Genomic DNA, 72089 nt, shown 5'->3' with positions numbered 1-72089 from the left:
CTGACGTACACAGCATACAGTACAGAATCTAATGATGGACATCAATTTAAGACTGTATGTGCCTGTGGTCATATTACAACTAATTACAAAAGCTTCTCCTGACTGCCCTTCCAGGAAGATCCTCCACTGTCCCAAAAGGTTGAAAAGGCAAAAATATGACGCTTTATTTCCAATCAGCATAAATTACAGGCATCAGACAGGGCAGGCTCAAATTAAACACCTCATTTGACAATGCAATGCAAGCTTACTTATGAATCAAAATGATTTAACCCAATCACTGAGCCCCAAAGCCAACATTAGTGTCAAGATCATCTGCTTCTCCCCTCCTCTTTTAATATCCAACTTGCATAATTCTGGAAATGAGGACAACATTGGTTATCTAGTAACTCTTTAGAAGTGTATATCTGTGTGGCATTCATCTGTGATCGTGATAACCGCAGTAATATGTCTACAGTAAATGGTTTTGATGATTGTATGCTGGTAGTGACATTTAGCATGTGTCCTTAAATCAAACCTTTGGTATTCTTAAAGGAATATTTAACCCCAAAATTACTTTCTTTCTTTTTACGCAGAGCACAAATGATATTTTGAAGAACATTTGTAACATTGGCCTCCATTGACCTTCACAGTATGGACGCAAATCCTCAAGTATGGACATCTTTTTGTATTCCACAGAAGAAAGAGTTATAAACAGGTTTTGTACGACATGAGGGTGAATAGATTTTTCTTTTGGGGTGAACTATCCCTTTAAAAAGGAAAAGAAATGGTAGGCAATAAAAGTACAATCAAAAACTTGTAGGACTTAATGCTGGCTTGAACAGACTCACTTAAGATGTTGGTCTACGTGATTAAGACACATTTATTGTCACTTTTGCGTTGAACAAATTCCACATTTTGAAAAAGGCGCAGCGGTGCTCTATGGCTGCCATTTAGACACACACAATTAGCAACGAGCTCCAGCCTCCCCTCAGCTGACAGGAAGAGAGCGAAATGTCACAGTCTACACTCACACCGCTGTCTGTGTCATGTTGAATAAGCTGATGTGGAAATGCAACCTGACAGGCAAAACAAACAGGTGACCTCTGCAGTCACCATTCAGAATGATTATCCTGAAAAGACGTGTAACTTAACAAGCTTGATCGTTTTATTCAAATATTGAATATTGAAAACAGAATGATGAGGGGTGAGAAACAGACCAAAACTTCAAGACAATATCTCACAAAGGCTAAAGTGCCAGATTAAAGTAATAAAAAAGCTCGCTTGATTTTAATGGAGCTTAAGGTTTCAATTAACGTAATTGATCTAATTACCGGTTGAAGTGCACATATTTAACATTTGTCAAATTGTTTCAAAGTGGATGATTGAAAATGTAGAGGGATGCCCTCATAAAACACAGAGATGTGGAAAGTACAATGGAATATTTCCAATGAATCAAATAAGAGCACCAATTAACTAAGTGAGTACTCAGTGGAAGATGGGTGAAAGGACAAAGGGTCCTTTCATACTTTAAGTGGCCAGGGCCTTTATATGAGTTAAAGAGGCTTTATAATATCAAGATATGAAAATGTCATTTGGATACCGTGATCTTCTTTGATATTCAAGTATTCTTGATTCAAGATATTTAAAGATGTAAAAGATGTAGAATTTAACAAATGAAAGTTTGTACCTAGCACTGTATGAATTGCATTAAATAAACGATCATACCGCAGGACTTCAGCACTTTGTTGTGTTCAGTTGGGCTTCAGCTTTAGGACCTGTACAAGCCTAAAAAGCAAGGCAGAAAATATTCCTCAATTGATGTAAAGATCAAGGGACATGATTAATTGCATACAGTTTTAATTTATTTAATGAATTGCAGCAAAACACTTAATTAATATCTTAAACTGGCAGCCGTAATTATTACATTTGTCTAATTACGTTTTGGGAAAATATTTATTTACTGACGTATTTATGTAGCATTTTCGTGCCGTGAACGCGTCCAATTTTCCTAGAGTCCAACCTTGTGGCCTAAAGTTCACATATGACATATACAATCAAGAAAACATTGGATTGGCTTTTGCCTGGACTTAACAGATGGTGTCTCCATTTTGAACTTTTAGCAGCAGAGCAGGAAAAGAAAAAAAAGAGCTTGGAAAGTCAGGCTGGTTTTTTTTCACATTACTGACACGAGCTGTGGCTCAGATGAAGACGACGTGTGAAATAATTCTCCCTCGCAAATTTGCTCACCGAGCTCAGAAAGAGATGGCGAGCCAAAGCAGGGCTAGAGACCATAATTACTCACCAGAATCTTCCAGGCTGAGCAATAAAATCTGATGCATTTACTGTTGATTATTGCCCTACATTTTCAGAATTCAATTTTTGACTCTTTGTTTGTCCGAAAATGAATGTTAAGGCCCCTTATGGTCTGTTATGTATCGCATGTACTACAGCGCACACTGCATGGAACATTGTATTTTCACAGTGCAATATACTACTAATATTATTATAATAATAATAATAATAACTTGATTTTTATATAGCGCCTTTAAAGCAGCTTCTCAAGGCACTTTACATGAAAACAGAAAACTAAATACACATGAAATCAACAATATAAAAGTATAAATACAATAAAACCATCAGAAAAACGCTATCTCAAAAAAATATGTTTTAAGATTGTTTATTTAATCCACATTATTTCAAAATACAGCAAAAACATTTAACACTAACTTTTTTCAAAATAATTTCAAAATTTTAAACCGGATGCTACATAGTGTGGTCATGTGACAACTATTTTAAATGTTTCCTATAGACCACTTCGCAAGTTATAACACTGATCCAAAGGCACTCGGTGTTTATTTTTAAAGCTCACACACATAATTAAATCTTAAATATATTCTTTGAACATTTTGATTTGGTTATAAATATTCTGTTGGTTGTGTTTTGTACATACGTTTGTTTAGTGTTAAAAAACTGAAACGGGAAGTTCTTCTGGAACACCTTTCTTTACATCGTCCGAAGTGGTCTATACAGCAATCGTTACCAAATTTCTAAACGATGTAATTGCATAGCCTAAAACGTCATTGGGTGACCCATACACCACCAGCCACCCGCACCCCACGTCACCAACATCAATGTACCCAATTTCCTCCCTAAAAAGCAACGGACACGGCTCGCCCACATCGCAAAGAGGACAACAAGAGAAAGATCACAGTTCAAAACCAGTCAGACGGAAAATGTGGAAGGTGCCGGTCACTGCATCTCACCCCCCCGATGCAGCAAGCTGCCACAGTTTGACTGACAAACTGACTTTTGGAGAGGCCTGTGCCCATTCTAGTCAGAGTTTATTGAAGGTGATTTTGATCTCCTACATGAGGCCATAGCAGTAGCTATGCCATCTGTCACCTTGATTGCATGGCGGTCTCTCTGGGGGGAGTGCTATGGCTCCTGATCGTTTACAGATTGCTCTGCTTTCTCCTCCATAAGGACCACATGCACAGAGCCAGATGGTGGGTATACACGGTTATTATGAGTCTTTATCTCTGTGCAGGAAGGAGTGGAACCATTAGGCCTCCCTCAGGATCTCCGCTCCTTACTGCTGCCATGCTGTTCCTCCCCAAATACAGTCTTCTTCAGCTGTCAGCGTCCTGCACACGCCGCTAATAAAAAACAAACAACGATCCGCTCGTGCCGATTAATGCGAAGGTAAACACGGGGACGCGTGCACGCGAGCTTTGTTTTCGTCTGGAAATAATGAGAGTTGTTGAAAGCTTTGTGAGACGTTAAGGATCCGTGTTGATATCAGTTGCCATGGAAACTGTGACATGGAAGGTTGGCATAACAAGCCGGTTGGTTATTATGGGAATTAATGTTTTGTCCTTTCTAATGCAGCCTGCAAAATGTACAGAATATCATAGTTCTTGTTAACTTGTGAAATGAACACAACACGTGATAAATACAAAAAATAACTATATCCCTTGTATAAGGGTACACAGTAAAATCGCCGGTGTTAAAAAGGTCAAATGAACTTTCACAGTACACTGTGAGAGTTAATTTGATCCTTTTTAACACTGGCGATTTTGCTGTGTATATCTGCCATTTTTATCATTTAAAAAAATATGTTTTTATTGTCTCTTTAAACAAGCTGTTCAAGTTTGTTTAATGTTGTAAACACAGATGGTTTATTGACTGCCTCATTTAGTCAAATTCTTTGGGCAGAAGCGCACCGCATTCGGCACATTTAAAACAGATTCAGCCTGGTATGAAATTATGGCAAGAAGTATGTGAGACATACAGTATGTAGAAGATGACCAGGAGGGTAAAGGACAACGCAGAGAAGGAAAATAAAACACGTGTACCATGAATGCATCTTTCTCATGCTTGTTTAGAACTCACGTGCGATACCATCCCGTTAAGCAAATTAGACAATTTCACACTGAGCAGACCAATTCTCAGAGATGAACCGTATGCACACATGTAGCATACCAATGTCATGTCAAAACAACATCAAGCTTGGTAAGAGATCTTTAGAAGTGTCGAGATAGAATCAATTGGTGTAGTAAAGAAAACCATTGTAACATTTCATTCCTTGAAGTAAAAGATTGAAACGTGACTACACAAGTAATGCAAGTGTTTGTACCGCATACCAACAACAAACAGACATTACCTACACATTTTACATTTAATTGGTTCCCTTAATTTTCAAGTAAAGTCATATTTGGCCCGCGTCAGAGGGCGAGCAGCGTGCAGTCCTTGTGCGTGTCATTGTTCTTTGCTGTTCCTGATTCTCTGTCCCAGGGCAATGCGGCAATATGTTGTGTTGTTTAGTACAACAGCCGGCTATCTGTGAGCATGAGAGCTCTCGTCAGACTTCAGCACAGTACTCACAGTGACACGAGCCTGTGGTCACGAATGTGCTTATGGCACAGAAAAGCCTTTTTATCGCCCTATGCCCAGCCATGGCCCTAAAACATCACACAGTATCACCACTGTTTTAATATTTACTGTTAATGTAGATTGAAAAATCTTGGAAAAGAAAGCCTTTTATGTTCTGAAAAGTTTATGAAATTAAATAACTAATAACTCACTTGCCTTTTGTACCTTGTCCACAGCAAATTTGAAGGAGTATTTCGCCCAAAAATGAAAATTCTGTCATAATTTACTCTTGTCCTTTCAAACCTGTGTTACTTTCTTTCTTTTGCAAAACACATAAGAAGTTATTTTGAAAAGTGTTGGTACACGAAAAGATTTGTTTCCCATTGACCTGCACTGGTTTTGTGTCAATTGTTTGTGAAAGTTGGGGACCAACAGTTTTGGGTTACCAACATTCTTCAAAATATCTTCTTTTGTGTTTTGCAAAAGAAAGACATAATACAGGTTTGAAAAGACAAGAGGGGGACAAGTAAATGATGACAGAATTTTCATTTTTCGGAGAACTACTGGGTGAAGTCATACCTATATTTAGTAATTAACATCTATATTAAGTAGGGATGTGACAATATCAAAATCTCACTGCACGATAATACCTCTGTATAAAGTCCATGGTATGATATTTATCGCAATATTTAAAATGACAAATGATGACTTGGAAAAGTGCCATAAGCATCATCTTCTCTTTATCCTCTTCTCATAACTGTTGAGGTATGAGTTATAGTATGAGTTGGGTCAAATTACCTAAAAATCCCTGTTATAAAATAAAATAATTGCACCGGATGGACCTTGCCAAACATAAGCATCTATTATTTTTTCTAACATTCTCTATGTTAGGCCCGGAAGACCTATCGTTTCGTACAGTCATGTGACCACGATAACATTGAGACAATTTTGCTATTGCGATAACACAATATCGGTAATATTGTTACATCCCTATAATATTAAGTAATTTTGTGATTTTAGGTTTTTCTATCCTAGTAGGAACATTTTGTCCCCACAATTTCTCACAAAATCTCACATCCCCACCCTCTACCACATATACAAGTACAACTTGCCAAATGTGTAGCATTGCCCAAAAATAACCACCCCTGAAGAGGGTCAACTGCCCCTTTAGGGCACCATGTTTACCTGAACGGGGACCAAGTCCAAATCTGTGGGTGGTCATGGAAACTGCCACAAGCACATTGCGGTAACAGAACTGTAACAGACTGAGGGCGTCACCCAGAAAACAGTAATGACATTAACACCTGCAGGCCGAGACTGCTCGCAGCTTTCATACAAATGTGTCAAAATTAATCAGCATATTTAGAGCATGTTTATGACGGCGAATGTTCGAAGAAAAAAAAGAAACAGAATCATATACTTGTACAAAAAGGTTCTACTTTTACATTTACACTTCAACACACAGAAAGATATTGATGTAAAGTATCCTGCAATTTTATGTTTCAAACAGCGATGGCGATAGAGTACCAATAGTTAAACAGATTAGAGAATTAAACATTTTAATTTTGTGTGCCAGAAATGACAAGGGGATAAAAAAATCCATATACTATATATGTCAACGTGGGGATGAGAGACTTCTGAGCATATACCTAGCAACACCCTAGAAACAGTTTAACACACACAAAAGTCTTCTGCACAGCCGAGGACAGAATCACACGGATACAGCCTGATATATAGAGAGCTTATGTTCAAACATACAGCTAATTTGAACAGGCCAGTACAACCACTCCAGACCCTTCACTCCAGAGATCACGACAGCCATGCCAAGTTACTTTCGAGAAGCTTTTTCATATATTTGCTCTGGAAAGGATCGACGGTGCAAGCATAAACTCAAAGCCTCTCTCGTCTCTCTCACCCCTCTGCATCAATCTGTTCCCAAGCTGTTCCCACATTTTGGTGAATTTCCCAGGCTAATTCTTTGGCACAGTCGGAGCAGAGAGGCTGATTACTTCAGCGTGAACCCTACAAGCCTTTCCAAGCCTCTGAAATGCATGCGTTCTGTGGACGAGCTCTTCTTTGTCTGCTTTGGGAAGCCTGTGGAATGTGCAGGGCACAGATTTTGATTTTCCAAATATGATTACAAGCCACCGAACAATCTGCGTTTCTTTGCATCGGCCATAATTATTACTTTCCCACTGAACAGAACATTTTAAAGAAACAGCGAAATTTGGAAATCCAATTGGAAATGTTCACTGTTGCTGTCCCTATTACTTCAACCCTTTGACTTTTATGAAATGTGAAAGGTGAATTTTTGTCCTGACATTTTTTTCCATATGATAAAAGTAAATTGGACGGGGTCTGTCCAGCTACAAAATGACAATAAAACAATCACCACAAAACGTCATGAAAGCATTAAATGATCATAAAAGTGGCCAAGTGTAAAGCAGAGACTTTTACGGTCTATTTTCTGATACCAGCTATAGATCTTTCATAAAGTGCATCCAACAATAAAACCAAACCTCGTTAAAACATATCAATCCTAATTCAGTCCTAAAACTCAATCCACTTTCAAATTTCCCTTTTTTTCTCGTGAATAACAGTTCTGGTGCTGCCTGCAGACATTACTAGGCTGCAGGACAGCTGTGTCCCATTAAAATATGTGATGGTTGCTGATTTCCTACAGCACATGGTCATCAGGCCAAATCTACAGCCAGTAATTAGGAAGATGAAATGTTTAATTGTGGCTTAATTTTGATAAAATTTATCTGTCACCCATCCTATAATCAGCCATTATGCTCTCAAATCAACGTCAGTAGATTTCAGCAGAGAGGCATTCTCCATTTTGACAGACATGTATGTCACATCACTGCTCTCAGATGCCCTCAACCTGGGGACGCATCTGTGTTCTTTTGTAAACCATGCTACACTGTGGTCCTGTGCTATCACTTATCATAAATCAATCTTAATACAGACTCGACACTAGAAAACAAAGTGATAGTTCACACAAAAATGAAAATTCTGTCGAACAATGGCGGCACCCCATTCACTTCTATGGTACAGAAGTGAATGGCTACCGCTGTTGCTCGGTTACCAACATTCTTCAAAATATCTTCTCTTGTGTTCTGCAGAAGATCGTCATACAGGTTTTAAATGACAAGAGGGTGAGTAAATGATGACAGAATTTTCATTTTTGGGTGAACTATCCCTTTAAGGTCTTCTTGTACCTAAGCCAGTGGTTCTCAAACTGGGGACCCCCAAGATGGATCCAGGGGGGAAATATAGCAATATATCATACATTTTATGCAATCAAACATCGGAAAAATAAGACCACCAGCCAAAAGAATTCATGTTCTAGCATTGTATAACTGAATATGTTTTATGAATTAAAATTCTAAGTTTATAAGTCATTATGTGGGGGGCCGCAAAGGGATGCACCCTACACAAAGGGGGCCTTACAACTAAAACGTTTGAGAACCACTGACCTAAGCCATTGCTCCAACAGTTTGCGGCTCTTCTATCCGTCTTGTATGACATCTTTCAAACACAAAGGATGAAACATGCCTATTAACAATACTTCTTAAAGTGGCCAACACTAGCAGACTCAATCTGACTGACTCACAATCAATTTCACTGAGCTAAATGAATTAGCACACGCTACGGCACAGGAAGTTCTTGTTTCAGGGGGACAGATCTGTCCATCCTCTGTCAGCTCTCTGCATTATGGACAAATGGACAGATGGACGGAGGAGGCAGAAGAGTGGGAGAAGGTCACAAGGAGAAAAACAAAGCTTTTCATGCCGCATGACGGAGTGTGATATTTCTAAGCAAAATGCACAGCTCTGCCAAGAGCTTCCCAGCCAAGCTCTGCCGAGCTTGTAGCAGTTATCAATGACAGCATGCTTGAGGGGGCACCCGAAACCCAGCGGAGAAGATGAGGAACAATTAATGCCTTCAACTCCAGTCTAAAAAGGAGAAAACACAATGTAATGGATCAGTATCATTCATTACCCATAGCTCTTCGAAGCAGGGTAAATCAATTGTAAAATATCACATAGACAAGCGAATGAAGTAAACACCGTGTTTGTTCATTGCTCATTTCTGTGTTCTACATTCAACACAACTTGTTAACCAAGCCAATGGCCACGAAACTGAAAATGTTCTGTCTTATTCAAAGAACAATCTTCATATGCCATTGAATTAGTAGAAACCCTTTTCATTGTGTGGCTGGTCTTAACGTGACACTAAATAAACACATTTGACTCTTTAATTCTTTAAACAATTCACATCTTAATACAATGCAAAAAAGCATTCATGGTAAACAGACCGAGATTATGGAAGTCTGCATATTAATGACTTCTGTGCTTCCCAGGAGGTGCTGCCGCCTCCCCCCTAGAGAATTATGGGTGATTATCGTCACTTCAGTCCTGCCAGTAATTCACCCTGCGTGCCACACGAGACGCATCATTACAAAAGGTAATACGGGGCATCAGAGGGGCCGGGCTTCAGCGGTACGGCTTTATAATCACAAAGTCCAACTGTTCTTCTCTGCATTCACTTTAATCAACTGCATGGATTTCTGTAACTTCTGCAATGTTAGAACATTCTGCTTAACATGTGGCACCCATAACAATCAACACGAAATTAACACATATCATTTTATAGCCCTTCTGCTGCCAAGCTTTGCCAAAACGGTCGCCTTGCTTGTGCAGTGATCTCTGGAGCACTTCATTACTCCCACTCTGCTTCAACACGTCTTACTCTGACAATCATTTGGAAAGAACAATCCTTGAAGATGTGCTCAAGAACCTTACAAAGGATATGTGCCGTCATGTCTATATTATTATTCTGTGAAAATTAAGCAATAATGGTCTTGGATCATGCCATGTGATAGGATAAAAAAAACTCTAGGCTATACAATCCTGTTAATAAAATATTTTAAGAAAAATCTAGTAATCTTACATTTCGTTGATTTCCAATAATGTGCAGGCCGGCTGACTTTTTCCCACACATTTTAGGTAGCGATTAACTTATTTGAAAGCTTCCGCTAATAAAAATAGTCCATTACAATGTGGGGAAACAAGTGGCCCACAAGGCAAACGCTCCAATATAACAGCCTTAAAATCTATATGATTTTTTTATTTGTGTTCAGTTCTGTGTTCTTCTGCGTGGTGTTGTAGTTTTCGTGCAGTGAATTTTCCGAGTTTCCAGCCGTCCATCAAAAGTTTTACGTCCACTATAAAATGAATGCTAAAGTCGTCCTTTTGGAAATCGTTTGATGCGCAAGATGTCGCCATGAGTCACCATGCAATCAAACAGGAAAATTCTATATGTTTTACACAGTGTTGCAGTGATTATTATGAATGATTTATGCCTGCACACCATTGTTTTTTTATTCATTCATTTGCACTTGTAATCTTTAATCAAAAACCACATGACGTCAGCAACAAAACAGAGGTAGGACTATACTGACTGTCCAATGGCCAGGCATTTTTAGCCTTCGCCTCCAGCCCAACTTACATTAAACCAATCAAAAAGGAAAGGCAAGGCAAAATAAAGCCCCGCCCTACATTTTTTTCTCATTTCAGAAGCCGTTTCACTCGGATACACGTCACGATATGGAAAAGAAGTCAATCGCAAATTCCGTTTCATGGACCTCGCGCAAGACATGACGGAAGCGGCCGTGTGATACAATACTAAACTTAGAACCAAAACAGACCAGTTTCACGGGTGAACAGTCCCGCATATACGTCATTGGTTATTTATCAACAATATCTTAATCGTTTTCTTTTATTTTCAGGCAGTTTTTATTCATTAATTATTTTAACGTCATTATTAGTAACTATAAACCAATATACTGTAGCTTGCCCCTATACTGACAGTTTACTCACCAACACTTACTATATTTCAAATCCAAAATGTATTCATTTATTTGCAGAAAGTAAAATAAATATATACATTTTACAGTAGTTTGACCTCATGAGAAGTATTCATTTGAAGTATACCGTATTAAAGGAAAGCGCCATACCATCATTGAAGAAAGCTAATGACATGAACGTCTGCACTGAGCAGATGAGGAGAGTCTAGCAGCTGACTGGATAAAATGCTTCAACTTCAGTTCTCTACAACAGCAGGACATCATTTGTGTAGATCACAGAGAACAAGCCATGCTTCTGAGTTGAGTGAGCAGTGACGCTGAAACTAACACTCTGACGCTGATGCCCCCACTGATGGCAAGAACTAAAAAGGAGGGCGTCTCAATAAAAAGAACAAACCTCCCACCCGTCCTTGATTTTTGTTCTGTGATTAAAGAAGAACATTTGTGATTTGCATTTTAAATTATGATGATCAAAAACAATTATTGCTCCGTCTGTATGTCTTTCAACAAATGAATTAGATTATATTATAAGCCTTCATGAGCACTGGTTTCTTACAGCCTTGTTGCGTTGACAGTATTTGAAGTTTCCTGCGGTAACTTCATTACCCGTATTTTGTCCAGAATTAGTGGAGCGTGCTGAAAATTGCTAATGACAGATGTTTCACCACTCTGTCACACTCCTTGTATCATTTGATTTGGAAAGCAACATACGGTGTTCTGGTCTATCAGTATGTCACAGACTGTCTGCAAACAGCTGGTCATAACTCAGTTCAGTGAGAACCATTACTTTCCAATGAAGTGCTGGAGACATTCCAAATTGTGTTTTGGCATGGCCTCGGCCCCCTAATGCAGCCTGCTTGATGCTGCAGGTAGGGAGGGACAGGCCGGGTGCCAGCATCTTCCGCTAAACAAAGCACAGTGCTAGCGGGAGGGAAAATAAGTCACCAGGACACTCCAAACACGGGGACATTTCGTCTGGTAGATGAACATTTGAATGGGCTTTGAATGAGGTGATAATCTTTGACCTTTAGCAAAGGCACATCTTGTAATGCCAACTTGGATGCTGCTGTCGGTACTGTATGTAAACATCACTGGTGTATTCGTTTAATATAAATGTACAAAATGTATCTAAGATCAAAACTGCCACCGCTTTGGTGTTAAAAACACAGAATATCATTGAGAATGCAATTTTGAAATCCTGAATTTCAATGGAAGTCGAATTGTTGGATGCATAGTATAGGCTAATTTGATTAAAATGATTAAAAATGTATTTTTGAATTGTCAGCATCCTATAAACAAATCATGTTTGTAACACCATCTATAAAAATGTATATATTATAAGTATATAGAGAGTAGGTTATGTTATATTTAATATATGTATTTGACAATTATGCATTTGGCATACTTTTATAAAAACAAAACTTTAAAAAGTAACTTACCAAAGTTCGTGAAGTTTAATTATTTTGTGGGCAGGACCAAAGGGCATCCGTTCTTAAATTCTGCATTTTGTACCACTCCGGTCAAAATGTTTTTGAAAAACGATGAGATGTTTATATTTTTAACCACAAATGTTTCAATTAAAAGATCTCAGCCTTATACCGGACAGCAAACATTTAGAGCTTTAATAATTTCCAGTGCGAACTAACTGATGCTTGAGGGTTGTTAAATCCTTCCTCAGTAACATTGTCTGTAAGCTATTTTCTTTCACATTTGTTGAGTTGACAACTGTAAACTGACAACTGATCTATTAGTGCCCCTCTAATAATGATGGCTTGAAGGTCAAGTAGAGCTCCGATGAGTCTGAACATACTTAATGTCCCGTGATTCAGTCCGGCATTTAAGTGTTTGCCTTTATTCAAAGCCCCTAGTCCTCATTTTCTCTGCCCCTTGTTAGCATTGTGGGTTCCGGGACTGACAAAATAGACGGAAATTGCATTAACGAATGTTTTTCGGCAGTGAATGAGTGAATTCGCATGGGTAAGTGTGACCCCCCTCTTTTCTTTCCTGCTTTGTGTTGATTCCCTCTTTGAATTACTATAACAAGGATGTCCCGATTCTGTGCCACGTCTCCAGTTCATGTTCTGCTATCACACCAAGAATCACGGTTGTTTTTCACATGGTATATTGTAGTCATGTTTATCAGCACGCACCTGCTGGTTTCAGGTGAGGTGGTTTAGACATGTAGTTTAACAACAAAAGTGCAAGTGACTCCGAATGAGGTGAAACTACCTTCAATTTCACAGCATGCGTACAAACGTCGTATTATCGGTGATTTACCGAGTTTCCCTAAAATCGAACAAAGTGATTTGCTTAAGGGGATGTAGCAATTTCAGATATAGCTACAGTATTTGATTTTTCGTTTGTGCATAAATGAATAAAAATACTCTTTGTTTCACACAGTATCGTTACATTGCAATTATCTAGAAAAATAACCTTAAATGCATATTAGAAGCAGTTTAACTGGAAAAGTGAAGGACATCCACACAAATGCAGTCATTGTATTATTTTCGCGTGATATTGACCAGATTACTTTAATGATTTACCCCATTCAGTTGCTCAGCTGTAGTCTCTCTCAAGCATAGCGGGACCGTCTCTATCCTGCCAATCAATGTGACATGCTTCAGCGATTTTCCTCGATTTCACAACCAAGCATTTCCATCAAGCGTGACTGGTGAGAGACAAAAATTCACATTTATTACCAAATAATTGCCTTTACGTGCTCATCGTAGTGAGTTTTGATTAAGAATTTTAATTTATCACTCTGCTTCTTTCTTGGTCTTGTCTTTTTTTTGTCCTCAGATTGTCGAGCGGGTATGGCCGATGCGGAGGCACGTACGCACACTTGGAAGGTAATCTAAGAGCGAGTTGGGCCATATCAAATGGGGACAGCTGGCCTAATTGAATCATTTGAACTAAGACAGCTCAACTTGGTTATCCTCTCCGCAGCCTATAGTGATATTAACGCGGGAATCATTAGCCATGAAATCATGTCTGCGGTCTCGTCCTGCATCTTTATGACACGGCAGCCAGGAAAGGCCTGCCTTGTGTTTTTTACACCGATGAGAATATTTAAGTGTAAGGGAATGAGCTCTGTCTATCGTGTATTATAAAATATGAATCATCTCTCAGATATCATGTATCTATCACATAGTGTTGATCATTTTACATGTACAGCATTTATCATGTTTGTACACAGATCCATACTGCAGATGGAACGTATATTCCAGGGGTGCCAATTATTGTTTTGATTTCAAACTAATTTGGTTTGGAAAAATTAAAATATTTATTTATTATTTATTGTCCCCTACACATTAAAACGTATTAGATCAACTTGGAATGTAACATTTTACTATAATGTAAGCAAGTATAAGGCATCTATAATGATTTTTAATGTTATTTATCAGGATTAAACTGCATTAGTTTAATGCAATATATAACAGGGGTACATCTTTCCAAGGGGTCCAAGTACTCTTAAAGTGATATTTTGAAGATTTTTTTATGTTGTTAACCGGCACCCATTCACTTGCATTGGTGTCCATACAATAAAAGCGAATGGGTGCTGGCGCTGTTCGCTTACCAGCTTTCTTCAGAATATCTTTTGTGTTCTGCAGAAAAAAAAGTCATATAGGTTTGGAATGACAAGAGGGTGATTAAATGATGACAGAATTTTCATTTTGGGTGAACTGTCCCTTAAAGCGTCTGCCAAATGAATCAATGAAAATAAATATAAAAACAGTGTTATTATCAACCAGCCAGAATTTAGCAATATGAGCTAACAAACAATATTGATTCATTATGTATAATCCTAACCCTAAAAACGTGATACTAATACATATGTTGTCTAAATCGCATTAAGCTATTGGCCAAAACCAGATGCTGTGTTTTTATCTCTTTCCTGTTTTTGGTAGAAAAGGCCCGGACAGCGTTCAGGACCATTCCAAAGGTGGAAAAATATAATCTCTTTTAAACACTTTCACACTTCAGAGCTCATAATGAGCTGCAATTACACTCATTCCTGCAGATCGTTTGCCAGTAATGTAATCAGGTGCGTTTCATATGCCTCTCCATAGATGGGCTCCTCATGTCTCCAAACCTGGTCTCATTCCCTCCTTCCTTCCCCCCAACAGGCAGACTGCCATGCCAGACACAGCATCTTCGTTTTCCACCCCCCCACGCAGCCATGGCAGAGAAAACGGATAGTATGGCAAGAGCTGCTGTGTTATTCGAGGACGGATGGACCTTTGCGCCGTGGTACGCAGTGGAGGTTCACTTACGACAGAGTGATTTAACTGCCGTGAGTGGGATCCCCTGCTACGTTCGGGTCAATTTCCGTTTTGAGGGCGAGACGTGACCCCAATGAGACGCCTGCTTTGGTACCGTAGCATTAAATGATGTCCCCGATTCCCCTGAGCAGGGTTGTGCAGAGACCTCAATCTCATGGGCGAGCTTGACTGGAGACGCCATCGACAAGGGTACGTACACACACGGCAAGCCCTCGGGCGCATTCAAGGAAAATTTGCCATGAGCAATTATTGAGAGTTTTAAAATGACAGGTCTATTTCAGGTTCAAACCCGGAGCGGAGCGGAGAGGCGTGCTGACAGTTATGTGAAAAGATGGAATTATCACCCCTCCTGAATGTGCGGTCTTGGGTGGCTTTCTTTACTTCCTTCCTTCGTTCCCTCTCCTCCGGTTTCTGTGTATTGCACCTTTTCATATATTTATGCGTATATTTTTCTGCAGGAGACACAAACCAGCGTAATTGAGTACGTTTTAATAGTCAAATTCATATGTAATGAATAAAACAGCTTTTTTAAGACTACAATAGTGCTGGTGTCATTACATGAACGTATCAATTGAAATATATCTGCAAATATTATTATTCATTTATTTAGGAGTAAAAGGGGCAAAGTGAAGATTAAAACAGTTCATCAGTAAGATTTTTATCCGGAGAAAATATTTTCCTTTAAAAAGAGAGAGAGAGAGAGAGAGAAAGAGAGGGAGAGAGAGACAGCGCGAGCGGGTGTTTGGTGTGGAGACGCGTTAGACAACAGTGGCAGTGAAGCATTGGCAGAAAGTGATAATTATTTTAATTAATGATAATGGTTTTAATGATTCAACATTTTGGCTAATTGATTATGATTGATTGCACATTACTGAACATGGAAAGTGAATCAGGGAGGTAATCAGGGAGATGACAGCACAGGTCAACACTGCAGCATGCGCGAGCATACAGTACACATGCTAATCAGGCCCGGAGAGATGGCCGACACCAGCACTGCATGCTCGCCACCCTGTCTGTCTGATCTCCTGTCTGTGGCTGGTGTGGGCACTTTTGGCCTTGTGGACTTTCTAACTTAAAACACACTTTCAGCACTTTCATTTGTTTGTTAACATTGTCCAACATGTATAAACATCGAAGGAGAAGTCTGTCAGATTTTTCTCCCATTTTTAAATTGCAATAAATGGTTTTGTGATGGACTCTTTATATTTAAGACGAATGGGGGTTAGAACGATGGTACAACAATAAAATCTATAATTGGTATTTAAAAAAGAAAACAAATAAAGGCGTAATGTTTCAAGTTATTAATATAACAAAAACAACAAGTTTGAATAAAAATCATGTTAGATCGATACTGCATTCCGCTTTAAGTTTTGTAGTCGGACACATCAAATGGTAGCCAGAATAATGTTTAACTAAAAAAGACAGTTGGGCAATTCCAACGTTATGGACGTGACATTTTGCGTTATGGACGTGACATAAAAATGCTCATAGAATGAATTTGTTACGAATATATTGAACCATCTGTTTATATTTTACTGAACCCTTGTTGACAGAGTCTAAACATCAAAAAATGTCAGTGTATGAAAAAATTTTCGATTTAAAAAAGGGAAATAAACATGACAAAAAAAGGACGCTGTTTTTGGGAGACGATAAACTTTGTAGGATTTCTGTAAAATAAAATGCACAATCCTGAAGCAATAATACCCAATGAATGGAGAAGGGATGCCTCTTTATAGAACATAAAATAGTTACTTTATATTCATTTTCATGTGTCCATTTATGAGGAATATGTAGCGTTATGGATGTGACAATCCTGAAAAGGGCACTTACCTGACTATGAAAAATCATGCACTAAAAATAAAACAAATGCTTTACAAATTTGATGAGAGACCTCACATGGGTATTTGAACCACCAAATGTTAAAATCTGTGCTGTTACCATAGTAAAAACCGCTGGTAAAAACTTAATTTTTTCGTGGTAAGGTTGACATTTTCACGGAATTGCCCAGTTATGTTTTTTTCATCATTAGCGGGTTATGGCAGTTTACTGTGATATTTTTAGTTGTGAACTGTGCTGCTTGGATGCTCATTATAAGAACCTCAACACAGCTGCGAGATCTCTTACGCTGTTCAAATTGCATCTATTACAAAATCGCCGAGGATAAATATTCCAAAAACTGTTGGCAAACACCAGCCTTCATTTTCACATTCGTCTGCTTACCGTGCAATGCAACACAAATCAACACATTAATAGCTACAAAGCAACACTGCTGGCTTTCTTGTACTGTCATTTTGAAGTATTCACAGGGCTATAGTGGTTCTCAACTGGTGAAAAGAACAATGCGAAATGCAAACATGGAACTGTATACTTGGGATGGCAAAAAAAATAGCACAGTGATTCCCATCATTTTATTGTTGATGTTAAAATATGTGTTTAATAAAACCATAAAGCCATTGTGTTTAAAATGTCACATTGTTGGGCATATGCAGTTAATAGCCTTACAAAAAATAATAATATTCAAGTGTGTTATTAGTATACTTATTTTAAACTAAAAATATGAATGTTTACTTTCAGGAAGATTACTAAACCAGTAGTTGAATTCATACAACAAAAAAGCATGGAACTACGAGTATTGACCTGGTTACAGTACAAATGAAAAGTAGCTGCACTAGTTGTGTCCTTAAAATACACTTAAAGGTAGTTCTATAAACTGAAAGTGTCCCAATTTAGTCCTAAGTACTAATAGTACACTTACAAGTATACTATCAGTGCATTGATATTAGTATACCTAAACTGCATAAAGTACCCTTAAATATACTTCAAAATACGTTTTAATTATTCTTGTAAGGTTATAACACTTTTGATTACTTTTGTAAACAAAAAATCTCCATCCTGAAGCTAGGCTATGTAAACTGTTTAACTCCGTTTTGCATGAAAGTGCTTGTGTTTACAAGAGATGTGTTAGTATAAGCTACCCGTGATAATTGCGGTTGTTTGTGGAAAATGGTGAAATAAATGGGGGCATCGAGGGCATTTCACGTTTCGCAGGATCCAACCGGTGTCCGTGACAGGTAGCACTCATCCCAGCCACTCCATATTCACTTAAGAGGCCTTTGAGAAACAGAAGAGCCTTGCTGTTCTGTGACCCGACTGACCCTAGAATTCTTTCTCAATTCGGTCCGTTTGGAGGACACTCATCAGGAGAGGAACCCATCGCAACCTCCCGCTAGACCTGCCTCGCACGATCCCACAAGCCCCGTACATGCAAATACAACACCCCTTTTTATTTCACGTTGGAGAGACGGTGAGTGGAGGGACCTTTGACCTCCGCCCTCCTCTCTCGACTACTTATCCCTTCCACTTTCAACCCCTGGAGGTGGCATCTCTCCGAGCAAGTTGACTGGGTTAGACTTTAATTAATGAAATGTATGATAATGTGATTTCTGTAATAGAATGACATAGTCTAATGGTGTTGTGTGATTATGATTAATATAGCACTTTACAACATGAAAATTTTGCCAGGAGCTGAACGACGGCCTTTCTTTGACTTCCGACAACTCACATGATCTGACAAACTCACCTGATCCGAACATCTACATGTTCAACTGATTTCACATTCTAATGCGAGAATTTGATATATAGTTTTGATTATTATTACACGGCTGGTTGGAATGCTTGATTCTGATTGGCCAGTCTCGACATTTGCAGGGTCGTTATTCCCAGATAACAACCTATCAAAAATCATTTTGACAGGTTTTTTTTGACTAATTAAATATAAATATATATTTTTAAACATATATGACATTGTATTTACAAATGATTAAACCAAATTGCCTGTTCGTGACACTTGAACATCGTTTCTTACCTTGAAACGAAAGCAAACGGCTTTTCCTTGAGGAAGGTCTACATTTGGAAAAAAATAGCTAAAAAATATTTCAAATTCACAATTCATGTTTTTTTTCTCATGTGGCAAGAAGCCGTGTAATAAGCAAACGTTTTGAAGGTTACGCCAAGGAGACATGCGAACCTTCTCCAGGAGAAAAGGAGAACATACACAGGTGTCTGTGGAGGAGACACCCTCATACCTTGTGAATTTGATAATTAATACCGTAATTCAACTAAAACCGCTCAGTGCGAGCCGTAATGAAAACTGATGTAGCTACTCAGCACAGCGAGCATCACAGGTGGGCCCAAATTAATGTGCAAATAGAGGTAAATTGCCTGTGTTTAGTGTTTTCGTCAGCACCATTTGAGTTTGTTGGAACTATCAGTAATTAATTCTGATATAACAAAGTCATAAATTTAAGGTTAAACACTGGCATTACCTTCAAAGCCGCTGATGGGAGGGCTTTCATTTGAGAGTCCCAGCTGGGACCCAACATCTCACCATTACCAAGAGATCAGATGAGCCGATGAGACAAAGAGCAAGTACAATGTGCTGTCAACTGTGGTTGGTGGTCTATCATCCCTCAATCCAAAGCATCGTGCAGACCGGACATCAATTTTGGCTTTATATAGTATCAATTTGGGCTGTTTACTTCGGTTCAGGGGGAATATTTAGTTTTGCTTGGGCTAGTTACGTGTGTAAAATGCGAGTCAAAATATTTTTATTCTGCTTCGGCTTATTTGATTTTTTTGCAGTAAAGCGTCTCATTTATTGGAAATTGTGTCTGTGAACAAACCTCAGACAAATCAGAAAAATAATCACAGATTTATGAATATTTAACATCATAGTCACGGCAAATAAGGCGAGTAATTAGCGGGTTCCATAAATTTGCAAATTGTTATTTCATGTTGATGAAAGAGCTTCAGTTTTCCTCATAAATTATTCATGCATCAACAAAAGTTTAACGGAAAGAAATGAAGAGGAATTCAACTGAAAATTGGTGGACTATGTTGCTTGCACAAACACGCACGAAGAGCAAAATGTTATTGCTTGGCGTTTTACTCTTTACCTCATGAGATGTGATGAAGTTCTGTCTTATTTAAGTGTTAACGCTGTCTCAGATGTTTTACCTTCATTTACTTTTCTTAAAGAGGTCACCTAGAAATGTTGTCATCATTTACTCACTCTCTTGTCATTTCAAACCTGCACACAAGACATTTTGTGTTCTGCTGAAGAAAGAACATCATGCAGGTTTGAAATGACAAGAAGGTGAGTAAATTCCAAATGTAATTTTCAGGTTCTTAGGGAAAACACATACTGATAATATATTTATTTATACCATGGTCTGTTTGAATACTGGATTCTGATTGGCTGGAAGGTGTGCATTAAAACCCTTTAACGCACAGTAGCTCCAGTCAGTTTGATTACATTTCAAATTTAACAGACAAAATCACTTTTCATTTTCACCTGTTTGATTTAGAATTTCACTGTAAACATCAATAAAAGATTTAACTTGGCAAATGACCATGGTATAAGCGGGATAATCCTCCGCTTCGCGTCGGGTGGTTCTTAGCCTCTACGTCGTGCATTAAAACCCTTTAACGCACTGAAGCTGTGGATTATCCCTTACTGTACATATTGCAGGCAAATCTGAACTCTTGTGAGTTTGTTGAGATGTTTTCTAAAAAGTGAGATTTTTCTGGAGATTTCTTTTTTCAGAAAACACTTCATACACATAATACAAACGTTTTCATTTGTTCTCTTTTCAATCTCGTTGTAACTAGCCTCCATTATTCTTCTTACAGACATGCTTTTAAAAGTACATTTGACTGAAATGCTGACGCTGAGCTCACACAGTATGTATCTGTTTGAATGGATAAAGAATACGATTCATTAGATTGACTGTTTAGAAAATGTGTGCATCTTTACATTTCCAGATGAAAACCCCCAGCCAGCAACCCCCCCCCCCCTCCAATTTGTCCACACCCTCTAAAGTAACTCATCCACAAACATGAATATTACAGAAGAGAGGATCGTTGTCTGTCTGTGTGTGTGCGTGGGCGCGCGTGTGTGTGTGTGTGTGTTTAGCGGGGCGGGGTGCAGGGGTTAATGTTTCGGTGCAGCCGTGAGATGCAGCGAGTCAGAAAACAGGAGCAAAACAAATCTGTGATCTGGAACTTCCCAAGCACCCACTCAGGAGGGATTAATGAAGAGTACACCGCTGTGAAATTACGTGCCCTTTGAGTCAAGAAAATGGCCTTAGTGGTGCATGACCTTGAAATGAGGTGAGACAAACTTCACCTGAACCACAATTAACAATGTTACATGGGGAGGCTTTGACATTACGAGACAATGATCACAAAACGTTTTGTGTGGAAAATGAGCTGATTTGGATTCTTGGTTTTAAACTCACATCAGGGGTTGTTTTTGAAGGCATACGGTATGTTGGGAATTGGGGCCAGTTTACATTGAATGCATTTTTCTGTTTTTCAATTGTTTTCTATGTAAACATGCCCTAAACACTCAACATCTTTGACTGTCGGGAATGGAACTCATGATGGTGTTTGCCAAGCATACTGCAACAACTTTGCTACTGTAACTCGATAGTGTTTACCATAGCAACATTATATAGTTCCAGATATTTACTGTATATTTTGAGGATTGCTGCTGCATTCTGTGCTGCACTTTTAATATTGTCTCAATTTTGTAACGCAAGAACGTGTCCTCCGTGAAATGCCTCTTAAGACTGCACACGCTTAAAAGGTATTAGAGGAAATGAACACTCGCTCTCCAAGCTGATGTTTGTTTTTCTTTGTTGTCCAGTAGCTGCTTTTATCTTTTGTGTAATTCTCTGTCTGCTGAAATGTGTTTAAAGAGATGAATTGGGATTGGAGAAGCCGTCCTGACATGATTATGAAGGATTCATCGGGAGCCATCTGCCACCGTTATGAAAGGGGGTGAGGGTGGGTTCGCGCAGCGAGTGTGGAGAGACAGCGGACCTTCTGTTCAGCCGGCTTCCTACTATCACACAATAGACAAGCCTTTAGCATGCAGAATTAACACGCTCTCGCATCCAGCTCGCATTCGCGAGGGACAGTTGTGAGGTCGGGCAGACGAAGGTACGAATCCGTTCTCGTAGACGGATGCGGATGCGGCCAGACAGGCATGGTGTTGGACAGAAATCTGTGATACTTTCCCAGATTGGAGTCCAGGTAGCAGAAGGACGAGGGTTCTCGCTGAACATATAGTCTACGTCATATTCACACACCAGTTGGAGGAATTTAAGGAGCAGATGGGTTCTATTGCTCATCAAAACGTCCAGTTGCTCTTCAAAAGGGCCGGTGATGAAGCCAGCTTGAGCCTGTTCTGATAACACATACTTAAGAGTTATGTTTGAATATCACACGTTGTTTAAATTTGTCCTTTAATAGATGACTGTACAGGCCGACACAAATCTGCTATTAAAACTGTATACACCTACACAATCCTACAGAAATTTGTGGCTATTCGTATGAATTCGTATGATCTTTTTCGTACGTTTTAGTATGATTCTCTTTTTCGTCAGTGACGTTGGGTTTAGGGGTGGGGTTAGGGGAGGGGCTTCAGTAATGCTTTTTTAAATATCAATACGATTTAGAACTAGAATTCATGCGAGGCATTCATGCATAACGCTGGATTTAAAAAGTTTTCAAATAAAAGTCTTTTTACCTGTTTTTATCAACGCAATCTCAACTATTTTGCGAGTTTACAATCTATCTCATGAATTATGAGGTCATTTTTATTCATTTGTATATGGTACATACATTTTTGTACGATTTCATGCCGGCATGACGGTTAAGTTTAGGGGTGGGGCTTCAGATCTTTGCTACAATTCGCACGTTTTTGTAAAATTCCCATCATACTACGAATTCGTATGATTTAGCCACCACATAAAATAGTAACGAATTCCTTTGCGATCAGGCTGGTTTTTATAGTTAGGCCAGGAAAGTCTATAAAAACAAAACACTGTGTTTTAATATATATTTTTGTGTAAAAGTGCAGCTCACATCACCACAACCCGGTCAAATAAATGTAAAATGCTTACTATCCAAATACGTAGCCAAATACCTAATACTAGGGGGAATGGGGACCAAATGTAGATGTTTAAAACATCTTGAAGCCTACAACCAGATTTCTGAAGTGATTCAATCTAACTTCATTCGGCACCTCATCTCACCTGTCACTGATTCTTTGAACATAAAATTTCACTATAAAAAGATTTATTACCCCTCTTTAAAACTGATTTATATTACAAGTCTTTAAAGCATTTCTTCGCTAAAAAAGTCAGCGATGTGCACACTACCTGTCATTTGGGGGGAATTTGAATGTCACACCATATTGTGGAGCCGTAATGGTGTCCGGCAGATCCACTGATGGGACGTTTTAGGACAATTATAGCAGATATTCAAATGGCAGGTGGGCTATTGAGTGACCCGTAGCATAGCGTACACACACTCTCTTCCACCGAAGCACACAGACATGCACGCTCACCCACGTCGTGACCCCACGATCCTCTGCGCTTGACATTGACAAAATGAACGCCTCCGCCGCCGAAATAGTTTAACTGTAGCCTGATCGTTTTTATTATCCTTCTAATCCAGATATCAGCCATTTCATCAGGCCGGAAGATATGCATGTCATGAATTATTTTGACACGGGGACCTTTTAATTTTCTCCGGCAATATTTCATCCCACCAATCAGTGCCTGAAGTCAGCGGTGCCGTGCGGCCGTGGAGATGTTGGAGGACAGTGCTCTCCCGATGGCTTCAAATCATCTGGGAGCCATAATGAGCTATGGACACAATTATTATCATCTCCCGTGCTCCCACATTTCACCAGCCTGTGGGGGGCAGACGCAAGATCAGGCGCCTTAAACATAACATAACGTAAGAGAACTATTCTGGGCTGACTGGTTCAGGTTTACATGTAAAAGTGGTGCTTTACGGTTTCATTGGACGCACCCGCCTGGCCCAAAGTTAACTTCCGGTCTGTGTTTGGTTATAATAGAACAATTTATGTTATAGTTCATTTATATGAAAATTTATTTATATTAATACTTTTGGTATGTTAATTGTATTAAATTAAATTAAAGGTACTCAACAATTCTTTGCAGAGTTCTACTGGAAGTTGTCTGGGCCACAAACCGTTTGTTTATGTTGTTCCCGCTGAAACCGTCTATACTTTGGGATGCTCAGTGGTTCTCAAACTGGGGGGGCCCCAAGATGGATCCAGGGGGGCCACAGATTTTGTGGCATTATACAGTATGAAATAAAGAAATGTATCATAAATTTTATGCAGTCAAACATCAGAAAAATAAGACCACCAACCAAAAGTATTGATGTTCCAGCATTGTATAACAGAGTTTTTGGTTGAATTAAATTCTATAAACCGCAAAAGGGGGACCGCAAAGCGATGCACTCTACACACCGGGGGCCTTTCAATAAAAATGTTAGAAAACCACTATATAATTCAGACTGTTGACAGAAGAAATTTGACTGGGTCTGGAAAACATTGTTTGAAAAACAGGTGGGAAATGTGTTATCGGCAAAGCACTTGCGTGTAAAAACTATGGGATGAATCTACAGAGGACAGAAATACAGTTGTTACAACAGAGACAAGGAAGAAAAAGGAAAGAAGACAGACAGCCCATAATAAATATGAATTATATAAATACTCATAAAGATGAAGCTGCGGTGCTTTTAAGTTGAACCAACAGTGAAGTTACAAAAATAGAGTTGCAAACATGACCGTGAAAGTTTGTTGAGCTTTTAACTCCACCCACAGGAATGCACTGATACATCATTACCTGAAATTCACCCACTGAGAAAAGTAGTCCCACCTCCAAAGGGTCAACTTTAAAAAACAAATGAAAATATTTGAATTAAATATGTTAAGAAAGCTCTTTAACAAAAATACAAGCTAAAAATGATTTATTTAAAACCTTCTGGCATATCTTGCATCATAGATTTCTGAGGGGCAAGTAAAAAAAAGGTTTACATTTACATGCATTCGGCAGACACTTTTATCCAAAGTAACTTAAAGTACATTTGAACCGAAAACCTTGCAGTAGTTACAGCAACACTGATGCCACATTGTGCCCCCACATCTTTCTTTTGTGTGAGACCACACAGTAAAAACGACAGTGTTAAAAAAGGTGAGGATTATATATACACTGTGAGAGTTAATTTGACCTTTTTTAACACTGGCGATTTTGCTGTGCACATAACAATATAAAAGGGATAGTTCACCCTAAAATGAACAGTCTGTCCTCATTTACTTACCTTCTTGTCATTTCAAACCTGTATGACTTTCTTTCTTCTGTAGAACTCAAAACAAGATATTTTGAAGAATGATGGTAACCTAACAACTGCGGTACCCTTACACTTCAATTGTATGGACACAAAACCAATGCAAGTGAATGGCTACCCCTGTTGTTGAGTTGCCAACATATTTTAAAATTTCTTCTTTTGTGTTCTGCAGAACAAAGAAACTCATACAGGTTTGAAATGACAAGAGGGTGAGTAAATGATTTCAAAATGTTTCATTTTTGGGTGAACTATCCCTTTAAGACCTGCAATAAACTAATAAATAACAATTCAAGGAACTGAAGAGCAAAATTGACCTCCACCAGAGTATCTTTCTTTCATGTTCATTGAATCAGACCTAAAATGTATTTAATGTCTGAGAGACCTATATGCACACAAACATGCTCCATATCTGAATATAGAAATGACCTTCTGCCAGCCAGGGTGATGACCCCGCATTTACACAACGTTACCGATATTACACAACCCTCCATCAGCCTGTGAGGAAAAGAAAAATGTTTCAATTAAATCTCCAGTATCCGCTTCAGCACTAAACACTGATTACACACACACACACACTTTCACATCCTCAAAAAGTTATTTGACATAAATTACGGGTGTCACATCATTTTCCAGCACATAGAATGTAATTTACGGCCGATCCCATTGACTGGGAGCTGAACCTCAAATAAAATCGTCAAACTGCATGGGCAATAAGATGCACCTTTCTCTCCCATCAGCACACAATCAGCCCTGCGGCCACAGGCAGATTAACAATGCAAATACTGCTCATGATAGTGACGACACATTTATGCACAAACACAGAGCTGTGGCTCATATCTTCAAGCGCCAGGGAGCTTTAGAGACATGGGCTTTATCTGTTTCCCTCTTCATCTAAAATGAACTGCCTAGAGAGAGCAGATGTATCAGTAATACTCAATAAATTAAAACATGAATGTTACAGCATCCCTGCAAATGTCTCAAAGGTGAGTCTGGAGGTCTGTATGACATTTAATATTGCCAATAGTTATGAAAAGCTGAAATGTTATGAAATCTAATAAGAAAAGAGTGAGCTTAAAAGGATCGTTCACCCGAAATAAAAATATTTATTCACCCTCATGTTATTCAAAACCTGCATATGACTCTTTTTTTCTGTGGAACACAGAAGATATTTTGAAAAATGTGGTTTTGTCTCAATGGGGCCAATGTTGTTCTTCAAAATATATTCTTTTGTGTTCTGCAGAAGAAAGGTCAAACAGGTTTATGGAACACATTTATCTAATTGTACTGATATTTTAGATATCGCTGCTGTCCTTCTGAAACCTCATATCTCCATATTTCATGTTGAAATATTATTAGTCACCCTTTATGTTTGTCACTGGGTTTTGCAAATATCTAACCAATAAAAAGTGTTCAAAAGTGACTGTCAACTTTGACAACACAGTATTTAATCATTTAAAAGGGACAGCAAATTTGGACATACGAGGTTTCAGAAAGACAGTGACAATAGAAAATAGTGCCACGAGGCGACTCAGATGTTTTTCATGAACATTAACGTCATAGGCTATTGCATCACTCGAAAATATTCTTAATTTAACTTAAAATAAGGTTACAAAAACATGGCATGACTTTGACGTAAATATAGGTGTCTTAAATCAGTCTTGCAATGTAGGCCTACATGTCATGACCACCACAAAGCTGTCATTATACACTTATCACAAGGCCAAATCTGCACTTTATACTTAAGTGATCATTTAGTTCGAGAGCATTTCATCAGCGTGCGCACTTTACTGACAAATGTATGCAAATCGTAGCCAAACAACGCCCCCTAGTGTCAGGACTGCACCATTGCTATAATAAAGGTGTCAGACATGTCACCGCAAGGCTTGAAAGGTCTCACTGGGTAACAAGCTTAGCAAGTGCCAGAATCTATCTATAGTCACAAGAGTGCAAACACTAACTTCCCAAAAGCTAAACCAGCCGGATGTACCCTGGCTCCACACAACTCGTGTTATGGCCATATGTGCGTCTTCTAAGACTTTGGCCCAATTGAGGAGGCTGACCCAGTTCACTTTCTGACTGCGGTATAAGGGACTTATGGAACAATAAAGGTGCATCTGTTGGATAAGGTACGATTTGTCTTTAGGCAAAATACAGGTCGTAAGCATAACGTGGCTCACAGGTCTGTCACAAATGGGGTCACACACAAAAAGGAACAACAGTGCTAAATGCAAATAATAACTAACCATATAAACATTTACAGTTAGGATGGACTCATGTTGGGTCGTCAATGGAAATCTGGGTACTGAAGCGAAACCACTGCCTCAGGCTTCACTTGACTGGGCACATTAACGCTTACAGTGATCTTACCGCTGTCGCCATTACAGGCTTATAGCTGGCCTTGCTCATCTCTGCTGTCTAAGCAAAACTGGATGAGGTGGGGAGCCCTACGGCTGTTTACACCCATCATCGTGAACGAAGCAGATTTCTTCCCCTAAACCACGGCACTAAAGCTGTCGTGGTGATGCTGGCAGTATCCCCGGCCAGGAGGTTGGACCCTGATGTCACTACCCGGCACTCATTGGTCTGCATCTAGAGGTTGTGTATATATTTACAGTAATGCACAATTACAATGAAAGTCTGAGGGCAATGTGATTGAATGAACTTGAAAAGTAAGAGGGTGGAATTAGTCCAATTACTTTCCTGGAGAAATCAACCTGTCAAAATTTGATTGATAGAACTGATTTTTTTGGGTGGCTCCTATAAGCATCAATCTAAAAATCACCATAAAGCAACTTTCTCTAATATGGAAATAATGGAAGTAAATTTGGTAACACCATAGTTAACCAAACCCAATACACTCAGTAAAAACAAAACACAAAATTCACTTATTTTATCTATTTAATAAGTCTTGTCATTACTGTGAACAGCCAAGATTTGTGTGTCCTAAAACTCTTGGTATATAACAGCTGATATGCACTGTACATGAGAAGCTCCTAAAATCTACAATGAGTTCCGGTTGGGATTTGTGGGGTAACAGTGAACAGTGACACATTTTAAAGGATGATGTACATTACGAGAAAACAATATATACAGAAAAATGCAGATGTTAATACAATTTGGATTTTGTTCATAAATATAATACTGATGCCCCCTCTCTCATCCAAATAAACCAAATAAAAACTTAAAATCCGGTGATTCAATTCTGTACAGTAATGCTGTCTTTATAGCAAACACCTCAGAGTTTATCTCTAAGTGAACATGATGTGAAAAACATATTTATAATGATATACAGTATTTTAAAGCATTGCACAGTAAAGGGATAGTTCACCTAAAAATAAAAAGAATTTCATTATTTACAATTTTTCCAATCAATTTCCAAAATATCTCCATTTGTGTTATATTTTTGAAAGACAGTCAAATGGGTTTGTCATGACAAGAGGGTTAATGACCATTTTTTATTTTGGGGTGAACTGTCTCTTTAAATATACAAATTATTGTAGCAGAATAAGAATACAAGAGGCCAGAGAGTGATGCTTTACATCAACCTGCTGAAGGTTTCCAGTAAGTAAAAACTTAATAGTTCAACCAAAAATGTTTGTCAACATGAATTACCTTATCTATTATTTATAGAAATATATATATATATATATCTTGTGTTCAGCAGAACAAAGAAAAGCATACAGGTGTGGAACAACTTGAGGTTGAGTAAATCATGACAGAATTTTCATTTTTAGGCGAACGATCCTATTAAATGTACCAACCGGACATACACAGGTTTTAGTCTGAAGTGCTTAAAGAACCAAATATTTTGATACTGATGTGTGCAGGCCGTCTTTAAAGAACACACCCTATACTGAACGCAACAATTTTCCACCCGGATATCATGCGGAACACCATCAGTTGTGGGAGAACGTACACACATCCCTGAGCGGACATCCTGAAAGCTATATGTGCGGTCAGTTGCTAAGTTAACTTTAAAAGACACTGTTGGCCAGAGAGAGAGAGAGGAAAAAAGCTACAGAGTGATGGGTGGTCATGCAGAGGTGACAGACACGTCCATTCAAGAATGACTGGATTGTGCATTTGGCTAGCAGGTGAACCCCACACTTAAAACACAGCGTATAAAAGATCCCGAACACTCAGGTTGTTAAGAAAACAAGGAAGGAAAAATATAAACACTCAGAATAGCATTGCTGATCAAGAAAATCAATGTAATGATGAATGGTACAAAAAAGACAACCCGATATCAGGTCAGGGGTCAGGTCTATTTTACAACATATTTGTCTTGTGTACAGAAGGTACTGTGGTGCTTGGCACATGCTGTAACAAAGAGGGTTAGTATTACACGCATAGTAACAGCTATTTGAGGAGACTTCCCTTTTCTGCCGGCATAACCGTTAAAAGAATTAAAGCGCAGCAAACACTGCTGGGTGTTAAACTAAAGAGGACCAATAAACCGTTGCTACACTTTAAACCTAAAACTTAAGCGCAAAGATGTCTTCGGACGTTTAGCAAAAGCAAATAGAGGATTGAAAATGAAATGAATCACAACAAGCTTTGTAATAAAGGCACACACACACACAAAAGGGCGGGGATTGAAAGACGACTGAAAAAAGGTATTGAAAAAACAGCATGCTTTAAAAAATGTGCTTAAGGATAAAGTATCAGTATCAGAAAAATCTTAGGCCAAAAAAACAGAATAACGATTTTTAAAATGTACAAGAAAGCCAAGTTGAAGGGTTAGACCGACACATGTGAAAGCACCCAAAACCGTACAAAACCTCAAGATACGACACACAATCATTAACAGTCCCGCTACGTGACAAAAGGATTCGAGGTTCCTTCGTTCACCGACCAAACGTAAAAAGTGAGTAAGAGAGAGCAAATAGAATGAAACGCTTTCTATGAACTTCTCCCGACAGCTCTCTGGGTCTCACGTGGTGCGTGTGCAGCGCCGGACTGAAACTGTCTGAATCGCGTACCGCTGTTGTGATAATTTTAGGTTGAAACACGGTATAAGTTTACTGCGAAGTGCACATAGCAGTCTTGCGCTTCGAGGGCGGGCTGTAAGGAGGCGTGGCATGCAGGGGTGGTCAAGGTCACCAGTAAAATGAGCGGGACAGGAAGTTAGCGGCCGTGCTCAGCCAGCTCACGCCGTCTTGAGTGGAGCCCAGTCGAGTCACGGCCTTGTGCTGCTCCTGAGAGGGGCTCTCGTCCTCCGGCAGGTAATCTGGCAAACTCATGTTCTGCTCTACAGGCACATCAGAGTCTTCCTGGAATGGTATTACAATCTAGAAAAAAAGAGAGACAACATTTGTTTTGATTCTAGCATCGGAGAAAATACATCACTGTATGATGAGACTGAATATTATTTTTATAACTGGCTCATATATCGAATGTATACATTTTCTTTTTACAAATGTATAATATGTTTTTATACTCCGAATCACATTAAATTAAGATTTTGTTTAAAATGCGATGTGCTATTTGAGTACACTTTTTATTAAATACACACACATCTATACATTACTTTTTTGTTTTTAGGAGTTTTAGGGCTACTGTACATTCATGCATATGAATAAAAGGCTGAGAATACAATCAAAATATTTTTTGCTAAATCAGCTCTACTTCCTATAGTCCTGTTATTCTTTTTCCTGAACAATACTCTCCGCATCTTTTTTTTGGATCAGGGACAAATTATGCAGTAGCTTTAAGACATTTAAGACTAAAATGCAAATCAATTGTGCCACCTGCTGGATGACGGAGGAACTACAGTATGTGCTAAAACAGTGTCCACCAGACTAATGGTCACGGGAGTGCACGGGAGGTCACGACTGCACCGCTGCAGGTAGAGATCGCCCTTCCAATTCAACCAGAGAGGACACATCTTTAATTACATCACAGTGACCATCTGCACTGTATGCATGTTTCCCCAGGGCCTTCTGACACACTGTTCCAGAGCCAGCGGCCTCCTGAGAGTGATCATGTGATGAGGGACGTGAGTAAGTCTTCTGAAGAGGGGCGATAGCTTTACCCTAGACATACAGCACTAACTCCACGTCAAACTGTTTTACTCGAAGATGCTTTGTGAACTCAATGTAACCATAGGCTGAACAGATACCAGCGATGAGGTCGGCTTGTTTCGATTCACTCACCTCAGATCCATCTTCTCTTTTCACCACCTGCTGTGCCTGCATAACTTTGGTTGAAGCTATAGCAGTTCCCAAGGCCTAAAGAACGAATAAACAAATCTACAATTACTAAAGTTCCCATTATCAAGTGTAAACAAAAGAAGAAAATGTCAAATAAAGGCTTTTTAGATTCTGTACTCTCCTCTGCCGTCAGATCAGAGCGGATCCTCACTACACATCTCTTCACTGCCATCTGGAAGGTAAAGCTGATGACACCTTTGATCTTTAGCAAGGCCTCTTCACAGAGACTTCTACGAGTCTGTTGTAAACACAATCGGCATCATTTAGTTTCACTCACAAAGCGTAAATGGGTACGGTTACTGCGTTAACTGATGGTTACCGAATCATCAAGCCCGTCGATTTGAAGCACCACCGTTTTGGCCCGTTTGTTCGTTGCGCCCAGGAAGAACTGAGCTTTTTTTCGGCACGACGCGCCCGCTTCCGCCTCTTCGGCCTCGCCGCTGCCTGTTTTTTGCAGGATCTCATAGATCTCAGAAGCCAGCAGCTTGGTCTCGCCTGGCGACGTGCTCCTAAACAAATACATCACTGTGTAACATAACAGCATGACAGCAAACAACAGCAAAACTGTAAACACAATACATCAGAAAGAAAGTGACATCAGAAAGTGACAAATAAGTGGGCTTTATACTCATTCCAAAACCAGCCATAGCAAAAACACATAAACATAAATAATAACTGTGATCAAAGAGCAACACTTAAAATCCATCAACAGTTATAGAGACTTTCGATTTAGCGCATGTGTTATATGGGCACTAACTAGGGTCAAGTGGCCTGTTCATGTATTAAGTTAAAACATTATTTGAGGTCAGACGTGATATGCCCTGCGGGTGCAAATGGGAGATGTGTGTCGCTCATGCAGAGTTACAGTAACGGACATCTGGTCAGTGACATATCTGAGCTGCCAGGCCTCTACACGTCTCGTCTACACCTGAGGGAATGCTGACAGCATCTACACTGTATCCTCAGTCAGAAGGACGATGTACATTTCAATTTTGCATTCTTTCAATTTGATCCTTTTTAATTACAAATGTATTGAGCATAACAATTGAAAATCTGTGTAAATTGAAATGGGTTTTAGAATCTGGTTTGCGCCCCTTTTGCTTTAACCCCAGCTGGTGCATGTTTGTGCAAAACCTGATGATTCATGTTATCCCAGCATGCTTTGAGAATGTTCCAAATAACACGTGAAAGCCAGGAAATCTGACCATGGTCAATGCCACAGATCTGCTTATCTGTCCATAGACATAGAATAATGGAAAGTGCAAAATCGGAAATATTTCTTCTCCATTTAAAGGTTTAAATTAGATTTGAAATCCCAAATTTTCCATGTGGTCAAAGACTTTCAGACCCCGCTATGACTTCAAAAAAAAATGAAACATTTGAATAATTCATGATTCAATTAATGATTCAATTAAATAAATACAATTAATTAATAGAATTACACAAAGAGACAATTAACAATCCCACAGCTTTGGCGTGCTGGCATGACACCAATAGTAAAGGAGGTCTGCTTCACTTCCTCCAGCCATAATTGTATGCAGTCTGGGGCGATACACGACCTCTACCCAAAGTCGGCGCGCTTGAAATAGTGAGGAGCAGCTTGTGGAACTGCAGGGCACTCCTTGATGGCTTCTGCGCTAACTGAAGTGACTGATGAACCGAAGGGGGTGGGCAGCGAGTCGCCCTGAGAAAAGGATATGCAGCTCGCTGCCAACCATTGGCACTTCTGTCTGTGAAGCTTCGCGTTAAACAGAAGGCTGTCGCCGTCTAAATGCCTGCAGACTTTCGCACTCAGAACAAGCCCGGTCTGCGGCACAAGTACATGTGTGGATCCCGCGTCTCTATACTTAGCCATGGAGGCGTCGGATACGTAATGTTTAATGTAGACATAAAGAAAAATTGAACATTCAAAGCATCAGTTGGCTTCTACAGAAGCGCTGTATGATATAAATAGGTAAATCTGAGAACCCTGAGGCTGAAATGATTTCTAAATGATGTCATAATTATAATTGAAACTTATTTATATTAATAATATAGAACTATTTTTTATTGTTCTTGTAGGTACAGTATGTAGATATTTATGAATGGTAAATTATACAAACAAAAGCATATTGTTTGAAGCGAATTACTGTCTGAATGCTTTCTGTCTTGAGACCTGTTAGGCTTAGCTATTAAGAACACTTTCCTATGTTGCACTGGAAGAACATCTATAGTTTGTTTATTGAATAATAATGATACCAGAAAAGTTACAGAACCTTTAACTAGTGTTAAGAAGGCTTGGTACATGATTTTCAGGGGTAAAAAAGAGAGCAATGGTTGCTTTGTTTACTGCAGTGAATTTTTTTATTAATACTTAATTACTTTATATCGGCCAATATATCGGTTATCGGCTTCAGATGTTAAATAATTATCGGTTATAGTTATCAGCCAAAATTTATATATCGGTGCATCCCTACTAAATATATACATGTATACATATAAACATTTATTCATTTGTTCACATGTATGTATATATTTATGTATATGTAATTTAAATTACATATAAATATATACATGCAAATGAAGAGTTTATTTCCAAAATGAGATAATTCAGTTTTTTAAAAACTTCAAAAATCATGTTTTTTATTATGTTATCATGTTTTTGTTGTATTTTATTGTGTTAGTATTTTATTTTTTTAGTTATTATGGCTTAAATCAAAACAAACCAACTGCAGTTTGATTGATATTAATTGGAATGCACAATTAAAAAACATGATTATTGAAATGTTTTTAAAACGGAGTTCTCTCTTTTTGGAAATAAACTCTTCAAATATTTTTATGTGTTTATAAAAACAAAATTAATATGCACAGTGTACACATGTAAATTATGTAAACATATATAGATTATTCTGGATGAGATTAATCGCAATTAATCATTGAACAGCCCTAATTCATAAATATTAACCCAATATTTATTTAAAACAGAAATACTGTATATATATATAATGACCCATTTGAATGAACTCTGCCAGACATTAACCCACCAAAGCAAGGGTACCAAAATGGCTTTTTATGCACTAAATCAAATGGCCGGACAGTTGGCTTTACGCTGTAACAGCAAACTTGCATCATCACACTCATTTAGTTTCAAAACATCCAAAGCTGCATGTGACAGGACTACCTTTCTCCAGCGCTAAAAATCTGCCCACAACACACATTTGCCTTAACCAAAGCTGCAGGACGATATTTCCTGCGAGAAAGTGCAAAGCCATGCTCGCCTTCATGTTTTGTGGCAGCCTGACGAGAATGACTTACTTCTGCATGACGTTCTGCAAGCTCAGCATCATCCCCAGTTCGCCCTTCATCTTCTCCCTGTTGGCACGGCATTCTGCCAGGTAACGCACCGCCTGGAACGACACAAAGCCATTGAGGGTCACGCGGGGACGTTTAACAGGAGTACCGCCAGGAACCGCTGCGATAACAAATCCGCTAACAGAACACTGTTATGAGTGTGTGTGTGCTAAAGAGTGCTATTGTAGTAACGTCCAGGTGTGATTTTGTTTGAAAGACATGAAGTTGTGAATACGTTATACAGACAGCAGATGTCTCAGTCTGTCACTTTCTTTTCTTAGGAAGAAAGGACAAATGGAGAAGACTGGCCAGCCTGCACAGTGGGGCATTCCTGTGGGAGTGTACTGTAAAGTGTTATGATAGATCTGGACAGCAGGTGGCAGTCATGTGAAGTAACATGTCTATGTAGACAACTGAACAGGGTGTGATCATATGAGCATCACCTGATGGTGGAAATGAACACTTTTATGCAAAAAAAAGCAAATTTTGTATCTGCCAAGGATATTGAAAAAAATATGAAGGAAAATGAATAAAATAAAAACTACAGTAGCCTAAAAAAGTATATTGGACAAATGTTTTATGGCAAAATGTATTTATTTATGATAATTCCCATAATTTCTATTGATTTATTTCACATTCATGTTATTTCATAGTTATATGACTTGTCAATTATTCTAAAACTGTAAGAAAGAACTTTGTACTTTGTACTTGTACTTTACATTTAAAACTGTATCAGCATAGCACTTTTTATGCTTTATACTATGATCACAAAAAATGATCTACAATAACTATAAGCTACTTTTGTATGTGAAAAATGACAATCATCTTGTGCTAACTTTAAAAAGGGCAAAAGCAGCTGTGTAAATGAATGTAAACGAAAGAAAAAAAATACAAGATGAATAATAACACAATGCTCACACTCACAGCATTACCACCCACAGCTTGTAGTAACACGACACAACAAATTTCCTGGATGCCGTTCCAGTAAGACCTGTTGCTCTGAATAAAACTGAATGCAAAGAACTTTAAGGATCTTACCAACAGCGCAGAGTAGACGACTTGCGGATTGGGGTGGTCGAGGAACAGAATGAGGCCCGGCAAGCAGCCTTGATCTTCAACAATGACTCGTCTGTTGAGGGGGTCAGCAGCTAAATCCCTCAGTTGATTCACCACAGCCAAGACATCAGGCTCGCCACTCATGGTGCTTTCACAGCAACGGCCATGCACAACAAAATCACCGATCCAAACTGAGGGGAGATCAGGACTACATCATATTGTGATCGTGCTAAGTAATACTTGTAATAATGGTAATGCCACAGAGTTCATTTGAGAGGAATTACGGTACAATTTTCATATACCATGGTATTCACATATCAAAGAACTTTAAGGAATGCAATGTTATCAGGACAGTGCATGTGAAAAAAGCATGGTGTTACCATAGTATCTCTGTTCCACCAAACATATGACATTTTATGCATAAAAGATTTACAGTTATTTACAAAATGCACAGTATGACGTCATTCAGTTAACACACTTTGCTGTACTTTTCACATCGATTGACTGATGGTATCATATACACGTGGCACAACACTGGCTTTTAAAGCACCCTGTATGACCCATGATGGGTGCTGTCATCACGCCTCAACTCGACACAGAGAATGAGGGCCTTATGGGCCCTGTGCTAACCGGCTAACTACAAAGCCACCTTAAAAGCATCACATGTGTCAATCTAAGCCTTAGTAAATCCCTCAAAACTGCACGCTAAACCAAACGTTTGGGGCTCGTGCCTCATTTATATTGTTAGTCCGTTTCATCAGCAACGTACATTTAAGATCTGAAACGAACAACAACAATGCCAATACGTAGAAGATAAAAGCGATTTCATCCATGACACATACACACACATATATATATGTAGATGTAGCAAATCAAACATATTCAATAAATAACGTGTGTTTGATTGTGATTTGGGTGGTCTGTATCTTGTTAACCTTGTGTATGTGTTGTGGCACTGTTGTCCACGCATAACCTTACAGAAACACGCCCAGGACGACTCCTCGATTCACACGAGCCTCTTTAAATCAAAGGATCCAGCCCGTCGCCAATCGAACCTCCGATGAATACGAGAATAAATGCTGCTCGTATAATGTCAGCAAATATACTTTAGATGTTCATGACAGCTGTTCTGGTCAGGTATAGTTGGCCATTATCTGCGGACCTCTCTTACCATAGTCTTACCTCCCCGTGCATCACTTCCTGGATTTAGACGATCTGATTGGATGATACGGCCTAAACGCTATGCAATCTCAGCCAATGAGAATGGGCTTTACTGAGAGACATTTAAACAACGTAATTTGATATCCAAATTTTGTTATAAATGTATTTGTTTTACGATGTTATGTTTTTTAATGAACTGCAAAAGTCAAATTACTACAAAGGGTAGCAATATATTTGCATTTGTTTATATCGCGCCATACTACAACCAAAGGCCGTAGTACGTACTGCCCGTACTGCTCCGGGGGTACGTGTGTTCACTACTCTCTGGATGGGTTAAATGCAGAGGTCACATTTCGTTGCCTTGTACATGTGCAATGACAATAAATTGAATCTAAATCTAAATCTAAATCTAAATCTACTACAACCAAAGGCCGTAGTACGGCGCATGACAAAACGAATGGAACCGGTAAATGCGTGACAGAATAGACAAACATAAACAAACGGATTATAAATCGATTTAAAATGTACGACGACAGTCAGAAAAACTAGTTTAAACGAAATATCTTGAGAAACGTCAAAATAATTTCCTCACAATAATGACATGCCGCGTGCTTGGGTCATAGCGATTTTATGATTGGCTGTTTTAACTGCCAATCTCTCAATCTAACCGGTGGTTGTGGGTCATAGCGATTTTATGATTGGCTGGTTTAACTGCCAATCTCTCAATCTAACCGGTGGTTGAATTGGGAATTTTACGACCCGCCCTTTATATAAATATTCTCAACGTCAATTGGCCAATGATGCAAAGCTACGCCCTTCTTACGCGACCGTTCCATCCTGGAAAAACACAGGTTACTTACTAGCATAAGCATTGGCATGGCATAGCACAGCCGCTAGAAAGCCTGTTACAGTACAAGCCAACACGGTAAATGTTGCGATTTTTTTTTCTCACCTATTAGAAGAACTTTTATACACGATTGAAATCTATTCATTCTAACAACGAAATAATACAGTGGGGTTTAAGTGTCTTGTATGTAATCTATTAGCAAAGTTTAAATAAACTCGCTAACTTTAGTTGGCCGGTGCAGTAACGTTGTTTGTCAATGACAAACACTCAAAGTTCAGCACTATTTATGTGCTTTAAGAAGAAACGACTAGAAAATAGTCTAGTACTAGAGTGTTTCTGGCAAGTGTCAAGGTGATCAGCATGGAAACCGTGACTGGTTTCCAAGTAACGTTGAGGTCGGCGTGTTCCCGAAGAGCAGAGAGACAAATCACTCTTTAAAGTGGCAGTAATGCTCTGTTTACGACAGGTTTTACGCAGGAATCCACTGTATACGTTTATATACACAAATGTTTAACCACTTAAGAAGAAATACGATACACACGACTAATGACTGTCACTTGTATTAAACTCGTAATGACTCCACAGGGCTGTTATTTGAAGATGGTCTAGCTGCACATGGTACCAATGATGAGACGGGATGAACAGATATCATAGACGCATTGAGATGGACCTGGTAAGAACCGTGTTGAAATGGGCTGAATAAGCAGTTCAGAGGCACTCAACCTGTTATTTAATGGAATGGCCAACTTTGCGTTTCTCTTAGGCTTTAGGGTCATCAAAGCCTTATGGGCCATCCAGGAGTATCGTCAGACGGATCGCCACAAGTCTTCCTCTGGCACCTTGTCCTCGTGTCCACTTTCAGGTTTGAGCGATGATTTTCTTCAGCTTCATGTTTGGATATGATAACATCTGCATATGATTATTTTCAGTTGTGTGCCATCATATCAACAGTAACCGTATGGATATTTGTAATTTTCTACATTGCACTTTCTGCATCTTGTATCTTTAAAATGATCAGTTGTGTCCATCTTTAAGTTTAGGCTTTTATTTCCTTTCATCTTTCGATGCACCCATATTAACATGTTTCTTTTTCCTCTTGTATGTCTGTTTGCTGAATATAGACAGTAGTGGATACGGGTTTCAGCTAACACAATCCACTCTATCCTTTTCCCCAGCAAACATTTAACATGAAGTAAAGTACAGTGACATCAAACCCACCTTAAAACTCTTCTTACGGTCTCTGTGTTTCTTTTCTGTTGCTCCTGCTGTCCTCTGTAGAAGTAATGCAGTCTATCCGCTTTAGGTCAGTTCTGTGGTTTGTTCTTGGAAATCTTGTCTGATGAGACTTTGAAAAGCGTAAAGCATGTCTTTAAGATGCTTGCCACAAAAATGTGTATTACTGAAGTCATCTTTTTCTCTTGCTGATGGTGTGATGCTGTGTTGTTTGCGTAGCACTTGAATCTTAAGGCTATATTTAAACCGGTTTTCCTGGTGTTGTTTATCTTGTTGTGACTAACATTAGAGGCTTGCTTTGCTGTTGTAGTGTTGATGTGGTATGATTTTGTTTATGGTGCAATTATTAACTGTCCTCAAATCTGTAGCTTCATCCGTTTGCTGCTGGAGCGGGTCTTCTGAACAATTCAAACGGACTAAATGGGCCTGTGGCCACGTTTGCTGACGTCGGATGGATCGACAAAGAAGAAAGTGATGTGGTTGGTGGAAATAGGTCAGACTCGGAACATTAATCAAGAAGTCTGTTTTTCAAAATTGTAGTCAACGTGAATTAAGTGTGAATTCAATTTAACGTTAGTATTAAATACATGTGTCATTCTCATTTTTATGTTCAACAGGTTTGAGGAAAATTCTGGGTTGTTTTTACGCACCCAGCAGCGCAGACCCCTGAGACGCCAGCGCTCATTACCCAGCCTGCATCAGGCCGAGCCAGCGCCACAGAGTCAGACGGTTCTCAACGATGAAGCCATTCAGAAGATTAGCGCTCTTGAGTCCGAGCTGGCCAAACTCCGACTACAAATCGCACAGATTGTTCAGGCACAGGAGCAAAGCGCTCCGTCTGCAGGTAAGCTGAGCTTTTAACTCAGAATTTATAGTTTTGACCCACTATTTGAAAGTCTCGATTAATGCATTATGTTTTAAGCTCCAGGTGGTCCTCCCGTAACCCTGACTCCACCCATGGCTCCTATCCCACCACCGCCCCCTCCTCCACCTCCTCCGTGCCCCGCCCCCGGCATGCAGAGAAGCTATTCTGCCATTGACCTCATCAAAGAGCGTCGTGGGAAGAAGGCGGGACTCAACACCATACTGGACCACGAACCCAAAAAGCCAGAACTTCTGAATATGCTGGATGTGCTGAAAGATTTGGGTAAAGTGAAGCTACGCTCGGTTAAGAGGTGAGAATGCAGTCAGTTTTCTACTATTTACAGCATAATTAATTGTGAATGGTCATCACAAAGTGGCATTGACATTTTCCTTTTCTTTCATTCACAGTCGGCCAGATGATGGCGACACTAAACCCAAGCCCGCTGAACCCACAGATGCGGCAGCGCTGATCGCTGAGGCGCTAAAACGCAAATTCGCTCACCGCTACCGTAGCGATAGTGAGTGTGACGGCGGTTTTAACCTGCCGGCATGCGAAAATAGACCTTGTGTAGAAACATCACCACTGGTAAAATCACTTTGCATTTGATTTGTCGAATTATACAGACATCTAGATTGTGTTTTCTATATTTTCAACAGTCATTTTTTCTTTTTACAGTTTGGTCAGCATATGCTGAAATCGACTGGAAGTAAAAAGCTTTACTAGACTGGTTACAGAAGCTACACATCCTGTTAGTGCGTTAACCAAATGACTTGTTAACACTATTCTACATCAGCATTGTTGTGTATCTTTGATTTTGCACTTTGAAGCGATTATCTCTGTCAGTATGTGTTGTACCACAGTCGTCGTATTGCATGTACGTTTAAAGGGATAGTTCACCCAAAAATGAAAATTCTGTCATTTACTCACCCTCATGTAATTTCATACCTGTATAAATGAAAAAAGATATTTGGAAGAATGTTACCATTTTCAGTTCTGGGACATCACTGACTTCCATAGTAGGAAAAATGAAATGGTAGTCAAAGGTGCTCCAGAACTGTATGTTTTTCAAAATTTTGGGAAATATCTCATTTACTGTTCAACAGAACAAAAAAGATACCTTTTTTTACTATGGTAATGGATGATGTCCCAGAACTGAAAATTGCTAACATTCTTTCAAATATCCCTCTCTGTGTTCTTTAGAACGAAGTCATTTATACAGGTATGAAACAACCGGGGGGTGAGTAAATGACAGAAATTTCAGTTTTGGGTGGACTATTCCTTTTACATTAATGCCAGTTTTGTGAAAATGTGATTTTGTTGTGTTTTTATGCATGTAAGATTTTATTTGTTTTTAGTTTAATCTGTTTAGGTCAACAGTGCAAGTCCTCAGATTTGCTGAATTTCTCATTTTATGGGATATTAGACGCCAAAGCAAAGGGTTTTTCTAGCTACCGCTTTGCATAATACCTAAACCAAAAAATTGTCTTAACTTCAAAGGTACAATTACTTTTTGGGAAATCACTACTTTACATCTGTCTGACAGAAATGTGTGTGCCTGAAACAATGAACCATGTCTAATTGTCAGTAGGTGCTGTTTCATAGTATTTTCTGATCTGCTTTATTTTATCTTTTTATTTAAATGGCATTTTTAGATTTAATATATTTTTGAACATTTGTGTTTCTTTAGCTGTTTAACAAATCACTTGAATAATGTAGTTTCTTTTATGTGAAACTGGATTAACATCATCTTGCCATTTCTTTAGTCACATTTTTTTGACAGTGTTAGTACTATGGTTTTTCTTTTGCACATACTAAACTAAATTATTCTGTTGTGCACAAGAGCAACAAACACTAAAGGCACGTGAAACGCCTGTGTATTTGCATAAATATATATAGAGAGAGCGAGTGAGAATTCTGATTTCAAGCATTTGTAGACTGTAATAACATGTAAACTTGATGGTTAAAGCACATAGGAACAATACCTCAGAATTAAAGGGAATCTCTTGACTGAGCGGTTTTGGTACTTCATAAATTAGGATCATTTAAGTTTTTTCACACTATAGAAACAACTGCTTGAATTGATTTTAATTTCTTAAATAAAACTACAGTTAATCAGTCAATGTGTTGATCATATTTTTTCCAGATGGTGCTGTAGTTTTGTCTTTGACTACATCATTACTAGGGCAATCGTCTCATCGCAATTATTTCAGATATCCGCAATGATTGTAAATCCTTAGAAAACAAGGGTGACATTCACCGTCTTTGATCTGCACTTGCCGTTACGTTCGAATGACATTTCATCTTGTGTTTATGAGTTTTATTAAAATGATTCCAGATTTGTTGCATCTACACAGCAAGACGACATCATCCTCGTATCTCAGTTTTGTTCACTCTATAGTGAATGTCACTAGTTATTTACAGGATTTTCACATTTCTTAATGTATCGATGTTTTATTCATTGAATAAACTAATTGTAATTAATGGTTCTAATTGTCAAAGCCTTTAAATGGATAATTAATCGTCATGATCGCAACTATTTAATAGACAATTAGTCATCAGCCAAATTTGATAGTCGGGACAGCCCTAATCATTACTCAAATAGTCAAGAACAGCACAAGTTATGCCATTCAATAGAGAAACATTTTGTGAAGTTTTATTCATCGAAAATGCAACTGCAACATGTATCAAAAGATTATACGGCAAAGCCTTTACAAAATGGCTCGACACATAAGGTCATCTCCCCAAATGGCTGTTACAACAAACTGTAAACAGTTTTTTTTCTTTAAATCAACAGTCTTACAGCACTTACAATGAAAATACAACCACTTAAAATAAAGCACCTCTTCTCTAAATGCCAAGAGAAGCACAATAAACAACTGTCCATTCTGTACAGAATCCAAAACGATACACAAACAAACGGAATGTTCAAATGTTAAAAATTAAATCATGAAACCAATCCATATATTAAAAAAATGTTCTCCACGACGAAAAGGAAAAGGGTCAGACAGTGCACTAAATGAAGTTTAAAATGAAAAATGACAGGTTTGGTTTGGTCACTTAGCTTTGTGCATAGTTTTAAGGCATTGTGTAGCAGTCTTCCGAAGAGACGAGTGGCTTTGAGACATTCTGAGAAGGAGTTCTTATCTTCTTTACAAAATATGGAGAGGCAGGGTTAGGGGGTGTGGCTACCTTTAAAAGGCACCTTTCCTTCCTTGTTTTCTCTCGATACGTAGGTCGATGAAACCCTGAGCAGAATCCACAGACAGTTCGTTCGGCTACACGTCCCGTGACACGATTCTTCTGTGGTCGAAAGGGTTCATCTCTACTACATTTTGCCACCTTTTGGAGTGATGTTCCTTCAACACTAGGGCATTGTCTGTAGGGGCGTGTCAGGTTGGACCCCGGCGCCCTGTGTCCCGGGGACGAGAGGGGCGATGCGATGGAGCACGAATGGCATCTGATGCGTCACGCCGAAAGAGTTGCAGTCCACCGGATTTTTGTTGATCATCAGCAGTAGGTTGCGAAAAATATACAAGTGGTTCTTCACATCTGTGCTTAAAAGGCAATAATCACAGAACTAACATGATTCATTTAGAAAACAACGTGTGTAAACAGTCTTCAGAGGCAGCAAAGGACTGGGCTCTTCACATTTGTGTTTTTGTACACGAGGAGGAAGATTGATTTGCAGAAGCACTGGCACTTTCACGCACGCACGCACTCAAAGACACACACACACACCGTCTCTTGGTGCAGTTGTAAAAACCTCACCTCTAAATACTCACGTTCAGAGCAATTGTCTCAAAATGGCACTTTTAAGCCATAGGAGGGGGCTTCCATCCCACCCCACATTCCCTTACAGTTTCTGTCAAAGCTGAATTAGTAACGCCCAAAAACAACAACATAAGGTTCAATAAATACGTCACAATAATTAAAAGAGAACAAAAAAAAAAAATATCGCAGCAGTAGCCAAGTGAGGTATCTACGTATTGCTCTATGTCGAATGGTAAATGGGAGTTTAAAATTAAATAAATTAAATCGACAAAAGAACAGAAAAGGAAACGAATCATCAGTGGTTGGTTCGGGATGGGCGGCGAGCAACTCAAATGTGACTTTAGATGTTTGGCTGATGGCAGTTAGAGGTGTTCTCCCCCATGTGACCTTTGGGGTGTCATGACTCTTGACCTCCCTGAGATAAAGATCTGGAACTGGGTTGTTCGGATTCCCCCTCCTCTGAGCTTCCCGACGCCTCCGGCTCCATGGCGCTCCAGCTGGCTTTGTTCAGACCCAAGTGGCCGAGCATGGTTTGAGAGAGCCGCGTGTCTGAAAAACGCGCCCACTCTGCGAATAGAGGCTCCACCACGTAGGTCATGAAACCTGGTGACCAGGAACAAACCGTTGAATGTAGTTAAGCATTTCTACTACAATGCACAGCTAGTAAACCCGGAGCGTGTAGATAAAAACCGTGACGCTCTTACCGATTTGAACACTGGCTATGGTGTTGGCTTCACTATCACACAGTGGACTGACTTCAAGTTTATGCTTCTTTTCAATGTCACCTGATATGGAGATACAGAGATTAACTGTGGAACAGCGGATCAAACAAACAACGTCACGGTCGTGATCGTATTGGGCACCTTGGTGGAAGAATTCTTCTGTAACCTTCTCGCTCCACTGTTTGCTGAGCTCCCACGGTCGGCATGGGTTACAGATATCTGCACACTTCAATGCCATCTGGAACACATGATCGCATGCAGATTAATGGATGCGTGCGTGTCTTTTCTTAAATTTGGCCATCAAAACAACCACAAGAATCCAAACTTGGTTTAAGGGATAGTTCAGCCAAAAATGAAAACTGGAAAAAGCTAGCGTCTCGTGACTAGTTGCCATGTGTGTGTTTCGTCACGAGACGTGCAAGAAGCAATAAGAAATGAAGTTATTAACACATGGCTTTACATTTAGTGCTCGGATCTGTCTGTTTGCAGTCAATTTAAAGGAGCAATATATAATGATTATGTGTTCCACTGAAAAAAGAATGTTACATCTGGGTTGGTATGAGGGCGAGTAAATATATTAAACTTTATAATAGAATAAATTATATTATTCAAAATTAAAATAAATATTTTACCCAAATAAATATAATACAATATATTATGTTTTATTATAATAATAAAAGATACATTTCAAATACTAATCTGTCAAAATACAGCAAAAAAACAAAATCCAAATGTAGTTTATTTCATATTCACTAACAGGAATGATAGAAAATTAAATCATATTTATAGTATAATACAAGTTTTATTGTAGTTCATTCTGAATTCCAAATTCCCACCTGCAGAATGAAATGCCGGTGAGAAGCGTTTCCCAAACACAGGTTGTTCTCATCCAGGTGAGTCCTGAATCGGGACAGGTAATCGTTCTGTCTGCTGATATCCGTGGCCAGAATCAGTGATCCCAGCTGCCTCTCCATATTCAGACTGATGACAAATCGCAGAAAAAAACGAACAATAGTGCAATAATAGCTATAATATCATGTCAACACCGACGGATCAACTTGGCAAGCCCTTATGAATAATAGCAAACAATCCTTCAGTGTGTGGATCATTAGACCATTAACAGAGCAGACGCTAACCTGTCCTCCACAGACAGATGGGAGAAGAGTTTCGTTTCTCTCAGCAGACCCACTGCAGACCTCCAGTGGTGGTTTTCCAGAACTGAGGTATTCTACAGAGCCACAAAACACCAGTCAGTGTTAAGTAACTTTGACATATTTACAAACGCCGCGGCTTACTTAAAACGTAAATAGGATAATGTAACTAATGATGTGCTTTAATCTCATTGGACGGTGCGCTAACCCGGTACAAAGCTGCAAGGTAATGGTTGGTTTTGATGAGGAAAGGCTGGTTGACTCCAGGGTGGTCCAGATCATGTGTGGCCGCTGCCACCAACCCTAAGAGGATGTCGCATGACGTGAGGGACTGCGCGAGCTGCGAGACAGATGCAAAGACAAAGTGTGCAAGTAGTGAATGACTCATCGTCACCCTTACACCCTTTACATCGTCACCCATCTTTTATGTATCAGTTGGTTTAATGCAGAATGTTAATGCGCTTTGGAAAATGAAATTCTTGTTTTGTAATGAAAGAAATGAATGTTTCCAGACACAAGCTTTCATGGAAACATTGAATTTAAGCAAACCTAAACTTGGAACAGTAGTGCATTGGTTCTCAAACCAATGGGGGGACCCCAAGATGGATCCAGGGGGGCCACAGATTTTGTGGCATTTTATGAAATATAGAAATTTATCATAGATTTTATGCAATCAAACATCAGAAAAATGACACCACCAACCAAAAGAATTGAGGTTTTAGCATTGTATAACTGAATGTTTTTGGTTTAATTAAAATTCTAAGTTTAAGATTATACGTCTTTATATGGGGGGCCGCAAAGCGATGCACTTAACACAAAGGGGGCCTTACAACGAAAAAGTTTGAGAACCACTGCAGTAGTGTATACTGTATAAAAATGCATAAGAGTCCTTTCCAATCAAATTAAGAAGTTTCCTTGTCGCTTTTACTATCGGCTCACTGGAGGATTTCTGAGCACTACTCTTTAAAAGCGTAGCAACCGATATGCATTGTAACCACAGTTGAGTTCATAGAAACCTTGGCAGAATGTCTTACCTTGGGTTCTTTCAGGTAACAGTGCATGGCTTGGGTCACATCGGCAGCATGGACTGCGTTGTGATAAGGGTTCTGATTGTGGTAGTCTTCTTGAACCAAAACTAAAAACCAGAACACGATGTTCAATGACAGCTATTCAGCAAGCTTCATATTATTATCACAGACAGGCGGTTCTTTAAAAACTGCTTACCTAAAAACCGACGCAGTTTAACCATGTCTAGCTGGAAGAGTTCAATGAGGCCGTACTGGTTCAGCAGATGAAATGTCAAGAAGACCAGACTGTTTCCTTAAAAGAAAGAAAAAGGATCATAAGGAATGAGGATGCAGGTGTCGCACTTGTTGCGCAATATCCTATTTTAACCAGCAGGTGGCACTGTTGACCACAACTAATTATGAACCACATACGGCTTCAATTTTTCTGTATATACTGTATATATCTTATGTGTACACTTTATTATATATTGTTTATATTTAATTATTCCCAAACTATTTCGCAGATTCAGCTCATTTCTACGGATAAAACATAGCTACGTACATACACAGAGGTATAGACACTACAAAGTTCAGTAAAATCAAAATATTTACCATTCGTAAGTCTATCAAAGAGGAATATGTCAAAATTCCAGCTTCCAACCTTGTCTAGCATACACTGTGAAAAAAGAGGAACGATAAAATTTTGACTTTGGGCAAACCGTAATGACGTGATAACGTAAATGAGTATGCATTGAGGATTTTTTATAATGCACAGCTGCGTACCCTGGCCTGGCCACAGTAGTCCTCGTCCAGGATGTGGAGGGGGTTGAGATGTGGCGTTCCTCGTAGCAGACGTGACGAAAGCAGGTGTCGCTGGAAACTAAAAAGCCTCCGGATTCTCCGCGCCGGGATCGACCCTGCCGACTCAGCACGAGCTGCACATACACATGAGAAAGAGGACATGAAACATCATGTTAAATGAAACAAAATCGAGCCCATCGCGTGGATTTTGGCGGATTCGAAAGCCTAGCCGTTTTAATGTTTAGTTGCCACTGGTGCGATTGTTGTGCGCAGGCACCCTGCGAGAGGTCACGTCTGACCGGAGCACAAAAGACGAGAGCTGTGTCAAAAGTCTCAAACAGAGTTTTGTTTCACCACAACAAAAGAGCAATAAACTCTCTTTGAGTGTATGGATCTGTCGAATTCAAAGCATAAACAAAGGGGAAAGACTTGGGAAAAGGATTTTCTGTCATTTGGTTAAATGAAATAATCGGGTAAGTACACTAAGGCGACAAACCACAACAAAACAGCTCCATATGTAAGAATCCTATTAGAGAACAAACTTGTTAAAATCTACTTTAAAAAGACTTTGGGAAGAGGGTTTGTATAATTTGGTTAGAAGAACAAAAGCAGTAGACCACAACAGTAGGGTTTCAAGGTAAAAATCCTATGTAAACTGCATTAGGGATTTGATTTCATTGAACTAATTCAACACACTCTATAAGACTTTAGAAAAAGGGTTTTCTATAATTTGATCTTAGTTCTGTGTCTGCTACCGTAGTGCTTCGAAAGGGTGGAGTGAGCCATTGGTTGCAACTCATAACCTCACCACTAGATGCCGCTAAATTTCAAACACTGGACCTTAAAATTTTGGTTGGAGACTATACATTTTAGCAATAAACATGCAACTCAAAACAGACCTAAGCTTTTATATGTTGGTATATGAACAGTAGCAGTGAGTTTATTAGTAAAAAAACAACTTCAATAAGAGAAATCCATCAAATCACATGGAATGTTGTAGTTATAAACCATAAAAACAAAGTAGTGCTATTTCAGATGATTAAATGCATAAACGGGTCTGACTTTAGTGTTTCCAAGTCAAGCTTTATGGTATTAGTTGTTTGTCCGATTCGTAATTTGACTTTTGGGTTTCTAATTCATTCTAAGCTTAAAGCTGTGAATTTAGAACAAACTTATCGGGAGAAAACAAAAACACCTGTTGTGGTTATTTCTCATGCATTTTTAATACTCACAGTGCAACGTGCGGAAATCGACGCCCAGGTACGGGTGCGAGCCTCTTCGTTCCGGTTCAAAGCCAACCTGACTTCTCACTCTCACATCTCCTAGAAGGCATCAAAACACAGGTCCTCAAGACTCTCACTCGCAGCGGGGTAACGGGTCAGACAACGAGGGACAGAGACACTTAAACATGTACAGCCAATGGAATGAAGGGGGGCACCATGCACGGCCATGCCAGAGGGATTTATGCATTAGTATTCAGACGGCTAGCAGCACAGGAGGACGCATGGAAGAAAGACAAGCTTGTGCTTCAGCCCAGGACAGAATGGAGAGGAAACCAAAGGGACTTCGACGAGGCTTGCCAAAGCACTAAAGTCACATCTGTTGAAAGTCATTCAATGGGCCTTTTCATCAATCTCTGGCCGTGTGTGTGTATGCATTTGCATGGAGGGGAAAAGAGGAAGGGGGAGCGCAACTTTAACCGAGTCATGGCAGCCTCCAACATGTCAGTCAGTACTGATTGGCGTTCATGTGCAGTAAATGTGTCAATAGTGGGTCATTAAACAAAAATCAAAAGATAAAACAGCCTCTGACCAGCTTATTTACTTACTTGAAAACAGCTGTTTGAATATTACACAAGCCCCTATCAAAATACCAAAACTGTGAATTACAATGACGTAAAAACACTATTCAAATAAACCAAAAAAAGGCAGACATGAGTATTAAAGGGGTCATATGACACGGCTGAAAATGAATATTATTGTTTGTTTTAGATGTAATGCAATGTGTATACATGATTTAAGGTTCAAAAACGCTGTATTTTCCACACACCATGCATGTTTGTATCTCCTCTTTGCTCCGCCTCTCTGAAACTCGCAGATTTTTGACAAAGCTCATGGCTCTGAAAAGCGAGGTGTGCTATGATTGGCCAGTTAACCAGTGTGTAGTGATTGGTGGAATACTGCAAGCGTGTGAGGGAAATGTAACGCCTCTTACCATATTTGGAACATCAGGTTCCTCCTCAATTGTACTGACAGGTACGCCCACCTTACTTGCGTTTACATTTGGGCGGTCTTAGTCAAATCATACCACCAACTGACATAGATTTGTGGGGGTGTGGCTACACGAGGCGTTTCAGGCAGGTCTGGGTGAGCATTCGCTTTTATATAGAATGCATCTTTTGTTCCCACACTTTAATTTTTGCAATTTCACGTGTCTAATACATGCATGGGCAACTTATAACACACCAAAGACACAGAAACACACATGTTCGCGCCTTATGACCCCTTTAAACTAAACAAAACAACAGCAATCAGATTTGGACTGAAGGTAGGCACCACGTCGCATGCAACAGGCGAATCAGACATATTAAAAAAAAAGAAAGACGGAAGCTATTCCAACATGCAGAAGAGAAGCCGCGAGAAAGCAAGAGCCATATCCAATGGAACCAAAAGAGCGTTCTCAACGGCCGCTGTCACTTTACGCTAACCTACGCAACCTTCTAACACAGCTCAGACGTCTCACCTGACCCATCAATATTATCAGAGGATTGTTTGTATGTGAAAAACTGATTAGACTGTGCCCAGTGACGCAGGTCTGTCAGAAGATGGTGTGGAAGAGTTATTAAAGGGAAAGGTTGTGAAAGCGAGTGAGCGTTTGTCTCTCCTGGTGAGATGTGTTGGTTCATACCTGGTGTAAACACGAATGAGGTTTTGATTTTGTTTGTCACAGCTTAAAGACAAAACAAAACAAGAAATTACGTTCAAATATTAGGTCAGGGTTAGCTCTTTTACTGGATTGTTGGCTACATGCTTGAGGAAGTGATGTTATTGAATGCGTGTAGCAATTGAGTTTATTCTGAATGTTCTGGTGATTGAGGCTGAGACGGCAGCTGGTGTTCTTGGGAGGAATTCAGTGATTAAAAGTTGGACGTGATGAACTGGTCTGATTGCGATCTGATCAGGTAAATGATGGTCAATCTGATTTCATTTAGACGTGCGGAACAACGGCGTAGTGAGGTTTTAAATCTTTCATAGCACACATCAGGGGTCTGATGTATAAAACAGGTTTTCCAAAAAAGAAACGACTTGCGAGTGTCTGCGAAATCCAGGCTAAAGTCGCAAAATCTAATAAAAATGATAGAAATACACAACCAGTCAAAAGTTTGGGATCGCATGATTTATTTTTGATCACATTTTAGAAAAATAATAAACCCATCAAAACCATGAAATAACTGTAACTGTGGGAATATGTTGTGACTAAAAGCATCCAAAATAAATAAACTGTGTTATATTTTAGCATCTTCATAGAATTTGCAAATTCGTACACTTGTCATTTCATCACCCAGCTTCTTGAGGTCTCTGGAAGTTGTTAAAAAGTGTTGAAGGAATTATTTTCTAAGTTGGACTCTTATTGGATGCTTTTTATTCACTATCTGGTCCATTTGAATAAATATGTTATTTATTAAAAATATTTAAATAAATAAATATTGACAATTCTATCTACAAAAGTACTTTCAAACATACACCGTCAGATTTTTAAGATTTTAAAAATGACCAACAATGATTTCAATCTTTGACATAGACATACTCATTTTTTTACAGAATGTTCTTTATAATATGTAGAATGATTTATGTAGAAAACGGTAAATCACAAAAAATGACTATAACCAGGGTTTCGCAGACTGGGTCACATTTCTGAGTCACAATATGATAATATTGCAATTCTGTTTCGATTATTGCGCAAATATTGGTCTTCAATAACAATAAATTGTTTGAACTAACGCTACAACATGTCATCTTTTAGCTTGTTTTCAACAGTGGTTAAAATGTATTAATATTAACCATTTCGGGGAGAATCTATCATCTTGAAAATAAGAGGATTATTATAATCAATAAAAGGATTATCATTTGTGAATTCGTTACCTTGGAATTATACAAGGGTCTTTTCTGAACCTTACGGAGTTATTTCACATATTCTTATTCTGTGACAACTTCTTTACATGATGTGATGTTTTTATTCAGGTTGTGAACATTTTGAGATTTTGTTTAGGAAACAAAAAAAGTTCCATTTACAAAGTCAAATGGAATGCAAAAACTTTGAAGCTCAATCTCAAAACCACTCAGAATGCAGAAACAACTTTATAATTCCAAGGTAGCGAATTGTTAACATGAACTTTTAACTTTACACAAAACCACCTGTCAGATAAATACAGGCCGGGGTGGATGCATCGAACGTTTATACAGCAGGCCCCTTGATCTTTCTGTGCTGTCCTATCAAGTCAAAGGGCCACATCTTAAACCTAAAATGAAGTCCCGGGGGTCAGCAATTAGGCCTGGTGGGGGTTTGATGCCTATTAAATCCAAATAAAATTCGGGGAAATGCTAAGCGATTCCCATGTGAGGAATGACTTAAGTTGGGGATGTAATGAGGAGATTATCATAGGCTTTTTGACTGATGGAAGAGGCTCTCTAACCCCTCTCTGTTTCTCAATCTATTGTACGATGTGCTAAGGTTTGAGTTTGTTTACAGGCTGTGAGTGTGCGTGCGTGCGTGCGTGCATCAGACAGGGAAGATGGTGCTTACCTAGCATGCGAATATACAGAGCGGTCTGATCAGAGCTGTCGTAGGAGATTGCTCCGCGTCTCTGCGGGGGAAGAGAGGCAGATGAGCGTTAGAATTTGCATTAACTCAAACATGCGGGAAAAGCTCATATACAAACCAAATGCTCAGCAGTGTATATTCAAATAAACCTCAACCAACAACATCATAAACATTTTTGATATTGGAACTGCGGATTCGTCTGAAAAGTGTTCAAATTCTGAAAAGTGAGAAATAGAAATATTGAAGCATGAACTGGAAGTTGTGATCAAATGAAGTATTGTGGTGTATTTCCAAATTAAACAGAAAATAGAGGGTGTGGCTTGTTTTTTCTGCTGTAAGTTGATTGGATCTGGAAAAGTACACGTTTCGTGTAGAAATAAGGGCTCAATGATTAATCGCGATTAGCCGCATCCAGAATAAAGGTTTGTGCTTACATAACATGTACAGTATGTGTGTGTATGTGTTCATAAATACAAAATAAATATGCACAAACACATATTATTACGTAAACAAACTTTTATTCTGGATGCGATTTATTCCTGTAGCCTCTTTAACAGAAATTGAGCTAAATGGAATATATATTTAGATAACAATTTAAAAACTAAGGGACGGTTTTCCGGACAGGGATATCTTAAAATAAATCAGTGCCACTGTATTAGAAATGTTTTTTTTTTGTAAGGCATGTTTGTTAAAACTAAATAGGGATGTAACGATTCACTCAGCTTGCGATGCGATTCACGATACTGATCTCACGATACGATTTATTTTTACTAAATGAGTTGAGACAAATTAGAAACTGCCCTTTTAATATTTCTCCAACGCTGCAAATTTCTTTGTAAAATAACAAAACTAAACTAAACTGCAATTTTAAAACAAATGCCAAATCAAGTAAAAAATGAATAATACAAAAGTCTCTTTAATATAAATAAACTAAGATGTTTGTCTGTCTGCTTTTCTTGGATCTTTTACATTTAAGAAATATCAGCATATCAACGTTTTCCAAGTTTGCAGTAAACACAGCGGCCCCTGCTGTTCAAAACATGCATTGCGATTCAAATAACATCTCAACCGGCTTGAATCATCACATATTATAATCGATTTTCAACCGGCTCGCGGTGAACGGTTACATCCCTACTTGTAAATGTCCTAATTTAACTAAGGCCTAGTCTAAACCCTTTCCAGGAAACCACCCCATGACTTTTTTCGTGATGCAAAGATAAACTGTGTTCACCACAAAACTAGTAGGCTAACGTACGTAGTACGCAGTCAATTCTGATCTCACGATGTGATTTATCCACGGTTTATTTTTACAAAATGAGTCGAGACAAATTAGAAATGAACAACTGCCCTCATATTATTTCTCAAATGCTGCACATTTCTTTTTTATTTTATAATGTACTTTATGTCAAATAACAAAACTAAACTGCAATTATCAAATAAAAAATGAATAATACAAAAAGGCTCTTTAATATAAACAAACTATGACTCAGTCTGTGCTTTTCTTGGTTTTTTTACATTTAAAAAATATAAGCATATCCAAATTTTTCCAAGTTAGCAGTGAACACAGCGACCCCTGCTGTTCAAAACATGTATTGCGATTCAAATAACATCTCAACCGGCTTGAATCATCACGTTATAATCGATTTTCAACAGGCTCACGGTGAATCCTTACATCCCTAACAATTAGCATACAATACTATCTCTAAGCATTTTTGTACAGAAAGATAATGCAAAGGAGAAAAAAGCGCACAAGAAAAAGGAAGACTTTGACCAACCAGCTAACCTCACACATCTTGCCTATTAATCTCTAATGATTAACAGTTTTATAGTCACATAAATAATTGGCTGATCAAATGCACACACTGGGTGGTTGAACTTTAGCTCATCCCTACTGCAATCCAAAACACACCACAGCAATTTTCCATCAGCAGAAGGAAACAGACGCAGTGAATCCAGCTTCACTGAATTAACACTGCATCATCTTTCCTGTGTAATCTGCTCTCCTGTCCATTACGCGGTCGTGCTGGGCTATTGGGAGATTGATTCGAGAACAGACACTTGCACCGCTACTCGAGATGTTCTGTACACATGATTGGCCCATCCAGGGGCAGCGGGCGGAGCTTGCACTTGATCACGGCACTCGAAAGAGGCCTCTCTGTGCCGAACACGCAGTTTGGGTAATCATTGTTTTTTAAAGGCAGCACACGCTTATTTTTTGGATGTCACAAGCACTACTTGCACACAGAACAGTGAGAACACTAGAGAACAGCATGGAGAGCTTGTTAAACGCTTTGTGAGAGGGAAGAAATGTTCAGAAATCAATACGTGAGCCTCTTGGTCTTTTATTTGACATGTATAACGCACATGCGTACAGATGTGAAAATACATGCATCTATCTGGAAAGCTCATCCTCAGAGCACAAGATACGTCCACCTATTCAAAAAGGACCCACACAAAGACGAGCACTTCAGCACGCCTTTTAGATGGCCGGTCAGGGCGTCCCCAGATGGCACACAATTCAGGCTCTGACGTCAATGGAACCAATTTGCATACTTGATTTTCATCCATTAACAGCTCACCCGCGCCTCCAGGCTCTGTCCGGTAAAACCCGCAAACGCACGCTACAGAAAGCTGCGGAGGATTTTGACACAATGCACAAGCGTAATCACACATTTATCGAAAATGAAAGCTCTGGTAATCTGGAAGATGGTGTGATTTGGTCAAGGTATTAATATTACCAGATGTCAAACCTGCATTCAGAAAGGCAGACGGGTTTTAACTAAGGGCTGTGAACAGAATAGAAACTTCAAGTAGTTAAAAATAAAATATAAAATACGAGTAGTAGTTAGCTATATAACAAGTTACCAATTAAAGCAGTACTGTATAAGAGGGAAATGTTTGAAGAGTTTGGTTCCAAAATGAGATAACTCCCTTTTTTAAATTGTTCAAAAATCATGTTTTTTCATTGTGCATTCCAATTAATATCAATCAAACTCTGCTTGGTTTGTTTTGATTTAAACCATAATAACTCACAATAAAAACATGGTAACATAATAAAAAACATGATTTTTAAACAATTTTAAAAACGGAGTCATCTCATTTTGGAACCAAACATTTTATAAATATAAAGAATTTATGCTATTGGATGATATTTACCTTTTAGACATGAAGTATATCCAGGGTTTAAAAACTACACTTAAAAAAAACACAAAACATTGAAAAATTCAACACGATTGAGGAAGTGATGTTATTGAATGTGTGTAGCAATTGAGGTTATTCTGAATGTTCTGGTGATTGAGGCTGAGACTGCAGCTGGTGTTCTTGGGAGGAATTCAGTGATTAAAAGTTGGACGTGATGACAAAATTCACAAAAATGCACAAAATTCAAAATGAATAAAGATGAAACGGCTATAAAAAAAAGATCAATCAAACAGATAAAAAAAACTAAATCAAATATAAAATGCCTTAATATTATTATAGTACACTGTTTATTTATACAGATTTATATTTGTGGTAAAAAATACAAAACCCTAATTTATATAATTTAAATACAACTAAAATGGCTCATTTATAAATGATAAACAAGCATTCAGCGATTTATTGTGCTACAAATGGGACAAATGTGAACGGACTCCAATAAATCAGTGAATCTTTTATTTTCAAAAGCTGTCTGAATATTTGCCAAAATGAATTCTTCACAAAGCTCTAAGAAAGTTTAGATTACATTATTGACAATACAATGTGACCAAAATCAGCAATGTAACATTGAGTAATGCTACACTACTAATCAGTACCTCCTGCAGGAAAAAACGATGTTTTGAAAACAGCCGAGCTATGTTATTGCTACTGATAAATGTAGTTCATCAGTTAGCAACTTTTTTTTAGTTTGTTACTTTAGTGAGAACAAAAAACCTTTCATTAACCCTCATACAGCATTTTGACATCCTCAATCCGCAATAACCAACATCCTGCTTGTGCAGACTGACCCGAGTCATTCGCTGTCGCCGCAGCAGTATTTTAGTATCAACAAACTCAGTGTTTACAACACATTACTCTGTGTTTTTGCATGCGAGTAATTTCTACAAGGGGTCTAAGCGGGGCATGACAAACCACCCTGGTGTGCCCATATGGGCAGAGCACGCGAGCAACGCCAGCGCAGCCGAACACGCGGAGCGGGTACGGAGGAGTTTCATTTCTTGGAGGACAAGGCCGACGGTGCGCCAGCTAGGCGTGATGGTCTTTGCGCTTTTGCTGATTTTCAGCAAGGCCAAAAACAACATGTAAATAAATAACAGGTTAGTCCAGACAGTTCATAGATAATTCAGGTGGATTGATTTCAAATTTTTTATTTTTTAAACAATTCCCTGAATTTCAAGAATGACAGATGGAAAAGGGCGCAGTCCAAAATAACCCTAGAAATAATCATTTTGGTAATGGAACATTAAAACAATTACTCCTGCAATTAGACAAACATACGCAAGTACTACCTTTCAAAAACAATGTTGATCAATAAAAATCATGTTTGAAGAGTGCTCACATCTACATTTGTTTAACAGTTCACAAATCATGCGTCAAACTTTTTTCAAAAAGAAGATTTGATTTTAGCCCATTTCAAGCAGTCCAGCATTGTGACAAACAGAAACATGTCAAAGTTTGCAAATATTCAACTAATTAAAATGAAACAAATTTATTAAAATTACACATGAAACATAACATTTAATTATAAGTATTTATAAAAAAATAACCCCTAACCCTACAGTACAAAGAAAAAAACCTAAGCCAGATCACTGAAAGATCTGAATGTTTCAATTCATCATGTATTATAATTAACTTATTTCATAATACAAAGGCACAAAAACGTAGACTTGATTCTAACAAGATAACCCCTCACTTCAATTATAACCAGTCAAAATGTTTGAGAGACAGAAACACCATTGTGTCCGTTTACCTCAAAAACTCAATGTACCCTGAAGGCGGACCAGTCACCTAAACCCATCCAGCTAGTTTGTTAAACAATTCATACTTTTATGAGTCATGCATTGATCTTTCTTAAATACCTCACTGAGACATCATGTTCAACGAAAACTATTTAGATGATCTCATGCCTGCTCGTGCTTGACGTGCTGTTTTGTTGCAATGCAAATGAATGGCTTTGTGTAAACGTAATATAAATATGTCTACACATTACAAAGCGTCTAGAAAATGACGTATGAGAACTTGGGTATCTAGTATGATACATTAGAAAAACGTTGTTGCTTATTAACATGTCTTAAATTAATACTGAGTGATAAACCTGTGCATTAATGCCTTTTATAACTTCATAACACGGCTCGTTGGAATGCTTGATTCTGATTTGCCAGTCACGACATTTGCATGTTCGTTATTCCCAGATAACAACCTCTCAAAACTAATAACATATGTTATCCCAAATGCAGCAAATCATTTTGACGGGTTTTTTTGATAAATTAAATATAAGTATGTCTTTTAAATACATACTGTATATGACATTATATTTACAAATGATTAAACCAAATTGCCTGTTCGTGACATTTGAACGTCATTTCTTACCTTTTCCTCGCGGAAGGTTTGCACTTGGAAAAAATGAGCTAATAAAATATTTCAAATTCACATTTCATGTCCAGTTTTTTCTCATGTGGCAAGTAGCCGTGTAATAAGCGGGATAATGTTCAAGCGGACGGCTGTTATCGCAGAAATAAGCCCCTTCAGTGTGATACAAGATGATCACACTGTCGGGGCTTATTTCTGCGATAACAACCGGCTGCTTGTACATTATCCCTTACTTACTGCATTCTTATACTTTCTGTTGTAGAAAATTTGAAATCAAAATTTATGTTCAAAGGTGTCAAAGCATTTCAGCCCAAAAGAAACTTGCACTACACTAACTGTAGAAACGGTCCCACTGGGACCACCTGAGGTTAAGTGCCTTCCTCAAGGGAACTATAGTAACACAACTCATTCGTAACCTTTCAAGTTCACATCTGTCAATTCCTATGAAGAGCCCATACAACTTTCAAGTTAGCCTGTGAGCCCTGACTATATAATAACCATCATACATCAAATGTAGATGTCCAAATTGCCAAGGAAAACATGTTTTATATTGCTAGTTATCCCCGGGACCACTTGAATGGTGGGGACCTTTTATAAAGCTCTTGGAGAATTTTAGCAATGCTTTGATGGGCTCTATTTGCCCAGGTTAGCCTAACGCAACATTGCGGGTCTATAAGCCAATTATTGACACAATGTTTGGAGGCAAAACAGGTTCAAGGATTGTGTGAAAAAAGGATGGATTCGGCAAAAGACTTCGCAGTAACACGGCACAACACCACCGTCTCCAGAGGTTCCAGAGTCACTAGAGGTTCGACTAAGGCATGAAAAAAGGTCAAACGCGATCACCATGTTAAACCATCTAATCCAAGAAGAGATAATATTTAGTACAACTTTCATTATGTCCAATTTCATTAGATTTCATTTATTGAATGAGAATCTCTGTTAAAGCAGACTTACACTCAACACAGATCAACATGACAGCTGGATCTTCACAAATCCTCGTGTTATATATCACTCTTTCTTCTTTGGAGAACAAAAGAAGATATTTTAGATTTTAGATTTGTGTTCAGCAGAAGAAAGTCATACAGATTTGGAATGACATGAGAGTGAGTAAATGATAAAAGAATTTTCATTTTTAGGTGGCCTATCCCTTTAAAATGTATTAAACTCTACATATACCCATCATATCATACTGTAGATAAAGGCATAACCAAACTTGCAAATTTGCATATTTAATAAACACACAGTGTGTTGGTCATGCGATTCTCCAGAAATCTCAAGGTGCAGATTACATGTGCATCTTGCTACTACTGTACACTGATCCAGTTTATTTTTGATATCAAAATATTTTAGACTATCAGGTATAGCCACATTTAACTACGTTATTATTTGAAGTATCTGGATCAGGATGCACAATGTTCACAGAGACGAAAGCAACTCTAAAGCATTCTGCAACACAAACACCCAACAGAATGAGTGAGGTGACTGCTATGGCCACGGTAAGTAGGTGGGGGTTTTGGGGTCTGTGCCCGGTATCCTCTCTGATAAATTATGATGCATAGATAATCTCGCTTAGATTACCGAACCGCACGCTAGCAACTTTCCAAGTTTCCGCCATATTCATGTTGCTGTGGCAGGCCACCACGCCAAAAATCCTCCCCGCTATGACAATAGTGACGGACTGTTTCCCCATTCATTTATCATTTGTCTGGCCATTGTTGCCAAGTTTGCAAGTCTTTCACTAGATTTAGCGACTTTTCTGACCTCTTTAACGGCTTTTGTTCAGAAGACGCGTTTAACGACAGACCTATCCTAGTGTCTTTTTGGATAAACCGTAAATGTCATCAGTATTGCCTTGCTAGCGCAAGGTCTAGCTTTCCCGGTGCAGGAAACGTGTCTGTGAGTGAGCGGCAGCGTGCAAGGAGAAGCCGAAGATGCTAGATGGAAAGCCTAAAACCTTTAGTCAAAAAAGTGTAACGGCTAATGCTAATGCCCTGGCTTCAGCGGAACGCCGGAATGGAGTCCAGATGCTAGTTTTTAATGGATGTCAATGTGTTTTGTTAGCCATACAGACCCTTCCATCTCCTTATAATAAGAGTATCTCTGGGGAATCAGCATATATTTAATTTACCGTACGGCGGTCGGCTTGTGAGTAAAACACAGCTTTTCCAAAACCTGCCACTGTTATCGACTGTTTGGATATATAAGCACGAACACAGTTTGTCTGTAAATAAGCACATGGTTACAAAGACAGAGGCTGTGCATGCGCTGTGTCTGACAGAATTTATCCAAAATCTCCGCTCTTTAAGGTGTGTGTGGTGATTTTATCAGAAGATGAGTCTTTGTTTTAAAACAGAACTGACAACAGAAACAGAAAATATGTAAATGTCAACGGTAGGGCTGGGCGAAATATAGTGCGATTCTTATGCTTTCTCAATGAATTACGGTTAAATGCCACCACATCTGAAAGCCAGAGGGCGCTTCGCAGAAACTCCGAATATGGGAAACAGAAGAAGAACGATTAGTTCCAGGAAATGCCAATGGTCATATCCTATCGCTGTTCTTCAAACCTTTTCAGGTATTTTCATGATAATACGTAGATTTATAGTGATGATAGACGAGTGTTGCTTTTTCAAATGCACGTTATAAACGACTCAATCTCGTAGTGATTTTTGATCGAGCAGTACTTCCTACTGATCAAAGAGCCGTAGTTCACGGAAAAGCTGTGCATAAAACACAGAATCGATTTAGACATGTATAATTAGCGTGAATCGCGATATATATCGCCCAGCCCTAGTTCAACGGCTTCATTGGGCAATGTAACGCGCCCTCGGAAATTCGATCATTCCCACTTCAACCTGGAAATAATTATTGGAACGGTGCTCTTAAAAGATACTTGTAATGTTTAATGCTAAATCATTAATGTTACTAAACATTTTTAATGTTAGTAAATCCAGACGTTACTTTCGCATTTGTGGTGGGAAATAGCCCACTTCCGAGGTGTCTTGAACGCAGTATTAAAACTACGTGATGACATCACAAATATGTTAATTAGCGTGTGACATCATCAATCGCCACAGTTTCACAAAATCCTAGCGGAAACACTGTTAAAGTCACAATATGCATCTGATCTTGACACGCCAACATCAAGTCAAACAGTCTAGGTCTATTAACAGAGTTTTCTCTCCAAAACAGACAAGGAACTGCTGTAAAGAGTTACCATGTCAATCTATCTCACAATAAGAGCCAAGCCAACTACAAAATCCACGAAACCTACCTTAGAAAAAATCCATTTAATTATAGACCAAAACAAAGCTATTCCCATTGGACCTTGCAAAATCTGTGGATCATGCTCAAGGTCTCAAGTTAGCAGTCAGGTGTTACGGTGTATGTCAGAATGTGGGTGCATGGATTTGTGGACGTGTGTATGTGTGATTGTAGATGGCCAGAGACCGGCTCAAGGCCCAGACAGAATGCATGCTGAGCTTCGTGCAGCTGTCTTACACACACACTCTTTTCACAAGCTGCCTAAATGTCTCTCTCTTTCTCTTCTTCCATTTCTCGAGCACTCTCTCTCACATACACACACAAACACAGGCGCCTAGCAACAGCCAACCAGACCAGCAGTGCCACTGACGCACGTAGTGGGAGGGGCCGGAGGGAGGGGAGCGTGTCTTATCAGCGGTACAGAGAGAAGACTGCATTCTTCATTTTCTAAATAAAACACTGCCAACTTCTCGGCCGTGCTCTCGTAATCGAATTGTGAGCTTGCTATCAGGAAGCGTATTTATTTTACATTTGTGGTTTTTGTTAGGAATCTCATACCATTCTGGTTCAAGTTTGAATGAAAGATTATGACAGTAGCACTTTGGGGTGAGCAAACATAATATGTTTGTTTGAATTGATTACAGTTTTGTCTTCTACCGCCAACTCTTGCACAACAATAGATCACACGATCAACAACACATCACCTTTGAAGTAATATATTACCAGCCATACGTCAGCAAGAACTGACCGATTTACTTCCTTATTGTGAAGTTTTGGAAGTCTGTGCATGAATCAGTCATGGTGTTAAACCAACGAAAACAAACGTCTGTCTGCAATTTTTCACTTTCAACGTTCTTTTTGGGATGATGTCACCAAGCGCTATGTTTTCCAAACCTTTCAACTGTGTGTCGTACACAGAAAAACGCATTGTTTATGGTCTCACCAAATTCTGAAGACCATTTCACTTAAAAATGCATCATCAATGCAGACGAAACACATTTTTGAAATTTCAGCCCAAAAATGTCTCCAAAACGAAATATGGAAATGTAGAGACATAATCGTTGAAATGTTTTCGTTAAAGGGATAGTTCACCCAAAAATGAGAAGTCTGTCATCATTTACTCGCCCTATTTTCATTTCAAACCTGTATGACTTTCTTTCCTTCGCAGATCACAAAATAAGATATTTTGTAGAATGTTGGTAACCGAACGGTGGTCAATGGGTACCGACGTTGTTCGGTTACCAACTTTCTTAAAAATATCTTTTATGGTCTGCGAAAGAGTCTCATACGTTCGAAATGCCAAGAGGATTTTCATTTTTGGCTGAACCATCCCTTTAAGCGTGGGGCTGGTTTAATGAACAGGTGTGAAACACGCTCCCTTTTCCAGACCCAAGTTGGCCTATCTTAGCTGTGACGTCATCACATCTATCTGTGGAGAAGCATTTCCATAAATAGCAGAACGGCAAGTTGGACGAGCCAAACCTCCGCAAAGCACAGCCACAGAAACCAGACTTTTCTCACAACTCAAAAGACACCCGTTTCAAAGGCAGTCACGCAGCCCTGTTCACAGGCTTTATGTGACACCTCTACTTGTCCTTACGCCCCGGGAAAGTCCCACCACTGTGTCCCAACATCCTCTCCGCTTTGCATGTTCCTCCCAGAACGGAGTTACTGGCAGGCATCTAAATGTGAGATCAATGGCACGAGAGGTGCACGCCGGGTCACGTGTCTGATGGCCTAAGTATTTGTATTTGAGAGTATCTGCGATGGTGAGAGGGACCGTCGCAGCTGCAGATTCCTGAGTCAAACACAGGAAGTGTCATGATGGAGAGCGTGACGTGGTCCTCGTGAGGTTCCAGTTCCTGACCTCGTGCTCTCGGATCCCAGGCCGGGGTTCTAACAAAACAACCCTGACAACACGTTATGAGGGGAGTCGGGGTGAGTTCTGGGATCGATTTAGATTTAACATTTAAAGCAGCGGAAAAACAATTTGGCGAATGAGTGATCCGTTTGGTACTGATCCAAGGGCCTGTCCCGCAGAGTGTAACGTCCGATTACAGACCAAATCAGTCCGGGTCAAACAGAGCTTTATTTTTTAATAGTGTTAAGTTAAGCTACCAATGGTTTTGTCTGCAGTTGAATCTGCCGTCTGCATACTAAGTAAGCTGGGAGAGAAGAATGCATGTTAATGTAAAAAAAATGAAATTTTGCCTATAAAACTTTGTTAATCGTAAAGAAATAATAAGTATATTAAAAGTTAAATTCATACCTTGAGAATATTTGATGTTCTCCTATTGGTCTCATGACCCTGAAGTCTACAAAGAGTCTACCTGAGGTTTTTTCGGGGGTACGCAAATAATTCTACACAAAAATTACAGCTTTTATCTGACTTTGATCCAAGCTGACTAGGTCTGAAACGAAGCAAAAAGATTCACGTCAGCTTAAGGTCACCTCGGGTGTGCTGCAGGGTCGCGCGGCGTTCCTTCCTCCGAGCACGTACCCTCTGTTTTTTTTCCCCCCTCAAAGCGATAACGGTCAGTTTATCATCAAGCTCCAACTTATTTCTTCCGCGCGTCTAATTGCAGACGTGCAAAATATGGGAGCGCGTTCACGAGCAAACAAAAGAGGAAGCTACACAGATTCCCATTCAATCTTATCTGACGCTGTGCTTCTAAACTCTCCTCGATTAAAGGAACAGGCCTGAGAGAGGCCTCATAAATTCAGAGCGTCCTCATGAGTTATAGCACCGTGCTGCGAGATGCTGGATAACGCTACTGCACATTCCTGTAAGTGCCGAGCCATAAACGCTGTTTTTACAGCGCATGTTATGGAGTCGAGCTGGTCTGCGCTTAAACAAACTCGTTCATGGAGCACACCTGCACATTCTCAGAACAGCCTTCTCGCTGCATGCGGAAAAGCAGCTAGCAATACCTGTAAACAAAGTTTGCCTTTCTCGGAGCTCTTTCGGGTAGTTCTGTTGCGCAACAGAACTGTGTGTTCTTAATGGCAAATCCGGTAGCTTTCCTGCTAGCACAATTTGCTGATGGCCGTTTTTGTGATGCAAGAAGGATTAATGTGAGAGGAAGTGAATCAGTGTTACATTGTGACATTCAGCAGTTGCCAACAATCCAATCGACGAACGAAACTGCGAAAGGGATTTAACAAACATCTCAGAAGCCCTCGTGTAATGGAAATGACATCAGGACAGCAAAAAGACCAACTTTCTGAGTGAGAGATATTCAACTGTAAACAAGGGTGGAGATTTTGTTTGCGTCATTTGTAAACGAATGGAAAACATGAATACGCCGGATCCGTCATTCTGATAAACTTGCATTCAAAATCCGTCTTTAAGACTCAACGACCTGAACGGCAAAAACGAAAGCAAACATTACTCAAGGAGCAACTACCCACGCTGCAATGCTTAAAAGCAAATTCAAGCTCACAACCGCTGCACAAAACTAAAGCACGCACATTGAATGTTAATGGTGTAAGGGTTACTCACACATTTACACACACCAGCAGCAAGTTGTGAAATACTGAAAACTGAACAGCACCCTCCACATTCTTACCACATCCTGAAACTACGTCAGTCTAACAACACGGCACAAAAAACCTTATCGCATGAGTGAGATGAACAAACTCCTTCGAAAAAAACTCCTCGCGCCGTCTGCGCCACCAAACGGGGCTGATATGACCTCTGACAAACGCAGGCCTTCCAGCTACACAAACATCTACCTTTGGCCTTGTGCTCATACGCTGGATGCCGACGGAGCATGCAGATATAGCGGTCACGATGCTTCACTTGGTGTTTGGAACGGACTGCACCGCTGCTCCGCCTAAGTGGCAAAAACACGCCGTCACGCTGCTGATAACCCGTTGACGCAGTAAAGTAACACGGCACATGAAGGAGTGTGTGATTCACGAGCGCAGGAACGAGAGATCCCGCTAGACACAGCAGGAAAATTCACAGGGTCCGCACAGCTGCCCGCACAGTGCAAGAAAATCAAGCTGGCATGTTTGCGAGATTCGAAAAGACACATGTTGCTATTTGCATTTACGCATTTGCCAGATGCTTTTAACCACTTACGGTGCATTTGAGATACACATTTTATCAGTATGCGCGTGTCTCTGAAATCAAACCTACGGGCCATTCTCTACCAGTTGAGCTACATTTATCTTTTGTAGACAGACCTAACATTGGCTTTAACAAATTTTTACTTAACTGTAGTTCACAGCAGGAACTTCATTAGAAATGGCAACATTACATGTTTAGAAAAAGTCTGAAAAAGTAACAAAAATCATTAATGGTTGGCAAAGTTGATCAAGAACATCACATTAAAATACAACAGAAATTAAAAGTAACAAAAAATACAATTATGGGATGGGTGAAAAAGGTAAATAGTCAATTAAAAAGGTACAGCTGGTATATTTTCCCAAATCGCACGACTTTGGCTGAAGTCTTAAAGTGATCGTTCACCCAAAATTAAATTTCTGTCATCAAGTACGTGTCATTTCAAACATGTATGACTTTCCTTTTTCTGCCGAACACAAAAGAAGATATTTTGAAGAATGCTGTTAACCGAACAGCGACGGCACATTGATTCTGTGTCCATTCAATAGGAGTGAATGGGTGCCGCCGCTGTTCGGTTACCAAAAGTCTTCAAAATATCTTCTTTTGTATTCTGCATAAGAAATAAAGTCTTACATGTTTGAAATGACAAGAGGGTGAAGAAATAATGACAGAATTTTCATTTTCGGGCGAACTATCACTTTAAGTACTTTACACGTAAGAGCTGAAACAACACGTGAATCTAAAAATCGATTACCTCAACAGACGTGACGCAACATTGCAAGAAATTAGAAAAGGTAATCGATTATAGGACACATTGTTCCAGTTAAAAACATAGAAAAGTATGAAACACAAACAGAATTTTGTTCAACATTGCAGCGAAGTGTTCTTGCATGTGTGAGCTTTTCACTGCTCTGCAGTGACTGATAACAAAAAAGACGGTGGGACATCTATATAAGAGGAAGACTAAACTTACCGAAAAAGTGAGAAGAATGATGATATAGAAAGAATGAGAGAGAGAAAGAGAGAGACCCTGGCCATCTGTGATGTTGGCAGCTGGCCAAAGCAATGCCCCCAGAGCCCAGGCACATGCTTGACTACCTCCCTCTGCAATGGTTAGCCTGCCTCGCCTCCAACAAACACAGCAGCCAGGGCCAACTATACCCGCACCAGCATTGCAACCAATGGTCACTTGTGTTTTATGGCTGCGCGGGAACAAAAAAATCTGTGTTTACAAAAAGCTAATTGCTCTTCCTCTATGAGCCTGCAAAGTGTGCATATAACCTTCTGAATGTTCCTGAATTAACTTCACTTGTGACGTCTTTCACCAATTTTTTTTTAAACCTTGCTGCATGCCTTAATGTTCGTCATGCCTAAATGATGCCTCAAATTTTAGATGATTTGTTGATCTATGTTATTTCTATTCTAAGCGATTTGACAGTCAATCAAAAACCTTTCCAATTTAAAGGGCTTGCACATATAAAATGCAAAAATTCTGCATGCAAGCTTAGAATAAACACAATGTTACTGTCCGTCATTTGGATGCTAATATAGTTTTAATTCTTGGTGTGAACAGGCCTTAACACAGAGACTTTGGGTTGGTCTTTTTTGGTCCAGAAACAACGAAGCAACCACCCAGAACACCCTGACAACATTCTAGCAACTCCATAGCAACATGTTAAAAACACCCAGGACACCTTAGCAACCACATAGCAATGCCTTGTCAATAGAACACGATTTCCACAGGTTGAACAGCTGAGATTTGATTTACAAAATACACACATTGTGAAAACCCAACTAAAGTCATTTTTGTGATTTTCTGTTTTCTACATAAAATTATCCAACATGATGCAATGAACATTCTGTAAAAATAGAACATTGAAATCTTTAATATTGACTGAGTAAGATCATGTCAACCATCGAAATCATAGGGAAATGAATGGCTGAAAACAAACTTTCATGCTTGTAACCTCACAACTACATTTTGAGACTTTAGCCTGTTTCTCACAGACTGGGTCACAATGTGTCCATTTTGTAGCCCTATTTGATGACTCAAAAATGACATACTGCATCCCAAAAATGTAATATTTATGACTGAACGAGTCCATAGTAATATAATTAGGAACGGATTAGAAATGATGACGTGAGCATGATTAAAAGTGGGGCTAAACACTCTGTCTGCTATAAAGTCTAATCTTTCATGTCATTATTTTCTAGATGGCTGCACTGAAAGCTGATTTCATACGGTGACCTGAGAACAGACTGGTTAATGTGGCTTCAAACAACAATCTTATTGCAAATTCCCGAATATGTTTTACATCCTTATGAAGGGAACACAAAGGCCTTTATGTGTCAGGACCAAGGGCCGCTCCGAGTTTATCCCACATTCCACCCACGGCCGAAATTCCAGGGAATGCTTCGGTAGATTTTAGGGAGAGCTCACTGGGAGACACTCAGTCAGTCACTGTGTTTTCTGTGAAGGCGTTTGTAGCTGTTGGTCTTTGCAGTATAACAAACAGAGATAAGGGATGAATGCTTTTTGCGCACAGCTTGCCAAAGCAAAGCCATTAAGAGAGGCAAACAATCTCAATGCATTCTGGGCCAAACTCCCAACAAAAGCACTAAAAGTCACATTTTCAGACCTACAATAGTGCTCATTGTTTTTCTGCACTACAATTTAAAACATGAGCTAATTTGACAAGAAAAGCAGCTCACAAATACATTTGCATGTGTTTGCATAGCATCTCTGATAGCATCACGAGCAGAGAGGTTGAGGCAATACACTGGACAGAAGGGTTATCTAATCTAACTCTCAATACAAGCAGTTGCTTGGTGACATGACCCTTATTATTGACTGACTACTTTTCCAATTCTAGGCCCCGAAGCCCTACAGGGCCTCTTTCACTAGCCGAGCATGTTATCTTCCACTGTGTGAGCTTGCTCGAAGACTACAGAATTTATCTTGTACAGTGAGTAACAATCTTTGTGACCTGAAGATACCAATTATCTCTGATTAAAGATAAAACACCGTCACACAATAGGGGCACACATGACTACAGTTCATCATTTTACACTAAACACTTTAGTTTTAGAAATGCTTATATTGTGTGCACAACAAGCCCATTGTGTGTGCAATATACAAGCTCGAAAAGTGAGCAAATATGGTTGAAATGGGACGCAGTGCCACTTTAAAGCCCCAGATCAATGAGCTTGTTATATCACCCGCAATGGTGTAACACAGTGGTTCTCAAACTTTTTTGTTGTAAGGACCCCTTTGTGTAGAGTGCATTGCTTTGCGGCCCCCCAAATAAAGACTTTCTTAAGCTTTAATAAAGCCTTAATCTTAAACTTATTTTAGCATTGTTTAACTGAATTATCAAACATCAGAAAAACAACGCCACCAACCAAAAGAATTGATTTCACAAAATTTATGATAAATATCCATAAATGCCACAAAATCTGTGGCCCCTTGTATTATTTTTGGGGCCCCCAGTTTGAGAACCACTGGTGTAACAAGTTGCGCGAGGGCCGTCCAAGAGAATCCCCAACAAAGTTGCGTGTGCGAGGGGGACTGACATACATTACGTCTGAAAGGACTGTCAACATGCGGCACAAAGGGACAACAAAACATATTTTGTGTTGCCAACACCGCAGTATGACAGCGACAACAGATAATTAGGGAAAATAACGCGCTCTCTTGTCAAGTCTGACTCTTGGGAATTTCTGAGGTAATACATGATCAAGACCCTAAACAAGCACAAGAACAGATAAACGTGAAGACATACAGTAACGTTATAGGCTATTCGCAAAATGTCTCGAAATCTCGTGAGCTGCCTGACTAGACCGTGTTTTTGCGCATTATACGCGATTCGAATTGATAAGAGCGCGTGTGAAATTCAAAAATGCTTCCCAAGTTTAGGAGACACGACCAAAAATGTGTTTCGTCTTACCTGTGACAGCTGCCTCGGGTCGGGGGCTCCGAATAAAGAGGAACTGGAGCTGAAACTGATGGCTCCCCTCCGGCTGAGAACATGTTTGGGAACCGGCCTGTCTAGAGGCAAAACCGGTAACTGATAACATAATTCCATTGAATAATATAAACGCTATGGATCAGGATCAAAAATAATTCAAATCCCCCCGAAAAGAAGAAAACGAACAAAGAAATCAACAGAAAGCGGAGAGGAGAACTTGCATGGAACTTCAGCGCTGTTGCAACTCTCAACAAAAAAACAATACGGGAACCCCCTCTCCTTGAAATTGTAAATAAAAAATTGTCCGTTTAAATGCTCAGGAGGCGAAGTGCTTCATTTTGTTCGGATCGATCTGGTTCTCGCGCACACCGCCGTCATTATTGATATGGTCCATATTTCCCCACGCGCGTGTCTCGTGCTCCATTTCGCTCGGTTTTTATTCATCGGGCGCGGGGTTTCTTCCTTTCTTCTCCCTTTTCCCACGCACAGATCAGGGCCCGCGGAACGACGAGGCCTCCTGTCTATCTTTTTAGTATCTTTAGAAAAAAATGCTTCCTCATTTTTTAAACTCCGTCCAGTCGTGAATCATCATCGTGCAAATGGCTCCGCAGTCTCGTCTCCCAAATTAAAACAAAAGGCATGACCGCTTCGAACCCCGATGCTTGAACGTGAAAACAGAGGGATCCTGCGAAAAAATAAAAAGATGTACGGGAAGTTGACTCTAGAAGAGGTTTAACGACGGATTTCATTCAAGCTCTGCGGTGCACGAACATTTATTCTCTCGCTCTCTCTCTCTCTCTCTGTCTCTCTCTCTCTCTGCAGACACACAGATAGCACCCGTAATTCACACTCAATGCAGCACTGTACATTAACCAGAAGAAAGTGGCCTGGGTGAAATAAAAACACGCCCCGCGACCACTACGTGCGCGTGTTGGCACATTTTGTTAGGTCAACGTAAAAGAAACACGCAGATGGGTAAATAAATTACGCTGGTTCCATACGACAGTCTCAGTTCGTCCTGAACATTGCAAGCTGTTTCCGAACATGCACCACCGGCGAAAGAGATGGGGTTGTACAGAAAGCCGTCTCATCGCGTCCTCGTCTTTCTTAGCCAATAGGCGCACGGTGACTTATGTTAAGCACATTCCTATTGGACTGAAGTATGCAGAGCTTTAGAGACAATGCATCCCATTTGCTATGATATGACGCCGATTCCAAGACTGATTTATGCACTCGTTCACTGACTGTACTGTACGGACCTCAACAAGGGTATTCCACTACAACGGGGTTTGCCCTGCAGCCGGTCTACATCATTGCCAGTGATTACCTTTCCTGTATGAGTCATTCAGTTATTCGTGAGAAATGAGCTAGAGTTAACTTCTTTCAATAATAAAACCCAAGAGCATGCTTGCATGTTTTTTTTTTTTTTACAATTTTTAAGTAAACAGACCTGTCAATATTAAAGAAGTAGCTGTATTGTGACGATAACTAAACTTCATGTTCATGTTACGGTACCTGTAATTGACAGATACATCTCTAAACTCTAAACTTTTTCTTTTTTTTAAATATCCCTGCTTGTAATAGTTGTATTTGACATATATGTATAATCTGTATTTATCTGTATTTTTTATATTTTTTTTATTCTGTGTAGTGTTATTTGTATGCACCATGGGTCTGAGAGTAACGCCATTTCAATCTTCTATATGTATGTAATGTAGACTTTGACTTTGACTTTTGACTTTTGACTTTGATTTGTTTGCTATGAATAGAAATTTAAGATGGCGCACGTTGTAGGTTTCAACAGGGTCAGGCTCCAGGTAACAGCCACAGTGGTCAGTAGATGTATTGACCAGCAAATAGGACCCATAAGGCTAGGGTCTGTACCTGACAAACACATGTTCAGTTTACCAACTAAAATACTTTATTTTGGTATAGTTCCTGTGTCAATGCGCTGTTTTCTTATGGTTGTCTGTTTGAGGTGTGCGTCCCTGTAGCTCAACTGGTAGGGAATTATGTCGACGGTAACGTTGTGGGTTTGAACCCAAAAAACACATTCTGATCAAATGTATTATTTGAATGTAGGCCTACTGTAAATCTGCTCATGTCATCTCATGTCATCGTGTAACTAGTGCCCATTTTTATAGTTCCTGCATCTGTATTATAATTAGAAAATTTATATATGTGAGGTTAATCTGCTCTTCGGGTCATTTGAAGTCAAGTTGTAAAGCTTTGCTGTGTTAGCAAATGTTTTAACTTGAGTTGCTAGAGACCAGGGGGACAATAGTGAACTGTGCCATGGCAACAGAGGCTATATGCCAGTGGTGAGTATAATTGCACCCTCCCACCCCCTCCCCACAGCTCACAATACAATTCTTCTGAACCAAACCCCTCACCATGCAATCCTAATCCGTTTCTAGGCATCCTACCAAAACGTAGCCAATAAAAGAGCTTTACCACGTGTACATGAAAATGGTTTAATAGATCTGTGCAAAAAGCTTTGCGGACCATTCTTTTTATAGTTGGCCTATTTCTTTATGTCATAAATTGTGTTTGATGTATAAAAATGTAAGCTTTTGTTAATATGTCTACTGCAATGGTTCTCAAACTGGGGGCAGTGGACCCCTGGGAGGCCCCAAGATGGATCCAGGGGGGCCACAGATTTTGTGGCATTATTTGAAATATAGACATTTATCATACATTTTATATAATCAAACATCAGAAAAATAAGCAACCAACCAAAAGTATTGATGTCCCAGGATTGTATAACAGAATTAGTTTTGGGGTTTAATTAAAATGATAATTTTAAGTTAATTCGTTTTTATAAGGGGGCCCTCAAAGCGATGCACTCTACACAAAGGGGGCCGCACAACGGAAACGTTTGAGAACCACTGGTCTACTGTACATATATTATAATGGCACCAGTGTGATTTTACACAATTATGTGCATTGGTATAGTAATACACTCACTGTAAAGTGCACATTTATAGTATCACTA

General features: G+C 39.2%; 3 protein-coding genes across 12 annotated transcripts; 1 reads left to right on the top strand and 2 right to left on the bottom strand.

The window, feature by feature from the left end:
• Positions 1–28116: 28116 nt before the first annotated feature.
• Positions 28117–37077, bottom strand: armc1 (armadillo repeat containing 1). 3 transcript variants are annotated; one of them, XM_057322315.1, is made up of 7 exons: positions 37012–37077; positions 35823–36031; positions 34749–34840; positions 31774–31963; positions 31578–31692; positions 31398–31474; positions 28117–30533 (listed from the first exon to the last, which is right to left on the bottom strand). In XM_057322315.1, the coding sequence occupies exons 2-7, from the start codon at positions 35982–35984 to the stop codon at positions 30342–30344; spliced, it is 828 nt and encodes a 275-aa protein (XP_057178298.1). In that variant the 5' UTR covers positions 35985–36031; positions 37012–37077; the 3' UTR covers positions 28117–30341. The 3 variants fall into 3 exon arrangements, with proteins under 3 accessions (XP_057178298.1, XP_057178297.1, XP_057178296.1); XM_057322314.1 differs by having other exon boundaries at positions 36776–37057; XM_057322313.1 differs by having other exon boundaries at positions 36819–37057.
• Positions 37078–37812: 735 nt separating this feature from the next.
• mtfr1 (mitochondrial fission regulator 1) lies at positions 37813–42061 on the top strand. Its single transcript, XM_057322312.1, has 8 exons — positions 37813–37926; positions 38434–38521; positions 38612–38710; positions 39450–39574; positions 39699–39925; positions 40004–40256; positions 40354–40531; positions 40622–42061. Exons 2-8 carry the CDS (start codon positions 38486–38488, stop codon positions 40667–40669), a joined length of 966 nt encoding a protein of 321 aa, XP_057178295.1. The 5' UTR covers positions 37813–37926; positions 38434–38485; the 3' UTR covers positions 40670–42061.
• Positions 42062–42572: 511 nt separating this feature from the next.
• On the bottom strand, positions 42573–70153 carry pde7a (phosphodiesterase 7A). 8 transcript variants are annotated; one of them, XM_057322295.1, is made up of 15 exons: positions 69074–70153; positions 52202–52262; positions 50306–50347; positions 49227–49259; positions 48631–48720; positions 47381–47532; positions 47210–47273; positions 46815–46910; positions 46625–46725; positions 45799–45930; positions 45576–45667; positions 45276–45420; positions 44581–44677; positions 44422–44502; positions 42573–44320 (listed from the first exon to the last, which is right to left on the bottom strand). In XM_057322295.1, exons 1-15 carry the CDS (start codon positions 69209–69211, stop codon positions 44115–44117), a joined length of 1530 nt encoding a protein of 509 aa, XP_057178278.1. In that variant the 5' UTR covers positions 69212–70153; the 3' UTR covers positions 42573–44114. The 8 variants fall into 8 exon arrangements, with proteins under 8 accessions (XP_057178278.1, XP_057178279.1, XP_057178280.1 ...); XM_057322296.1 differs by having other exon boundaries at positions 48631–48717; XM_057322297.1 differs by lacking the exon at positions 49227–49259 and having other exon boundaries at positions 69074–70152.
• Positions 70154–72089: the final 1936 nt, after the last annotated feature.

This window comes from Triplophysa rosa, linkage group LG23, assembly GCF_024868665.1.
Source record: "Triplophysa rosa linkage group LG23, Trosa_1v2, whole genome shotgun sequence".
NCBI classification, from domain to species: Eukaryota; Metazoa; Chordata; class Actinopteri; order Cypriniformes; family Nemacheilidae; genus Triplophysa; species Triplophysa rosa.
The sequence above is the reverse complement of the archived record's forward strand: the minus strand, read 5'-3'. Positions and strand labels throughout refer to the sequence as shown.

Coding starts and splice junctions, on each gene's coding strand:
- pde7a (XM_057322295.1), bottom strand. CDS start 69,211: ATGGAATTATGTTATCAGTTACCGGTTTTGCCTCTAGACAGGCCGGTT. Junction 49,260..50,305: donor CTCATTCGTGTTTACACCAG/GTATGAACCAAC, acceptor GTATTTTGATAG/GGGCTTGTGTAATATTCAAA. Junction 47,274..47,380: donor ACTACTGTGGCCAGGCCAGG/GTACGCAGCTGT, acceptor CTTTTTTCACAG/TGTATGCTAGACAAGGTTGG.
- mtfr1 (XM_057322312.1), top strand. CDS start 38,486: ATGAACAGATATCATAGACGCATTGAGATGGACCTG. Junction 38,522..38,611: donor GACGCATTGAGATGGACCTG/GTAAGAACCGTG, acceptor CGTTTCTCTTAG/GCTTTAGGGTCATCAAAGCC. Junction 39,926..40,003: donor GCAAAGCGCTCCGTCTGCAG/GTAAGCTGAGCT, acceptor TTATGTTTTAAG/CTCCAGGTGGTCCTCCCGTA.
- armc1 (XM_057322315.1), bottom strand. CDS start 35,984: ATGAGTGGCGAGCCTGATGTCTTGGCTGTGGTGAATCAACTGAGGGAT. Junction 31,964..34,748: donor TTGCAGAACGTCATGCAGAA/GTAAGTCATTCT, acceptor GTATTTGTTTAG/GAGCACGTCGCCAGGCGAGA. Junction 31,475..31,577: donor CCGCTCTGATCTGACGGCAG/AGGAGAGTACAG, acceptor TATTCGTTCTTT/AGGCCTTGGGAACTGCTATA.